General features: G+C 40.3%; 1 protein-coding gene across 1 annotated transcript; it reads right to left on the reverse strand.

Annotated features, from left to right (window-relative positions):
• Positions 1–33,838: 33,838 nt before the first annotated feature.
• LOC138099147 (ADP-ribosylation factor-like protein 8B) lies at positions 33,839–60,577 on the reverse strand. Its single transcript, XM_068996228.1, has 7 exons — positions 60,098–60,577; positions 55,489–55,569; positions 43,517–43,590; positions 43,030–43,123; positions 40,533–40,600; positions 37,162–37,232; positions 33,839–34,452 (listed from the first exon to the last, which is right to left on the reverse strand). The coding sequence occupies exons 1-7, from the start codon at positions 60,284–60,286 to the stop codon at positions 34,403–34,405; spliced, it is 627 nt and encodes a 208-aa protein (XP_068852329.1). The 5' UTR covers positions 60,287–60,577; the 3' UTR covers positions 33,839–34,402.
• Positions 60,578–60,948: the final 371 nt, after the last annotated feature.

The following is a 60,948-nucleotide window of genomic DNA, read 5'->3' on the forward strand; positions in this document are numbered from 1 at the left end:
CAGGGGTAAGAAATACCGGTCAGGCATAAGTTAAGTCCTGTACAAGCACATCTGGGGGAAGGGGAAGGAACATAGTCTGTGAGGATTTGAAGTGAGGATTTGAAGAAGCTATGAGCGGCATAAGACTGAAGTGAGGTGGTGTGGGATTGTGTACATTCCTGAGCATTGTGTAAATAGTCTGAGAAAGGACAGAAATAGCATAAGGTTCTGAAGAAGGAGCAGTTACCAAAAGCAGATGTAATGAAGAACCAAGACAAAGACAGAAATGTTTTCAATGGGTTGATGACTTTATTACAGAGACTAATTTGTGTTTTGGTAGAATAAGCTGGCCGCCCATTTCAATATTTTCAATGTGTGTGAGGATATATTATAACATAACCTTGTAACTTTAGCTATGAAAAATAGCTACTTTCCTCACGTTATACATTGCCATTTGCTAATTCAACACAAAAGGCAGGTTCTTTAATTTTTAAAAACATATTCCATATCAGTTATTTATTTTATTATTTGTCACAAACTGTAAGATCCTCTTCTGAAGTACCACTGTTTAACTGATACTCCAAAAGCCTTATCAGCCTGTTGACTCTCATAGTATTCCCATGTGAAATTTTCAGGAAGAACAATTCATCTGCTGAGATACTGCATGAGACAGATGATCACACAGATGACCAGAGTTAGAAAATAATTCTCAGTTAAACCTGCCCTGAATGCAATTCTTCTTCTTAAGTCTCTTCTGATTTCCTTTCATCCCCCAGCTTTACCAGACACTCGAGCAGTATGATTATGTGTACTGATGTACAGTTTTAAAGCTCAGTGGAGTCATGGGACTCTCCTTTAGCTGAAGTGGGCATTGGATCAGGATTCACATGGGTCAGCATAACATCACCAAGGGAGTCTTTACTTACATGCAGACTCCTACCTCGTGATCTGCCAAGAGAAGTGAAGAGTAGCACTTATGGGGTAAAGCTTTCCCTGCTAAGGAGATTAATACTTCTATAGACCCTGGTGCTAATAACAGCAAGGTTGTACGTTCAGTCTCTGTATGAACCATTTACTTAAGAGCTGGACTTGATGATTCTTGTGGGTCCCTTCCATCTCAAAATATTCTGTGAATCTGTTGAGACTTTATTTTTAATGGAGGGGGTACGTCTAATCCATCATAAATAACATGGAGCAAACGTCCTTACAACCCTCAGTTAACAGTCTTTCCCCTCTGTTGCAAAGGTTTGTTGTATGCCTCTGTCCCAAAGTGGAGATGGAACATACCCCAAGTTCCTAATGGTGCTGGAAAGGCTCTGGGACTGACTGGTGGGCCGCACACAGTCTCTGCACATAAAGGAGGGCGTAGGCTGACAGCTATAGGAATGGCATCTGATAAGCCATTAATGTTTCTATTCTTTCTTGGTTTCAAATTGTTCCTTATTCTCAAGATGGTTGTATGCTCTTGCTGCTGGGAGTGCATGATGCTCTCTGTCAACTCTAAAACTGGCCCAACTTGCTGCCCTCAAAGAACAGGCAGTCCAAACAGATAAAAGGGAGGTAAAGTGCCCGGCCAGAAATCACCAGAAGGCTGGTCACAGGATTCACGTTGTCTCTATCTTACACCACTGCCCAATACATTGTACAGTTTTGCCTTTCAACATTTATGCTCCCAAATCTCCAACATTTAAAAAAAATGCTGTTCAGCCAACAAATTACCAAAGTGCAGGCTGCACGATCCTTAGTGCCTTTACATACACTTCCCTCTAGTGTTAAAAGGTAGCAACTCAACATGCTCCCTGGAGCTATGAGCTTGCCTTTGATTGTTACACTTACTGTGAATATCAGATTGCCTCTGCAGTAAAATAACATCAAAATAAATAGAGCCTTAAGTATCTGAGGAAAAAAAAGGATTTTGTCATTTTCTGTCCTTCCAGAGATACTGCAAGTCATGAGAAAAATCACAAAGTCTAGGTAAAAGATTCAGAGCCATAACATATTCATTAAATTCTATCAGGCATTTGTGCTCTACTACAGCTGTGTGTTAATACTGGCCCTGACTTTCAATCATTACCTAAGACAGCACTGCTGATATTAAGAGTATACCAAAGTAGAATATGTTTTTGTCTGGATGTGTGAAAGGACATACTGAAAAGTAATGCCCTTCAGCATAATAACTTTGGCAAGCTAAATTCAGAGGGAACACTTTGCAAGTCTTTTATTCTATCCATGATCAAGGAGGTCACTGAGTTTATTAAGCCATATGGTGTTTTAAAATTTGAAATACTGTAGGATAGCCATGCTAAACTATAAACATGAAGAAAAAAATCCTCGTTAACCAGATTACACGTTTAAAGAAACTTGAATATTGTGAATAGAGCAATTAAGCTAAAGGAGTATCCATCTGAAAGCAGACAAATCTTCTAGAGGGTTAGCAAAATTCATTCAACAAGACCAAAACTTTCACAATATATATTAAAAAAGAAGTCTTTGTGCCTGAACAAGTGGGTATATTTTGGCTGGTCACTTCCTAAAGCCATTTCTACTTGGGAACCATATTTCAATTAACTAACATGAGAAAGGTATCACCTTAGCTACTCTAAACACTATCTTGATACAGCTTGTCCTATCTTTTTATGTGCTGATAAAAGAGAAAAATAGTTCTAGATAAACCCTTTAAAAACTGTCCATGGGTGCCTTTGTAAGCAATATGAGGGCTCCTGAAATTTGCCATAGTGACATCAGTATGAATTTTCCAGTGTTCTCTTGCTTCTTTCTAAATAATCTTTTCAGCTCCTATTTGGGTCCCACATCATCTTGCATCCCTGCAGATGAAGGTGCTGATGCAAATGAATGCAAACTGTTCTGATTAGCTGGTGCTTGCTCCAGTTACCTCATAGAGGGTGAACACCCAAAGGAGACCAAAAGCACAAGAGATTTAGCTTCCCTATTCACGGGGCTGTGCTATGTTATATTCAGGAACCTGCACACAACAGATGACTAACACAGTCACAGAAAATGTCTTCTGGGATTCATTTAATGAATAAATCTATGGCCCTGCGATTCTCCCTGCTCAGATGTGCTTGCTGAAGCTTTAACATTTTGGGAAGTCACTTACATACCATTTATTTGTTTCACAGTTCCAGTTGGGCAATGAAACACACAGGATCAGGTCCCATGTTTAGATTTTTTACCTTTTGAAAAGCTGAAAAAGACAACAACTTAACATGGATGTTCTGAAGAAAGACTGACCAATCTTTCTGGGACTGCTAAGTTCTTGCAAAAAATTTAATTCAGAAAAACTGAATCTGCTAGGATTGAATTAAGTAAATAATTTTGTCTATAAAAATGAGGGAAGGAAGTTGAAATACTCCTTTTTAAGGATTCCTGAGTTAAATATGTTGACACCAACATGCATCACAGTCAGATTCCTTTAAAAAAAAAAAAAAAGCCAAAAGCTGAAATCGTGTTATCTCCCTGTCACTTTTCCAGGTTTTTCCTTTGATCTCAGAGCCAAAATGCAATCCAGAGCTGTAACTACACAGCTCCTCCTGTTTCTCACTTTCTTCTTTTTATGTGGCCCTCTACACTTCTTTTGGTATCTCCAAACAGGTAGTCTGCAGTTTTTGTTTGTGTGAATTAAAAAATAAAAAATTCTCTTGAATTCTGCAACTGCAGAATGCTGCTTAGAGAAAGGTGGCAGAACTAGAAAGACTTGTAAGAGACATTTATACTTTCATATGCATATTTATACATGAAAGTGGAAAGGAAGTAGTTGACTAATGTAGGAGTTGAATGAACATGAAGATGTTCCCTTCTCAGCCACTTTTATGAATGATGTCTAAAAATGATGCTATCATTTTATAGTTCTGTCTCCTTATGCAAATTGTGTGGCATTTTACTTCTTGAGTAATTATCTTCAGGGAGGTATAACTTACAATAAAACACTCAGCAATATGACCCAAAGAAAACTTAGTGACCCACTGCATATACACATTAACAGTCTGCCAAGAAAACTCCCATTGGTAAATCTCCTGCAGCGTTGGAGTCTCTAATTTCAAGTTTAGTAATTAATCAAAAGCAGTTTGTGTGGGATTCATCCATACTAACTGAAGTCCTTTAATAGTTGTGTATTAAAGCCTTGCTACTCTCCCTTTGCTCTGTGTGGTCAATAGAGGGAAAGATCTTCAGGAGATGATTCCTGTGTCCTGTCTTCCTTATGAGGGTTGGATAAAATTACTTTCTGGAGGTTAATATTTCTCTACACTGAATGTAAAAATATTCAAGGGTAAAAAATTCAGATATGAAAGTCTAACTGTTAGATAGCTACTTTAGGGCCAAGGAATCCTTTGAGCTAATGAGTAATGAGTAATCAGAAAGGCAGCATCTCTTCCTTGAGATGCACCAGTGAGTTTGTTCATTGTACAAGTGGTCAGTCTAGCTGGGGAGTTAAGTCACAACAGACCACATAAATCCCAAATAAATAAATAAATAAATAAAAGAAACATTCCACTGGCAAGGTGTTTTTGATGGCTAGGGTTACCATCTGGTTAACTTGCTGTTTTTTGCTTGTGGGTTTTGGGAGAAGGGATAAACTATTGTTTTTTAACAATCTAAAAATTAGTTTGAACAGAAACAAATACAGAAAAAATCTTTTCACAATACTCTGCTTGTGATGTGAGTGGGAAAGCTTGTTTTCTTTTCTGTTCATCCAAACTGAGGAGCAGAGAACATTGCCCTGTTAATATAATTACTATTCAGATCTTCTTTTCCAGTTAGCCATAAAAGTTTTGGCCTTCACCGTAGCTGCCTGACTTTCACGTGTTGTACTCTGAATGTTTAATTTGTGAACTGCTGCACATAATTGAGGTCATCAAAACTCCAAAATACATTTGATGTATCTCAGAAAAGCTGGGGGTTTATCCCTTTTTTTTTAATTGCATTCAGGAGAGGTTCAGAGAAGCAAGCTGTCAGTCTGTTTTCATCAAACTTGTTCAGATCATGTCGGCAGCTGCATTTTGCTTGAGACATTAGTATGCCAAAAGTAAGGGAATCATCTGTGTAACAGGGTATAAAAGTAGGTCAATATACAAAGACATCCTCTCAGTGACAGTTTTATGTCTTAAAGCAGTAGAGCATCCCAAGCTACTTGTGTTTTGAATTCTAATACTGAATTTTCAAGTAAAGATATGAAATTAATATATGATCCTTTAGCATTCGGTAGTAAGTTTTCTTCATTTAAATCTGTCCATGGAAATTTCAGTTCTAGGTAATATCTCTCCTAAAAGTTCAAAGTTAGCAGATTCACTGAATTGTCTTATTCCTTCTTTCCTCTTAAGCGAAGTTCTTGCACACTGGCATTGTACTGAGATGTGCTCTGTCTGTACTCAACATCCAGAAAAAGGCCAGTTTAAGTATTCTGCAAAAACTTTTAGAAGTACAATTGTTGGGCAGTTAACAAGTAGCTTAATATTCACTAACGTGAACTCATCTGGATGCTTGAAAAGGAAATACAATGTTCCCAGGTGATGAATCTGTTCCTAAAGCCTGCAGTCGCTTCAGCAATAAAAAAAGCTGGGGCCAATGGACAACCAAATGGTTAATTTACTTACTAAAGAATGTTGGGTTTGATTTCACCTTTTTTTTTGCTAAAAATTTGCAAGGCAATCTCTTCTCAGCACCTATGGCTTATTTGGAAGCATTACTAAGGGACTAGGTTTTGAATTTGTTAACTGAAATTATTCACTTTAATTATACATTATGCTAACCAAGCCTGTTGGTATTGTTCTTGTTTTCTGCCTGTGACCAAACTTTTTTTTCATGTTTAATAATGAATAATGAATGACAGGCACAAGTCCAAGATTTTAATCACTAGCAGAAAAATAACACTGAAACGTTTGAGGGATTCACAGCCATTTGCACACAATAGACTCTAGTCACGGTGATATTTATGCACGAAGGACCATGTAACCCCACAAAAAGCCACAAACTCAGGGCAGCACCATGTGTTATTGGAAAACTGCAGTCTGAGCTCAAAAATACATTTCTTGACATATTTAGGGAGTGTTAGTCTTCTTGGCCACTGCTACCTTTTGGATCTTTTCAGACCAGTGAATACTATGAATGAAAATATTAGTAGTGGGATACCATTCTTCTTCCTTCAAACCTCTCACTAATAAGAGATTTTCTTTCACAGTACTAGAAAACTAAAACCTCAAGTAAAAGTTATTGTCATTTTAATGGTTATTTGTTACATTGCACCTGGGCCATGCAACTAGCATGATCTGTTTTCATTCATTATCTGTAGTACAGTAAGTTCTCAAGGCTTGGAATAAGAGCATGATGCCAGGGTGCAAGGCACAGCACAGAAACAGAAGACAATTGTTTCACTCTAGAGCTTACAATATAGAAAGGAATGTAATTATAAAAAACTCTTCTATAAAGTATGATACAGTCAGGCTTGGCAAAATGAAATAGCAAAGACTCTTAGCAGCTCAGGCAGCATAAAATCATGGAGACATCCATTTTTGAGTTCTGTGTTCTACTGTACAGCAATAGCCTTTGATTTCCTATTTTAGAAAAAAAAAAGAAATTTTAATAGTCATAAATTCCCCTATTAAGAACCTTAAAACTAAAGTGCCTAGAAATTTTACTTTAAAAATATAAACAAGCAAACAAACAAATAGACAAACCCAAAAAACATTAATAAACCATACTACAGGCCATAATGTGGTCTTTTTTTAAAAAAAAAGAAATGTAGAAAGGTACAGCTAAGGTCTCAGGATAAGCGCTCTGACCAGTGTGGACTCACTATTACTGGCACAATGAAGCCACAGACAACTGAGAGTCCAGCTATGAGCAGTTCATGTGAAAAAAATGTCTAGAAAATATTTTTGGTGAGCTGATTTGTTTAAATTTACACTGATAATAATTTGTACTGTCAAGACACAAGAAACTCCTTTGTGAGTTGCACACAGGCCAACATACCATGCCTTATATAGTGACCTCCCCATATTGAGAAAGTACAATGAAATAAATGCATATAAAAGGAGACAAGGAGGGCAGGAAGGCAGCAAGTTGTTTCTTTCCAGAAGAGAAGAAATAGGCAAACATTTTGTTATGAAGTCCTAGTGGCTCAGCTTGCCTGCCTGAGAAATGCAGGACCAGGCTCTGGAGACAAAAAGCTAGAATAACCTTCATAAAAAATGTATTGAACTCTGATACTGCAGGAGGTGAAAGTGGAAAAAGATTGAAAAGCAGAGGCTAATAGAAAAAAGTTTCTTGCCTGCTGTTCACTGATGAGAACACAGTCTGGTAAATTGAAAGTCTATAAATCCCAAATATATTTTTCCTGCAGACTTGTGTACGTCTTATGCTGAATCAGACAGTAATAACTGATCAATAGAATAAGTGCAGCAAAGTAATTTGGTTGTTTGTAAATTTGAGTTTCTTCTGGAAATGGAAGAAGGCAGTCAATATGAGCAGAGTCTGAACAGTCTAGAATTTGGGCAGTGCCATCTGAGGCTGAAATATATATTTCTGAATATTTTGCTGAGGATGCAACACTGGAAGGGACCTTGGGTGGTCACTTAATTTTCCTTCTGTCATGCTGGATGGCAGATTTCACAGTATCTTGTTCCTCAGAGAGATTTGTTTAATCTGTTCTTTAAAACCCTCAACAAACACTGATTTCACAGCCTCCTTACACAGTCTATTGAGTTCTTAACTCTCCTGCCTGTCAGAAGATTTTGCTGAGCATCTATCCCAAATTTTCTTTGTTCCAGTTCAAGTTTCTCAGATTTTATTCTACCTGCAGTATGTATGAGAACAGTTTATTTACTTCCCTTTTTCAAAATCTTCTAAAAACTGAGATTATGGCTATGTCTCCTGAGTTTGTCACTTCTCCATATTAAACAAACCTACCTCCTTCAGTCTTTGCCCACAACTTTTGTTTTCCTGATTTTTCTGATGTTTGGCTCTAAAATTTTATCTACTTTGTCCATGCAATACCCCACATGGATATAATACTTCATTGAGGTGCTATTTACTAATGGCTATAATGAAAGAAATGTTAAATAGGATCTACCCTGCTTCCTATTTATGTATCTTGATAAAATTCTCTTTTCTTCCTGAGAGTTCTGTGATTCTTTTCCTGACTTGATTTTGTGCCATCGATTATTCCTATGCATAAATAATATTTTCCACTTCTCCCTGTTTAGCAGCCTCCTGATTTTCAAGAACATATTTTGAATATATTGATATAAGGTGGAATTCTAGATCTCTACTCTAAAGTGCCTGAATTTATCTGCAGATTTAATAGCAATCTCCAATTCCCACATCCAGGACGTTAATTAAAATATTGAATGGAGTCATGACAAAGCTTCATGGAACTCTCCTCAGTGTGAAACTTGCCAGTCTGACAGTTAAGTATTTATAGCAGCTCTCTGATGACCTAAATAATTTTATTTTAGACAAATTGTCAGAGTCTAACCATTATAGGAAGAATTATTAAGCAAATGCATTGAGGAAGATACTAGCCCAAAATTTTAAAGACGGGGAAAATGTTTTAACAAGGAACATGAGATTTTACTTATAATGTTCTGTAATTCTCATTTTACCTCTCTAAGGTGTATTATTTGCATTACTGTTAATAAATAGCACTTTGAAATATGATGTCTGAAATGCCATTAGGTAACCTTATTTTTTATGCATTTGTGCATGGTATATATGATAACCAGATATTTTTGATTATTGACCTTTTTTTTAGGGGGTGGAAATTTGCTAAGAACAATGGCCAGTGGCTCTGCCATTCCTGTCCTCTCTGTCACGCTTGTCCCCTGCACCACAGACTGTAGCTCTGATGGGTCATTTGGAAGACTGCAACAAGTTTATGCAGTAGGAACTTAATGTTTTGTAGAGAGTGATTTCTACACAGCCCAAATCCTTACCTGACTCTCTAACTCATATGGGAATCTCTGCCTTGTTCCAGTTTGACAAACTGAAGGACACAAAATGAATGGATCCAAAAATGGTCAACATAAAAAAGCATGAGTGAAAGTCTTTCAGTGTCAGTGGACAACATTCAGCCCAGAAGGCAGAACTTTCAACAGGTTCCAAAGCTGAGTGCTAAGTATCCCTGTCCTCCCCAACATAACAGCCCATTCAGAGAATCAGAACTTTGAACTTCAAAACTTTATGCTCAGCAAAGGCCCACTGGAAAATGCAACTCAGACAACTGATTTTTTTTTTTTTTTTTTTTTTTTGCAGGAGAGAGTATGGCTAAACAAAATTGATTGGGATTCAGGCTAATCTATTACAAGTCCTCCCCCAACTGTTCCTTCCTTTCCTTTATATGGCTTCCTTTGCTACAACATCTGACAACCAGATATCCTTTTTTAACCATCTGACACTACTCCTCCGTGATAAGTACTGTTGTTCCCACCAACAGATGGGAACTGAGATAACTATCTGGAAATGGGCTAAGGTGTTGCAATGCTGAAAGTTCCAAGGCTCCTGCAAGGTGCCTGGATCTCAGAAAGGAATTTGCTGCCCAGAAATGCGTGAGCATTGTGTGGTGAAGTCAAGCATCGCCAAATAGGATTGACAAAAGTTCATTATAGTGAACAGTGCAGTGTATCTTGGGAGCTACCTAAGATAGCTATTAGGAAATGCTAAAAAGAAAGGTTTAGATAAACTGCAACTCCAACTTTCTTGCTCCAACAAGGACAAAAGCCCCTTCAAAATAAAGTATCTGTGTCAGAAAATCATTTTGCATCTGGACTCTCAAGAGAAGATCTCCTCTTGCAGATAAGAACAGGGAGACGTGGATTTGATGTCCTCCTCAACAAAGTGATGTTGGTGGTTTGGGATGAGGGTCTGCTAGAGCAGGACTCGAGCGCAGTAGCTTGGGAAACTTAGCAACTGAAATTTGCACTTCTGAGGGCTTACCTAAAAGTTTTGTGGCTTACACTCTTAGACTAATATTGAGTCTAAAAGAACCTTGTGTAAGTGTCAGGGACACTGATGGGACTTGGTGTTTCTGGATGTACGTGACTGGCCCAATGCTACACAGAACAACCAGAATGGATTGAAGTGAGTGTTGTAAGACCAGCAAGAGTCCACCCCCTGACTGATGTCTGTTACACCAGAGAGCTTCTTCTGGGAAGATTGTAAGAGCAATGACACACACAGCATGTGCCATGTCAGCACTGTAACAGGCAGGGTCCTGGGCTGTGTGGCACCAAACTATCCACCAGAGATGGAGACAGCGAGGGATTTCACAGGTCTCATTTCATAAAATTGCTCTCTGTTAATGGGGTTGGTTTGTTTCCAGATGCTTTCCAGTATAAGACTAATTGACTAAATAACAAAAGGTACACACATGAAACATAAAGGTGAAAAATATCAGTACAGTTCATGCAGTGCCAGTTAATACAGCATCCACAGCACATGGCTTAACACTGGCTGAAGATAGGCACACCTCTGAAAACTCATGTTGGTGATCTATCTCCAGGTAATTCCCCTCCTTAATTATCAATATAACATACAGTAAGACATATATGAAAGTACTTCTCATGTCCAAATAGATTCTTGGTGGCTAGATGAAGGTTAAAACTCCTGTTGGCTAATTGCCTCAATTTAATACTGTTAGCAGATGCATTTACAGTTTTAAAACCCTTTTTATGATGGCTAAGTAATTGCATCAATTTGGCAACCATCTACTTAATTTTAAACAGCTTTAACAGAATGCCTACAGTTGAAAACAATTCTTGTCAATGCTTACATAAATTGGCTCGATTTAACTGCTTTTTTTTGTGTAAGGGGGAAATTTGAACAATTACTCTGCATTGAAAACAGCTTTTGTCACTGCTAAATTGAGCCACTTGAACTGTTATTTACATGTGCTATAAAATTTTATTTACTGCCAAAGGACTTTTCCTGCAATTGAATTTTCATTGTGATTCTTAGATTTTTGTTTAGACTGAAATGGTTAATTTATTGACTTTCATTATTCGGTCATAGTTGGCAAAAAAGTGATCAAAACCTGACTTTTTAAAATACAACTAGTCTCCACCCAGCACTACTCAGGTAAAAAACATTACCTTTATTGACTTCCAGTATTAAGAGGACTTTTATTGAAAGATGGAAGAGGCACTGATTGAGTTTTCATCATCTTCCATCTCCAAGCCCAGCTTCTCTCAGCATTTTGTAGCTGTTTCTATTACACAGCATATCCTTAGAGGCCAAAGTAACTGTAGATGCAGCAAATAATCCCAGAAAAGATGCAAAATATCCACTGCTTATTAGCAACTAGCTAGTCCATGAAAAGAGACAGCCCCAGCACTACTGACATCAGTTATGTCACTGATATCTCCCATTTTCGGGGATGAATTCAAGCGGCTGTCAAAAGTGCCAGCTTTGGTGAGTTTAGTCTTATTTGACCAGATAAAGATGTGGTACAGACTGTGTTTCCTGCTCTGCCCTTTCAGCCTGCTTTATGGGTCGGTGGAGAGCTCACCTGAGATGAATGGTTTGTCCTCTGACCACTTGCAAGGTCCTCTGACAGAAGGAATCAGCTCGTGTCAGCCACAGAGGGGCTGTACTCATGGGCTTGCTTGCATTAGGAATGGACACGTGTCTGATGAGTAGTTATTTTTGTCTGACCTCAGGGCTGGAGGTGAATTGATAATTCACAAAGTGAAAGGTCTTAATGAAGAGAGGGACTGCAGTGTCTGTTTAAAATACCAACTAGCCTCCTCCACAGTAATACAAAACGATCATACTTGGTTTGGTGAAGGAGTTGGGACTTCCTGGGCATTTCAGCAACCTCACCCCCACTACAGTGAGGACTTCATTGCTTTTTCTGGAAAATGATGGGAGAAATTATGTGCCTTGGGCTAGTGGGTGAATTTAGTGGGACCTCTCTAGTTCCCCTTCAATCTGATTTTCTCGGACTGTTCTTCAGATTATTCTACCTCCATACTCTGTATCACACCCTGTCTCTTGCAACTTTTCCTCAGTTCTAGGAGTGCATTACTCACTTTGCCCTGGGTGTGCTGTAAGTCCACCGAGAACACACATACTCCACCTCCTCAGCTTCTGGTTGGCAGTTCCTCAGTTTGTCTCTTGCAGACACACAGGCTGTTTCATTGGTGTTCTGATCACACACACATTCTTTTCACTCATATTATAGGTGCAGCTGGTGGAGGGTATTGTCAAGGTCCTTTGTCCTCATCTTCTTGAGGCTGCTGTCTCAGGATCTCACTGCAAATTAACTACAGATCTCTGTTTGTTTTCTTCAGTGCTATGGTATGAATGATTCTCTTGTGCTAATGGCAGAACTGTCTCAGGCAGAAGAATCTGTTGTGTTTACTCAACAGCAGTGGTAGCAAATTGCTATTACTCTGGACAGTTTTATATTCCTTTAATGCCATTATTTCTTCTCCTTCCAGAATCTCAAATGTTTTTTATTTTGGTTCCAAGAACTTCTTTGACCTTCTTTTGACTTTATTTTTTTTTTTCTGTTTTTGTAACTGTGGCTTTGGAAAAGTCAGATGCCATCTTTTCCTTGCAGTTTAAATGGATACACCTTTTTCCCCTATGCCTGCGTATGCACACTCACTAGTAGGTATTCAGAGACAGGTGGTTATATACACAACAATCTAATGACTTGCTTGGCACATCTGGGCATTTTCAAATGAGAAAGACTGATATAAGTGGACTGTTTTTTTGTTAAATCTCTGTTTACTAACAGATCAGATCTCAGTCTTTAGCTGTATTACTCATTTAAAAATGTTCTCTTTGTAGTCATCCACAGAAGCCACCCTACACCAAAGAGAGAAGCTAGTTGGTATGGTAAACCAGTGCATTAATTCTGAGTCCTTAAAATGTTTTGCAGTTCTAGACTTCTTCCTAATTTGTGAAATTCTGATGCATATTTGGGAATCCTTCCTATACATCACAAATCTGCTGTCCATCTGCAGATATTGTGCAGACATCCCTTTCCATCCTCCTGGCCTTCTGCACTATTAATACCATGAGGATATCTCAGACTGGAATGAGAAAGATTCATGGATCCAGGCATCGCAGGCCCCTCCCAGTGCAGCATACATACAGATCTTCTAAAAATAGGATATCGTCCTGTAGTTCCAAAGACTGAACCATGATATCCCTGAACGACCGGGGGTGTATGGGTACTCTTGACATTAGCCACTTTGGAGTGCTCAGTTTTGTAGCTTAACACTATCAGAGTATTTCTTTGTCTTGTATGATTAGATTTAATGTGGATAAGACTCTTGAGGTGTTTTCATTATGAGATGCTGTGGTTATTTAAAATCTTTAAATCTTTTTGTGAAGTGGTGGTTTATATATTTGTAGCAGGTGCACCATTTTCAGTCTTGGCAATTGAGCATGGAGCCCTTGTCAGAGTCATGAGGCTGCATTTCAAAAACTGCAGATAGCTGAGAGATGGGAAATGAAAGAATTTGATTATTGAATGGTTTCTCTGTAAGCGTTTCCATTTGGAGCATCTATATTTGAAAGCCACTTTAGTCAAACAGGTAATCTAAGAATATCCTGGAAATATCAGATGGGCACTGAAAAGCCCAAAGTACAGGGCAGAAAAGTTACAAGAATAGAAGTCCTCTCTATGTCCTTGTCATAGTCTCCTTAAATGGTAATTTTTTTTACATCTGCATGAATGGATTTTAATTAAATGTATTCATAAATAGAACACTGAGATGACACATCTTGTTGCAAATACAATCTGTCAGCAAACAGCATCTGGAAGAGACGGTGCTGTGTCAGCTAAAGCAGATAAGGGAAGCCTGAGCCCACTCCCCTGTGAGATGAGTTCTCTGGTCTCTGAATATGATCCTCGTGGACCCTTATTTCTGAGAGTAACAACACAGGATTGAATCTCTGGTCATAGAGCCACTCTGACTGTTTCCAGTAACAAAGTTATGATACTCACTCCATGTCAAAAACTACTCCACAAGACCATCCACCTATAAGCATTCTTTAGCAGAGGTAGGAAGCCTATTCTTCCTTCACTGCCCACTAGGAATACCTTCATGGCAAATAAAAGAAGATGCAAATTTATGCCAACAAAAAAAACCCAATGTGGGCATCTGTTTTGGGCCTACTTGCATTTTAACATCATGGGCACCTGTTAAAGCATAGGATAATTCTGAATAATAAATTTGAACAAATGAAAGGGTGGCACAAAAGAAGGACGGGCTGTGTGCCAGTACCATCACTGACTGCCATACTGTGCACACACAGCCACCTGCCACGTATGATGGGGTTGTTTTAATCTGTGCCAAAAGCAACTTGTTTTCAATATTTCTTTTTACATTCTTTCATGCATTTTTTTTTTTTTACTGTCTGCTTTAAATCATCTCCAAAATGTAGAGCCAACCACTGAAGGTCATTAATTCTGAAGCACAAATACTTCAGTGAGATTTTTCCCCAGTTTACATATCTGAGACAAAGTCACTTCATGTATCAGTGGCAGTAGGTACTCACCTTGATGCTTGGTGAGTATAATGTGACCAAAAGTGCACATTTTCACAGCAAGGCTTGCAAACGGAGGTCTCTGAGCCCTACTGCCCTGCAACAATAGCACACCACATACACAAGTATGGGAGAAGGGAAGAAAAGCATAAACACAGATCCAGCTGGAATCTGGCAGGGTTTTGTCACAGATACTAAGAAACTACTAGTGACACAAGGGTTTCAGAGTTTACCTTGGTAATAAAAACAACTGCAGCTTTTGGTAGGTGTATTTAGTTAGCACAAGGTGACACAAGCAATAGGTATACATTTTCCAGGAGACATCTACTTGCTAGGCACACCAACTGTTTCATGTTATACTAAATCTGAGAGGAAGCTGTCTAGACTCAGCACTGCATTCCTGCATTCATTAAGACAAAACAAGGCCCTTTTGAAGTCTGACTACTTTTCAGCAGTTCCTTTCTTCCCAAGACAGTGAGTTTACTTAGTATCAGTGCTCACCTCTTCTTAAGAACAGTCACTCTCTCCTAAAGCCTTTCAGACTTTACTCAACTGCCCAGCTTTTGGGAATGCCTTTCTTAAAAAAACAAAGCAATAATAAAAATTAATTTTTGTAAACTCAAATACACCATACATCCAGACCTTGAAAAGATTGCCATATGTTTTTGAAAGCATACACAGATTAATAAAAGCCAAAGCCAAATACATAGAGATGGGAGATCCCATTCTGTTGTCAGTGTTGGGAGAGATAAAACATAATCCCTAAGACTGTGATGAATTTTAATGAAGAACAGTTCTTAACATTTATAATGGTTGACCCTTAGTCCCTTATTAGTTTTTTGTCATCCATCTGGAGTGCTAATTACTTGTAACAGTACCTTGTTTCTTAAATGATTTCAGCTACTCTGTCTCAGAACATATTCTTAAACGGAAGCAGAAGAAAGCAAAACAGGGAGCACTGAGAACACTAGAAGTACATGAGAGTGGTTATGTGTTACAGTGGGCATACTGCAATGCGTGTATCAGACAATGAGGCCCGTGGAAAAGAAATATCTATGGACAGATTCTTGGTAGATGTTTCAGAGATGTTTATTTCTCCAGGTGCATGGCCGGGCTCTGCCCAGGAACTGCTCAATCACAGGACCCGAGGGTCCTTTGCCCACGCAGGGGAACACAAAACAACCCATGGGGAACGAGGCTGGGCAGGAGCAGGGAAACACTGTGCCTCCCCCCAGGGCCCCTCTCCCAGGGCTACATGGCAGGGGGGAAGGGACCCCAACATTTATGTGTGGTTATGTTGTGTCTATCCTAGAGGTCTAGCACAGTGCAACTTAATGCTAGAGTAAAATGCAAGAGTATGTGCTGTAACTTTGATATGCATCACTGCTTGGGCCCCGCATTGCAGAGCCACTGACCACGTGAAAATACTGAACTCAGCCACAAATCCAGTATTTACGAAAACTCAGCTACAGAATGTGTATTCCTATTCCTAAACATCTAGCCATATCCTTGGGGAAATGGTATTTTTTAATATCTTTTGTTCATCTGGTGAGCTGCCAATTAAGCTTCTGATTCCTATTAACAATTGCTAAATGGCATATGTGATGTTTCTCACTGAAAAGATCACAGCAAATACAGCCTGAACAGAGTGGTTCTTTCCACAAAATTTACACTCTTCCAGAAGCCACAGATTTGCAATCATATATTTCGGTTTTCTTTCATTAAAGGCACAAAAAAAAAGATGTAGTAGAACAAAACTTGCTTTGGGCATTAACAGAAGGGTACGGCACAGACAAGCTGGGGGGTTTGAAGGGGTTCAGTCTAATGTAGGCACCAGCACAATCAGAGGCACATCAGTTTCTTAACATATACAGAACTACACAACTTCCATGAAGAGAGTTGTCATTTCCATTTCAGAGATTGACAACACCAGCATGGTGAACCTTAGCTGGATTCCACCCTACTCCAAACGTATTTCCAAACTAAGCTCATCTTAAAATCAGGCAACTGTCCTTTTATATGTAGTGCAAGCTGTGCAGGAAGCATGCCCAACTCCTTTAAATGCACAACAGACAGGACAAGACAGCTCTGAACACCTCCAGAGAGCAATTTAGAGAGCCTAAATTAGGAGTTTGCATCTCTCAGCTTCTCAGTGTATGCAGAGACTCAAAGGGCCACTTTTCCCTGCACAGCTGAGCAGGCAGCCAGCTCGAGCTGATCAATAGCCAGCTCTTAGCACAGGCTCTCAGCCCTTCTCTTACCGTCTGAAACACAGCAGTACTGCTGCCTGACTTCCTGCATGGCAGCCTACTCTCCAGGGAACCCTGCCAAGCAAGACAAAGCCCTGAATCTGGGATGTCCACAGCCTGGAAGGGTTTCTGCTCAAGCTCCCTGGTCCAGGGAGGGTACCCATGCATCAGAAGAGGAAGGGTTCACGGTGGGAACACTCCTCCATATCTCTGATCAGTCCAGACTACTATAAAGCTGGGGAACATAAGATTTGGACTGGGAGAATGGTAGCTTGAGAAAATCTGATTTTTACCTAGAGGATTATGATCTTATTAAAAGATGGCAAAGTCTTGCAATGTCTTTGGGTTCTTTCTACTTTTGTTGTACAGACATCAGACGCATAAACAATCCTGTGGGTGGGTAGGACTGACTGGCAAACATATGCATCAAGAACCCTTTCACATCTACTTGTTTCTGCCTGATAGTTTCATAATATTCCTCAACATGAAACATGACTATATTAGGTGTATATTTGCAGTATCTGGCACTCTGTGTCTAAATAAGTTCTTTGTCTCTGCTGTGGTACAGCAAGACCAATAAGGGCAAACATCTGAGGACAATAGAGAAACCTTGGTTTTACAATCAACAGTAGATTAGGTAAAAGCCCTCTCTTGCAGGACTCTAAATTTTACTATATCAGCAGCTATTATGAAACTAGCTATTATAAAACTACAAAACACAGTTTTCATATTCCAAACATTGTGGTTCTACTACTGAAGCGATTATCCCAATAAATGGGCACATAAAGGAAACCAATACTTTGTTCCTTTTTTCCCATCTTCCATAGCATTGTGTTCTTCCTTTACCACAGAGCAGAAAGCAATTCAGCTCTTTCAGAGGCTATATTGGTTGTTTTCTTTTTTTACACTTTGTATTGGCACAGAAAAACTCAAGTTTTTGTAAAGATGCTCTCTGTTTAACTTGTAGCTATAAAGTTTCTCTGGAAATATTTTGTGAATGCAATAGAGCATTTGACCTGGCTTTTTAGAAGCTCTGTGGAAGAGGGAATTGAAAAGAAAGCCACTTTGACGAAGCCAAAGGTTACTTTCTTATGATTACTGCCATTAAAGAGAGAAAAAAAAACCAGCTGTGATTATCACAGAGGAGCACAGATGGATAACCAGCCATTGCTTAAAAAGTAAAGATGCAAAGTAAAAATTTCCAGGCAAATCTTCAACATCAGGTGAAAAGGAGTCTGGTTTCTTTTCAGTATATTTTAATTTTTGGGGATTATATCTATATCTATATCTATTGATCAATCAATCTATAGATGTTTGGAAGTCTACAGAATGACAAAACCATACCAGAGAGCCTGACTTACTTAAGGATATTAAAATGCATTTATAACTTTAATAACTACTTTATTATTATAATAAGACTGGAGAACTTAATTTATCCTTGTAGTTCTTTCATGAGATTAGTTTACATAATTAATGGAAAACCTGTGAACTTTGGTGTATACATTTTTGAAATTAGATTTCTCCCTTCTTGTAACATTAACTTAGTGTTACTGACTCTTCAAAGAAGGCAAAAAAGTGACTTACTCACTTATTGGACTTTATCATATTAAATCTGTTACTATTTCACTGCCAGTTAATCTCAGCCAAAATTAACAGTGTTATATACTGTATTTTCTGTATTGGAGCTCAAGCTTTTGAAAACATGGAAGACTCAAGTCCTATCTTCTAATCTTAATTTTTTTATAAAATATCTTGCCATTATATTATATTATATTAATTGTAAAGAGCAGCTTAGGTTTTGTTTCAACACCTACAGACTGATGTACAGATTAAAGAAAAAGGGGGCATTAAAAGTCAAAATTTCAGCAGTATTTCTGACAATGATGGACTAGCTGATTTTATGTCATAGTCTGAGCACTGGATATACCCACCAGGAGAATTGTTTTTTCTTCCTAGCTAATTAGCTATGGAAGACAGGAAACATATTTTTTATATACATGGAAGACTAATTGAAGATGTTTCCCAGATGGAAGCTTCTCAATTTCTCTTATGTCTCTTAGTTACTGGCAACTTGTCCATTTTCCATTTTAGAATAATTTCATGTCTTCCCACTCACAGCAAAGAACTGATTTCATTTTGACACAGATTATTAAAGATGTCGTGGATGAAATCCTGGCTTTATTGAAGTCAGCAGACATTTTGCCAGTGATTTAAGCAGAGTCAGGATATTACCTGGCTGTCTATAATGCCTGGAGCTTTACAGTAAAACTAAAGTTGTTCATTGCTCTCACCAGAGATAAATCTGCTGCCCCACTCAACAGAATAGGTCTTTGAACCGTAGCTTTTGAGATAAAACTTCCCATGATAGCAGAGATGTACAGGTTTTTAAGGGCCCTCACACAACACACTATTAGTTTGTGGAACTTAACCTTATGAGGCTTTGCTGAACTTAAGGAAATCACTGCAAAATTAAAGAGTTAGTTAAAACATAATAATTATTTTAGTTAAATAAGAAAAGTTTGGAAGATTCTAAGCTTTCAGGTTGTGGGTTACAAAGAATATTGTCAAGTGTTACTTGATCACAGTGTAATGTCATGATTATGATATGGTTATGATATGGTGCCCATTATGGTGCCTTGTGAGGAGGAGGGGCAGACATTGGTCTCTTCTCTATGGTGACCAGTGACAGGATCCAAGGGGATGGCCTGAAGTTGTGTCAGGGGAGACTTGGGTTGGATATTAGAAAAAGGTTCTTCATCCAGAGGGCGGTGGAACAGGCTCCCCAGGGAAGTTGGTCACAACACCAGCCTGACAGTTCAAGAAGAGTTTGGACAATGTTCTCAGGCACACGGTGTGACTCTTACGGTTGGTGCTGTGCAGGGCCAGGGGTTGGCATCGATGATCCTTGTGGGGCCCTTTCTACTCATCATATTCTGTGATTCTGTGATTCTTCAGTCTCTTACTGAGCCTGAAGACCTCCAGCAAGATCCCCAGGACAAAACTTGCTGAGACACTGAGACCAGGCTCCCATGACCAGGTAACTTTCAAGGCTAAATATTAGTATTTTGCTCCATCTTGTTAACACCTGTGAACCTGACTCAGGGTTCCTATTATGCTCAACATCATATAGGCAGGTAACAGAGTGCTAATTTTATCTTTCAGTATGAGGATGAAAGCGTGCTTGGATTGGTCACAGGACGCATTAATCAGTACTGGAACGGCTGTTCATCCCATCTTACATGTTCCATGGCCATAGTGACTGTGGTGTGTCTCAGAAGCTGCTGCTGCACATGAACAGATAAATCACGCCATTCACTCCATCTGTGCAGGCAGACAGTTGTTGCTGTGCCATATGTTCAAAGATTCTGACTGGATTTTACTGTGCATGTCATATAACCAGCCTGTGCACATATAGGGGACCTCTCTGCAATGATGGAGACCTCTCCAGAAGTATTGCTCCCATGTCCTCAAAGATCCTGAATGTAGTCCTGGCAGCTATTCAGAGAATTTGCAGCTCTCTGGGTTAGAAAGCTGAATTTTAAAAAAGAAATGGAATTTGATAGAAAAATAAATCTTTGTCCAACTTCTTTTGCAGTTTTATCATGATACAATAGGCAGAGGGAAGGTTGTAGCTTGAATACATCAGTGACTGTAGTCTGCAAAATAGCCATAAAGAAGATACCCGACACTTTTCTTTGCATTTATCCAACATGTGCTAGAGGCATTCTAAATTAACAGCTTTGTCTGAAGTGGCATGAGCAGAGACAGTACTGATCCATCCCAAACCTGCGGGGTCTTTCATCCTGTTGCTCCTGAAGTGCCAGCAGGATCTGGCTGGTCCTTGCTCTATGAAGTCTGTCTCACAATCAGTGACATCCTACACCAAAATTGTGTGTCTCCGTCACACTGCAAAGTCACTCCATAGACAGCTGTTCCCTTTCTTTGGGTACTGCAGGATCTTAGCTCATGTTGCAAGGGATAACTTCATTTTATAAAGGTATTAGCTAAAAGCCACCATTCTAAGATAATGTATTAAAAAAAAAATTTAGTGTTTTCAAGGCAGAATGAAGAACTCAGAAAGCCCCTGCCTTCGCTGCATTCAGACTTTCCATGCAGTAAACAGCATTCAAGTATTTCTCAGTTGTGCCCAAACTATGGAGTGATGGTTGCTGTTCTTTTCAGTGAAGAGGCAGAATTTCAGCAAACTTACTGCTCTGACCAATAATGAACATAGCATTCACTCTAACACACTGCCAAACAGGTTCCAAGAAAGCCCACAGGAAAAGAAAAAAAAAAAAGAAAGAAAGTAGCCCCAAATCTTACCAGTGATTTATGTTGGTTTAAATAGATTTATCTCATTGCAATCCCTTGAATTCAGCTCAGGGTCTGTCACAAACACAAAGACAATGGAAAATATCGTTATTAGTATCGGGAAGAATGATGAAGGTACATCAGCTGGTGGCAAACAGAACATGTGAATGATTCTGGATAACCAATTTATCTGTCTGCCACTTAACCCTCCTAGCTTGCAAATATATAGCTGTAGTATCCATCCTGAATGCTACTCCATTATCAAAAGCAGGATGAAGTTTGCTTTGAGCAACTACTGTATTTTGACACCAAAATGTATATATCTCAAAATACCTTAGTTTATTTTTCCTCTCTAGAAAGGAGAATGGGGAGCACATTTCATTGCTTACTGATTTTGGCATTGTGCACTTCTGAGGAGAATTTCTTCAGATTAAGTTTTACATGACAGCTGTTAAATATTCAGTTTGTAAAAGAGATTAGAAAAGAAAAATAAGCAATAAAACTAGCATCCATTGACTTACAAGGCAAATTTAATTTCTCTGTAGCTGCAAAAGAATATATTCTGAGTCTTCTTTCATTCACTGTCTCTACATGCAACCTCAGATAGAGCAAATTAGTGGTAAAAAATATTTTTGGTACATACATATTCCCCTGTCACCCCAAAGCTATCTATTTCAGCAATATCTAGGCCAGCAGTTTAATAAACACAGCAGGACACAAATGTCTCCAGGTGGCAAAGAAAAGAAATTTCTCCCAGAGACAGAAAGGAGCTCTTGGCTATATCAGCTCCAGGTTATATGTATGTTAAAAGGATCACCACTTGTTGCAAAAGAGATTGAATCAAGTGGATAATACTCAAGGGACTGTCAGATACAACCCCAAAGGTTGTAAGCAACAGCTTATGCTGACTTGCTGAAACTTCCAAAACCAAATGATGCTTCAGTTGTAAAAAGCATGTGAAATTATGCACATTTTTTTTATTCTTTTGTAATGTGAATGTTCTGAAGTCTTTTGTCAAGGACTGGTAGGCTGGGTTTTTTTCTCACCCACTCAGTATGTAACAGAAGTCTTTGCAAAAAGAGAGGACACACATCCATGGAAGAGTTTGGAGATCTTTACTGTAGACTGTAGCAACATTTGCTTAAAAATTTCTTCATGTATATTCAATAGCAGATTTCACAAGCCTCTTCAAACATCTAGTAGTGTGACTGCCATAAGACGCTGAAAATTCCTGCACTGTATGTGCATGGACACACCTTGACATGGGCCAGTGAACTTCCCTGCACTCTGCTGGTCACAGGAAAACCCATTGGCCACAGCAGCAGTTTGCAAACCAACCCCTGCAGCTAATATAAAAGCATGCCCATCACTCTTAAACCCTTCCCAACCAAGAGCAATGCTCTAGGGAGTCAAGGGCTTGTTAGGTTTCCCAGTGTCCTGTTTCAAAAGATGACAATGTATGCAGGAAAGGGATGCCTTGACATTTGAAAGTGACCTTAAAAATAGCTTTATCTCATGAGATTTCTAAAAATAGCTTTATTTCATAATATGTTCTCATGTCTCTTAATGTGAAAGCAAATAAAAGTGCTTATTTTCTAAACACAAGGCAGAAAACGTTTGCAAAATACAAAGCCACAAATGTGCAGAAATGAAAGTAAATGAGCATTTATTTTTAATAGTTCTCCCATACTTGAGTAAGGAATTCAGCAAGTTACTTAATGCTGGTGGGTTTTTACCAAAACAACCCTTCATATTGTGCTACAAAAAGCTCAAACTTCAGACGAAAGCTCATTGATATATTATATCATATATTTAAATAAAAAGTGCATCAGCTGTCATACTATACAGGCACGTGTACACGTGTGTGCATGTACTTACACATGTATCTCTTACATATGTTCTGCTCTTTAGATTGAGAGCAGGTACAACAGTGAACTAACTACTTTACAACAACCTTCAGGGTGAGCTGTTCCTGGCTTTGGGGGGGCAATGATATGGTTTTCCTCAGTTCTCCTCCCTTTCCCTCCCGTTTGCTTCATTCTGTTCATATACAGACCCTGCTCAATATCAGTGTCTTCAGAGAAATCCACCATGCATCTCACTTCATCAAGAAGGCTACCTCTTTGCCATCTGTCTCTCATCCTCAGGAAGTAGCTGATAGTTCCTTTCCCAGAAGAAAGGAAAAAGCCCTAGGATTAATTACTCTCCCGCTAAGTGCAGAAAACAGATTTTCCATTACACATTTATCATATCACAACATTCCAAAAAGGCTAACATATTGCATTTTAAATGGAAAGCCAGGGACTTTGTTCTAAGAAGCCAGAATCTCATTTCAGATGCACCAGAGCAGAGAGAATAGGGAGGGACTGTAAGAAGGAAGATGGAAGTAGAGGAAGGTAACTGCATTATATCTCAGCTAAGTTAAGGTGCCATATGGTGGGACAGAAATGAGAGCTTGACTCATGTTTTGCTCAAATGGATCTCCTTACTCTTTGTAAAAGTCACAGCAGAACTGAGTCTTGTGTGTAACCTAAAGCCAGTGTCCTCTTTTCATTAAAAGCAGTAGGAATCTTCCGGCTGATCTGCATGGACTTGGGCTGCCACCTCAGCACCTCTGCCTCACTGTTTCTGTCAGGCTGAAGCCTGGCAGGCAGAGGTTAACCAAGGAGACAATAAACCAGCTCACTCCTAGCTCAGCAACTCACAAATTGCTAACTAATACAACACCAAGTCTGTGACCTGCTGCAGCTGCAGTGCAGGGCTGCAGCCTATCCCAGCACCTGTGCTATGAGGAGATCAACTCCGGCAGAGAAGTGGCATGAAGAGATGGGCAAAGCAGCTTCCTCAGCTGCAACAGTTCGACTGCCATCAAAGACACCTCAGTGGGGATGGAGAGAAGCCAGGAAGATGCAGCCTCGTGTGTCCCAGCAGTAGTGGAGTGGCATGAGAGGAAGGGGAGGCAGCAGTAAGTGAAACAGACAAATGAGTATCATTAGGGAGCAGCACTAAAAAAGGAAGCCAGATGAAAGTGATGGAAGGAAACAGGCACATAAATCTTCACCCCCTTTGTGTATCATATTAATTTGCATGGCTGTTATTTTTGTGAGGAGTGGTTTTTTTTTTCTTGAGGAGTAATTTGTCAGTTTTCATTAGGCCCTGGACCAGCAAACCTCAGCCAGCAGTGATGACCTCCAATTCTCCTCCCTAAAAGATGCCATTCACACTCAAGGTTTTACACAGCATGTTTTCCTGTTTGCAATGTTTGATAGTGCACTTGATGCAAAATAAGGGACTTGAGCCCCAAACAGTGTATCTGTGACACCACTGGCTTCACTGATTTATACCAGCTCCTCAGCATCAGGCATTTAATTTTATTGCACTGAAAACTAATGGCAAAAATTTTACTGTGCCCATTAAAATCCTCTGTTTAAGACTTAAAGTACGACAATTAAATGTCATGAAAAATATCCACTAAAATTATTAATACCTTTAGTTCTGTGCCCTGTGAAAATACCTATTGCTGTTCCCTCATCTTTCACCTCCTTTTAAAGACATTGATTTATTAGTTTACAGCTCAAGTAAATTGAGAAATTCTGATGCTCAGATTTCTTACATGTGACTTTGGAGTCTCATTTCTCAAATGTATTGCACGGTTATTTTGACAGTTATGCCAGATTTAATTAGCAATCAGTTTCCCAACAGTTTGACTACTGCAGCATTATTTTGTTTGTGTTTTCCTCTTTTATGCTTAGTTTGACATAGACTGAACTACAACTTTGAACTCTGTTTTGGTACGTGTAAGGCAGTGTGACAGCTTGACTTTATTTTCAGTGAAAACCAATTAATCCACACCGGTCAGAAAATTAGCAGAAAAACAAAGTTCTTATGAATGATAATCATTCCCCTTATAAAGCCTGCCTTGTTCCTCAATTCCTTTATTTTGTTGGGTTTTGTTTATAATAACCTATAAACCCACTCATAAAATATTTCCAGATGATCATATAAACATAAAGGGAAAAAGGGCTTCAGTGACCTTACTATAATGTGATTTCAAAGAAATACTCCAAGCAATGAAATTGCAAATGTGTATGGGATTAATTGCTAATCTCTTTGGCAATACCTTTAAAATGTAAGTCATAAATGTATTCCATTCTCTTTCTCCATTCCTAAAGTTCCAAAGCACAGTATTTTCAGAGAGAATTGTTGGTGCTAGCACTACAGATTTTTCTGAGCAGTCTTTATTAAATATTGCTTTCTTGAAGCGCTGAAGGTATCATTCTACCCCCACTTACAGGCCATTCAGCTCTGCTTTTTGTGTAATTGATGCAAATGAAGCATGTAATAGTGTTTTTTTCAAATGCATGAAAAACAGCTTTAGGACTTCCTAGTTATCAGAGAAATAAGAATGAAGAGAATTTGAGAAGTTAAAGAAGGTTAAGAACACATTAGGTGATTTCATTCTTCCACTCATGAAACATGAAAATGCCTTCCAATTGTTTTTCTGCCTCCAAGCCTGAATAGGTCCTGCACCTGGAGAAGAATAACCCCAGATTATCAGTACAGGCTGGGGAGCAACCTGCTGGAAAGCAGCTCTGCAGAGAGGGATCCGGAGGTTCTGTTGGACAACAAACTGTCGGTGCAACAGCCGTGTGTCCTTGTAGCCAAGATGGCCAATGGAATCCTGGGGTGCCTTAGAGAGAGCATTGACAGACATCAAGGGAGATGATCCTGCCCATTTACTCAGCCCTGGTGAGGCCACACCTGGAGTACTGTGTTCAATCCTGGGCTTCTCAGGACAAGAGAAATGGATTCCCTGGAGTGGGTCCAGCAGAGAGTAACAAAGATAATTAAGGGACTAGAGCATGTCTATTAAAAGGAAAGGCTGAGGGAGCTGGGCCTGTTCAGCCTCTAGAAGAGACAGCTGAGAGGCGACCTGATCAAATGTCAATAAATATCTGAAGGGAGGGTGCCAAGAGGATGGAGCCAGGCTCTTCTCAGTTGTGCTGAGCCATAGGACGATGGGTAGAAATGAGGCAATGAGGCAATGGGCAGAAAGTGATGCACAGAAAGTTCCACTTGGATATGATGAAGAACTTCTGTACTGTGCAGTGACCGAGCACTGGAACAGGTTGCCCAGAGAGGCTGTGGAGTCTCCCTCACTGGAGATACTCAAGAAGTGTCTGGACACAGTCTCATGCAATGTGGTCTGGGATGACCCTGCCTGAGCAGGGAGGTTGGACCAGATGATCCGCTGTGCTCTCTGCCAACTTGACCCATGCTGTGTGATATGCTAACCTTAACTTTTCACAGATAAAATACCTTTACTTTCTAGACCAAGCAGCAAACAGACCAAGGAGATTAGCAGCAATATGAATGGTGTGTAGAATAACTTATGCTCATTTGCTGATGGTCATGGGCAAAACATAAAGCACTTCTGGATGTTAGACACTTAGTAAATCATCACTATATTAACTGAAATTAACTGAAACAGAGAGATTTTATATTCTATCCATTTTTTTGTCCCTCGGTGCATTTAAAAAAGACAGCTGCTAACCCAAAAAGTTGAAACTCACAATTCACAACATTTCAGAAGTTCAATACAGGTTGGGTCATAAACACTGAAAAAATCTCAGAGTGCAGGGAAGATTGTGCAGACCCAAAGAAATAGGATCTGAGATGATAAAAAAGTTAAAAGTCTCACTACCTGGAATATCTGCCTTCCTCACAAGCAAAACGAACAAAATCAAGCTCTCAGGTCCTGGAAATAGAAGACAGCCCTCCTGAGAATCTTATATTAAGAATATATTTTTCTCCATTTCATTTCATGCGAGACTTGCTTTACAGTGACAGTAATTCATCTTTCTCAAAGATTATGCAATTTTGAAAGGCAAATGAAACTTACTTTTTGACCAATCCATTTTTCTGCTCCTCAGGAGGTCCTCCAGAAAACCAGTGGATTTTTCTGTATTGCACAAGGGAATAAATCAGCTGATAAACAGGTGCATTACAAAAATGGTTTCCTTCACTCAGCATGGAAGCTGAGGTTGTAGAAACATGAAAGTCGTCTTAATGTAGCAGTCTTCAGATTAACAGTCAGAACCAGGATGCTCAGAGCATTTTCCATGTGCTGCATACCAAGAAAATGAGCAGAGTGATAGTTTGGGAGCTGAATTCTGGGGTCTTGAGGAATGATCTAAGACGGCACGCAGGCTCTTAATTCATCTGATCTGGAAGCTGAATTATGTGGCACAGTGTATAATAAATATCAAAATTAACATGGACCCTCTTGATAGATTTTCTCTGGAGCACTTACAGACCTCCGTGCAGCATAAGTTCACCAAAAATGCTTACAGATAATCCATATTAATTTCTACAAAAGAGAGGGCATGTAGGGCTCTTTCTTCCTTGTGACTGATGACCCCTCCTTCCAAATATCAGGTTAATTTTGACCTTAATAAAGTAGGCAGGTAGCCAACTACCCATCTGCATGTACAACTACACATGAAGTACATGGATGTACGCTTTTATACCCCATCAAAGTTGCTGCATGTGTGTTTGGGGTTGTGAATGGATGAAGATCTAGTGTGTGGATTTGGGTTAAAGGTTTAAAAAAAAGGTAAAGCTTAAGCCTTCAAAACCCAATTTTCTGCTCTCTAGGGACTGAAAAGGAATGACTGTTTTCCTAAAAGTCTCATTTTAGCTATTTTTTGAAGAATACACTTACATATTGTCCAACAGATTTCAAGAAATCATCTTTGTCTATGTCTGATATACATTCAACCACTTCATGCATTAATACATACATATGTATATTTCTATGCTGTGTTCTGAACTATAGAGGCATCAGATCACCTCTTTCTTAGCCAAAAAGTTGCATTTCTGGATACAGAAGCACCTGTTTACTCTGTGAGATCTACTCATCCCTAGAATTTCTGTGTCCACATGTGAGTAGAAAGGGGAAGCTGACACACAGTATCTCACCACCAGACTTCATCACATCTGCCATAAAAAAAAAAAGGAAAAAAAATACAGCTTTTGGGTGTTTTAGAACAGTCCATTCAAGTCCTACTGCTACAAACTTAGGGAAGAAGAAAAAAAATGAAGGAAGGTACAAGATGCTGTATAAATGGTCTTGACAGCCTTAGGATCTACTACAGTCTCTTTTTCAGACTACAGGACAACTTCTCCATAGCATATAAGGAGAATAACCTTGCTTAGGTAATGCTATCAACATTAGAAGGAACAGGCTGTTCAAAAACATGGGAGCTCTTTTCTTCTTGAATCTCTGTAGCAAGGTTCTTGGTCCAATATGGCTGTACCATGTAGCCTCCAAATCAAGTGACATGCTGCAAACTTGGATTTCTTGTCCTTTAATCAGTAAATAATTTTAAGTACCAGCAGTGCACATGCCTGGTTTTACATTGAAGGATGAATTAGGGAAATGTATTGACTTGCTTTCCACTAAAGTGAAAATACTTTCCCTGAAATCTATAGATAATAATGAGCAAAGAGTCAGGCAATGCTGCTTAACAAACACACTTACTTCAAGTGCACTTACCAGTAAATACCTTATCCTGACAAAGTATACTGCCTACATAGATGCATCATAGTGCTTCAGTTTTTGAAACTCAAAGGTAGATGAGCTACCCTCCTTGGGGACCATTTTGGAAAATTATATGCACTAGGTGCAATCTGGTCCAACTCAGAAAACAAAAGCATTTTCTAAATGACTACTTTTGAGTCCTGGGGATAAATTGCCTCTATTAGCAAGGATTAGGTGTTCAGAGATTACAGAGAAATTACTTCCCTATTTATTCAACTCAGTGTAGCTTTGACTCCATCACAGGATGTGCTAGACACATGAAAATCCATGAAAAGCAGACTCAACCAGAGCAGCAGCTCTCAAACTGAATTATAACACACCTTGTCCACACTGTCATGGCCTTGGAGAGACATTGAGGAAATCTATATAGAGATGGCTAATCTTTCTGAATGTTTTTTTTCAGTGCAAATCCAAATGCTTCTGCTCGCTGACACAGTCACCTCCAGAGGGACCAAGGCCACCAGTGCATCCCAGCAACAGCTGGACAGAGTCTGTCCCATGGGATGTCACAGGACTGCCTGCCCACTGTCTTAAAAGCTGTGCTGCTTCAAAATTTCTCAGACACAAGAAGTGATCCCAGCCCCATCCTTCATCAGAAGGAGTGCACTTCCAGGTGCCTGCAAGGAGGATAACCTAACCATGTCACAAAGAGTCTGGCACCCAGTTCACCCTGGGGAAACAGCAGTGGCCTTCCTTATCCTGGTCCCTCCTTTCCAAGCAGAGAGCAGAGACTCACAGATGGCTGCCATAAGCTGCACATCTCCTGTCCTTTTTCATTTTCCAGCCATTAGGCCTGCAAGGCTCAGCAAGCATTGAGCCTCGGGGGTGCTGGCCAACCCCCTTGGCTGCCACATGGCTGTGGTGGCATCAGCTTTCCTCCCTTCCCCAGGAGCTGGTGGAGACCTGCTCAGCAGCCACACCTGAAAAGGCAAGACAGGAAGCATTGCCAGGGCCAGGAAAACACAAGCACACAGGTAGAGAAAAGTGAGGGGTTTGGACACTGTATGCAGCACACAAGTGCTGCCATTGTCTGCTGCTTGGCTCAGCCTCAGCTCTTTGCAGAACTGGGGGCTGGTCAAGGGACTGTCCCTCATGGTAACACACCACAAGCTTATGTTTTCTCACATTGCCCATACAACTTGGACTGCATTTCCTCTTCAGCTTTTCTTGTTAGCTCAATTCCAGATTCCCTTTTCTTCTTGGGATCCCATATGTGATGCTGCAATGAAGACAGTGTCAAGAAGTGGGATATGATGTTTTCTTTCAAGATGACTTTAGCACTGAGAAGACTCTTTGGATTATGCCCATTTTTGCCAGGAAGCAAAGTGCAGAGAGAATGGAAATAAGCAGCAGCTCCTGAAGAGGGTTAAAGCCAGGATGGACAACTGTCAGGTCACTTGTCTGAGTCGAAGGAGAAAATGCCTGTCTTGGCAGGGGGCCAACCAAGAAAGGCAGAGCTCACTGCTTTTGAGGGTAACACCATTGCCAGTATGTCACAAGTAATCTGGAAAGGCTTCTACTAAAAGCTGAAAACACAACAGCATCCAGCCTGCAGTCTGTCATGAAGTCTTTGTATCTGCTGAGGAAACGGAGTATGACTCCTCACAGATGTTCCATTTCTTCTGCAGTGGAGGAAAAAAAAGTAGTTCCAGCCTGTCCCATGCCCTGAGGCTTTCAGACAGCCGTATCTTCTGAGAACCTGGAATAGTTTTTCTTTAGTTTACTAGTGATGGTTAGTCTATGATGACATGAATCATTTGATTTGCATAATGCAACACCATCTCTTGCCAGGGATAAAATTTGATCATATCATATTTGATGTCACATGATATTTGTTCTTATTCATTGCCCTACAGGTCTTAAAACCATCCTTCCCCATAAGGAGGATGTTAAGGCCATCTCATACTTTCCAAGCACTCCCCATAGAAGAGTGTGTCTGTGTCTTAGGTCCCAAGCATAAAAGTATAATGGAGAGATACTAAGGCTCCTGTCAGTGTACCCCAGGATCTTTGAAAAGTACAAATGTGTCGTGCTCTTTGAAGGCATCTGAGTGAGACAAATCCATAGGAACAAGTGCTGCACAGGTGTACCATACAGATGGATACTTACCAACTCCAAGGCATAAACTGGCCTGGAAACCACGGTGCAGAAAATAGCCAGAAGCCAGCCCTTCACCCAAACCCCATTCCCTTACAGGCTTCCAAGTGATGATACTATGGCCTGAGCTAGGCAGAGTTTGCTATGCTGGCCCTTGCAGGATCACAGTCTGTGTGGCACTGACCAGACTGGGGCACAGCAAGAGGCAAAAGAGCCTTGGTGGAGATATGGGCCAAAAGTACAGCCTGTTCTGTTTCACAAACTTTAAAATTTTGGGGTCACTATACACAATTCTTGTATATGTTCCATCACCTGCTTGAAAGTCTTGTAACAGCTGGTACATACACACTGTTCTAAAGCACAGAACAGAGGCATTCAATTTAATCTGCTGTTCAGGTGACTGAATAAAACAGCATCTTACAATATAACTTATTCAGGAACAAATTATGCATGTGTCACTGCTCTCTACAATGAATATAGAAGTTTTATAGTGCATTTGTTAAAAAACTTGACTTTGGGGTTTTTTTTTAATACCATTTAACTAAAATTTTATGTTCATGATTCTTCTTAAAATACACAATTCAAATTAAAAAGAAATATGGGGGAAATTACATCACTAGCAGGAAAAAACTTAATAAATGTGCTGGAAGTAAAACATATGGTTGAAACCTCGTGGTCCTTTATAGCCCTGGGTAACAGTTAAAACTGTTCCTACACTTGGAATAGGTAAAAAGGGAAGTGAAATGTGTATCACTGTTACACTTGTGCTGGTTTAGGGTTCTTGACATTGTAGGGTCTGGGGTTTCTAGCTATATCTAAACTGAAGGTCAGTCCTAGCTCTTCAGCTGGCCACATCACCCAACACTGCTCTTTTCCCAGAGCCTGAAGGATGCTGTGCGTGTAGATCAGACTGCCAGCACCACACATGCCTGGGAATCAGGACCTCAGAGCACTGCAGGGCACTCACCACCCCCCAAGCAGAGCCAGAGCACAACAGCAGCCTCTGCTGCAGTTGTCTTGCAGTCACCTTCTCAGAGTGCTGACAAGCAGAAAACAGTGTGGTCACTCCTTGTCTCTGCACGCCCTCCCTGCTTCTGAAACACTCCTAGTGTGGATCCATGCAAGGCACTGCATTATGTACTGCTGCCTGAGCAAGGGGACACTCCCTGAACAGAGGCTCCCTGGTAGATGTGTTTGTGACCTGTCCAAACAATTTTGCTGCAGTAATGTCTCCAGTGGTCGAGATCTGTATAACACTTCCTGGCAATAGAGAGTCTCAGAAATAAGATGTCACAGTTGTCAGTCATCTACAATTAATCTTTCCCACAAAGCTATTAAATGTGACAGTAAACACTCACCTGCAGCTAAGCCCATTCTGAAAAATTACTTGAAGGCAAATTGAAAAACAGACAGGCTGTTGCAAATGGGAACAGTGCAACCAGTGCCTGTGCTGATTTGCCTAAGGTTTGGATACAAGGTCACACAGTAGGAGAAATGAGGAAAAAAATCAGCATATATTGTATAATGGCATAATTTTAATAACAAAATTGCTAATTTTCACCTCTTATTCCCAATATACTTCATTCAGCCAATCTCAAACCTGACCTCCCCCCTCCACAGGTTGTCCTCAGCTTGCACTGGTACTTGATGATGTGTATACCACACACAGGAACTTCTTTGGTCACCTCCCAAGGAAATACTACACTGAGCAAAGCAAGGGAAGGATAGTAGCCAGCACTGCTTTTCTTACCAACTGCAATACACCTGCAAAGAAGTCACGTCCACTCCCACAAGCCTCCTGCAGCAAAGGGGCAAGAGAGGTCCAGATTAAGGAGTGATTCAGTGAGATTTTATGTGGAGCTCTTATGCCAGAAGCATGACTTTCCACCCCACGATGATAGTTCTGAAGGATGAGGCACTACTGCTAGAAAGCACAACAACAGGGAGGATATTGAGACCACTGGTGCAGAAGCAGCTCTGCTCATGTGTTGTATGCACAGTGAGTGCAATTCTAGTATATTTTGCAATGGCTCTACTCCTTCAAAAGTCCATGAGCAACAAGAGCATTTGAAATTCGTCACCTTTGCCACTGAGTGCTGTTTTTTCACCATACAAATTGTCACTACATGGATAAGATGTCAGATTTTGGAAGGTCATTTGCAACATCCCATTTCAGGAGCATCCACCACTTATGTATGAGCACTCAGCACGTAGTCAAATTCTCTTCCTGTTACCACAGAACAATAAGCCCCTGTGGCCACACCTCTGCAGGTAAGACTGCAAATATTATCAACAAGTGCTATGATGTTTGTTGCATTTGTAGTAGCATTCTGATGACATTCAAGAAAGATGTTATCAAGTCTCTGCCATATGGTTTTAGCAGCTTATCAGAGCCACGAGCGTCAGAGCATCCTCAAGTAGAAGTGACCAAAAAAATGTAGCTATTTCTATAGTTCATATACTTAAGTGCAAGAACTGCACAAATGACTTATTGCCCTTTCAATACTATAGCAATTGATCGATTTACCACAGCTTTAGAACACCATGCCTGAACTTCTCCCTCTTAGATCTGCAAGTGTCCTTGCAACACTTGGCGACCCAGTGTCTGTCTACTATTTCTTGACATGAACTTTCCGTATGTAGTAGAATTTCCATACTCACAGAAAAGTTCCCATCTGAGTGCTTTTTAAGTGAAGAACTTGGAAGCAAGTATCTGTAAGATGTTAGCAAAGCATCAAAATTTTAAAAGTGAATTGCTTCCTTAGTCTCTTTCAAAAGGACTAATCCTACTTCCAAGCCCAGCTATTTTATGGTGCATACTTGAAAATTCTAAAGTTTCAGGAATGGACAGAGTAGTCCAGAAATACCATGAAAACCATTTCATTTACAGTAAAAATGCTTAGGAAATCCATGAATTTGGGGTTAATAATGTCAAAGAGGATTGCACATGATCTCACCTGCTCTCTATTTCACACTCTGTTTAAGAAAAATACCCACTGCAATTCCAGACTCTTTCCTCTCCCAATAAAGAAGGACGGGATTGTCTAGAATTTATTTTTCAATTCCAAAAGAATATTCATATGAATAATTCACATTAGTGACTGGAAAAACTAAGTAACTACAGATACATATCTTCGTAAATAACTTCTCTCCAGAGTATTTGAAAGTGTTCTGAGTATCAGCATTTTGTTCAAATAAGCAGCTCTTAATTACAGTTTTAATTGATTATTAGTATTTAACTACATGTGTTCACAGGGAAAACATTCTGTATGAATAATTATATGCTACACTCAAAAAAAACCAGTCATTTGTTTCCACTGCACAGTTTATTCAGTTTCAAATTAGAAAAAAATTACTATGTATTTGACAATTTGCATGCATAAACTCAAAACATTTCAGCTCAAAATATCAGTTTCTTCCAGTCATGTATTAAGGCGTTCAGGAATTTCACCTAGGCAGACAAATATCTGGATTCAAAAAATAAAGAATCAAAATAGACAGACAAGTTACAACTCAGATTTACTTCTGTTAACAAATATGACCACAGTGAGTCCTGGTAGTACACAGTTGCATTCCTTATCTTTTCAGTGTGTATAGCTGATAGGAGTCAAAGTGACTGGGGAAGAGTTATCTTCAGCAAAACTTTTCTTCAACAGTTTCTTGATTTGGAGTGCTGAATAAGCCATTGTAATGTTATGTCTGCCAGGATAGATGAAACAAAATGAGAAACTCAACAGTCTGTTTGCAGAGTGTAGAAGCACAACAGAACACCAGCAGGTTAATACAAATACAAAAACCCCAACCAAACAAAACCCAGAAACCACAGGTTCTCATTCACACATAATTAAAGTTCAGAACCTAAACCTCCTGGTGGCCCTTTTCTAGTTTTTTGTATCTTATTAAATCATGTGCATTTTGTATTCTTGAAATATGATGACTGACATCAAGTTCTTTAAGCCATAGATAAGGTGTTGTTGAAAAAGCAAAGATTTAGGATGACCATAAAATGAACTGTAAAATCCAGACTAGAATGAAATGCTGTGTGAGAACAAAGCCAAATACACAAACAGAAGGAATGAGAAGGGCAAACACCTGACAATACATTAAGAAGCCATTTAGGTAGGTTGTAGGAGTCCAAGGTCTCTGAAAGACATGCAACACTGGACTAAAATTTGATAGCTGAAATTGGCACCCCTCCTGATGCAATCTAATGCACTGAGCTGAAAACTGCAGCAGTTCACAAACTGATCCATGAGCAGATTAGATGGTTTTGCCTCAAGGCAGTAACATCTGTCAGGAAGTCAGGAAGGCTGTCAGGGGGCAGCAGCAGCTCTAGCCCTCAAATTGAAATTTGTTGCCATATCTGTCATAAGTTCAAGACAGCACTCCATGAATATCCTTGCAGACCAGCTTAGGCACTGAGACTGAAGACAAAAGCAACCCACAGCACTTATAGAAAAGCTAATAACTATATAATAATCTTCCACAGTCTCTCAGGACACAGTAACTGGCAGCCTTACACCTATACCTCCTGATGAGACCAGTTAGCTAGGCTGCAGCTTGCACTGAAAAACCAGTATCATCTCATTCAACTGCATTGACATCAATCAAAAATGCAGAGAAAGAAGACAGCTCCCAGTCTTCTCTTTGACAGACTAGTAGTTTCATCCATTTAATAAGCTAAATATATTTGCATAACAATCTTTCACTATAAATGCTACTTTCCAGCCCTTTGGTCTCCCTAGCTTCTCACCCAACCTCTTTCCTCAAGGTCTTCCTCAAAATATGGCACACAGTGCTCCAACAATGCCCACACAGTCCCAAACACACATGGTATATGCAGGGTGCTCCTATTTTTTATTTTGGTTTTGGCAAATATTCAAGAATCTGGCTAGTTTTTCTAGACAATATTACGCTGAAAGACACTTGACCAAGTCTCAGTTAGGATTTGAGTCTTTTTCATCACTACTCCCAGAACTTCCACAAGTAAGTGATCTACACTGTCCTGCATCAATGATCATTCTTTCATGCAAATTTTAGCATGCTTTTTGTTGCATGCTTTTTTCCTCCAGGACATCCATATAAATGGACTAGGATCAAAATCTATTTTCTCCAGGATTCATTCAGAATTTAAGCTAGCTTTAGTAGTTTCCAGCCATAATCCCACTTTTGAGAATCTCCACTGCAGCCTTGCCAATTTGATGAGGATCAAGCACAGCGTTTCGAAAACCTTGATCACATTCACTGCCCTTCAACTACTGAGATTATCCTGTGTTGTCTTCCACAGTCCTTATCTTCTGAAGTCTGATCTTCCCCAGTGTAACAGAACCTTCTGTGCATTTCCCTCACTCAGAGGTAACAGTTGCACCCCAAACTGCAGCAAACCTGGGTCTGGTCTCCTTCAAACTAACATACCCAAATGTACACCACTTCCAGGCGAAGCCCTCACTGCCTGACATCTGTGCACACAGCTGAAATCTCCCCCACCTCACTGAAGTCCAGATGCCATGTTAGTCACGTCACCATCTCCACTACCTGGTCCTCTCTGTGTAGGATGGAAATTTCCCCTGCTGCTGAGAGAAACTGGCTTTCTTCCCATTCCCACTCTCACAGTTCCTCACTCAGCTGAGCCCTACAGAGCTGCCCAGCTCTTCTACCAAGTCTGGCTTCCTCATGCAGCAGCTATAAATATCTAGCCAGGCTGTATCCCTCCATCCAGCACTTGTTTTAGCAGCATGCAGAGAAGGGTGGGACGGAGGTAGCGTGGCCCCAGGCGATTGCTGCTGGCTCAGCCTGTGCTTCATCCCTTCCTCTTACCTTGTGGAGGGAAGGGAATGGGAGAACATGACAGAGGAAAGGGACAGAAAAGTAGAAGATAGAAAAGAGAGGAAAAGGCAAAAAGAAAAGGCAGATTGGACAAGTTCATGGGGATAGGTCTTCACTGTCTGTAGGATACAGTCATTGCATTTCCAGCTGGAAAAAAGCACCAGTCCCTCAGTTCGAGGAACAGCCACATGCACGTAAAATCTGCTTACCAAATAAAATCATGTATAGAGTAAATCACCAAAATTTTTTAGGATCACCTGATAATTGGAAGGCCTTCATAAAGCAGCTACTGTTTTTTCAAAAGTAACACAGGTTTCTTGTAAAGGATTCAGTTACTCCAGGCTTTAAATATGCTTTTCCAAGGTCCCTGTCAAATTAACTTCTCATAGAACTAAATATTTCTACAAGTTATTTTTAAATTACATATAATTCTATGTTGAAACAAATACAGCTGCATACAATATTTGCAAAATATCTTTTGATGTAAATTGAGATTTTCAATAATAATAGTGGAGGTAGATGTTCAAACCTGATCTGATCCAAAGTACAAAGCATACACTGATGACACCAGAAGAAGCTTACCTATGTTATCCTTCTCTTTACAGGAAATAGAATAGCAACAGATTTCTCTGTCTTGAATAGCTGAAAGGTTTCTACAGAAACAAAAACAGTAAGTACTGTTATAACTCCACAAACACTGAAATCAGAAATTTCCATTAAATTGTATGTTTTCTGCTTTTTACTCAGTGGGTTCAATTCTAGTCTCAGATGTTAAATTCTTAAAATATGCCACTGCACACAGAAAACCACACAATTCTCAAACTATAAGGATTAAAAGGTTATAAAGTCATTTCACAAAAATTTGAATTTCTCATTAGATCAGTGTAATAGTGAGAAATAAAACCACAGAAATCCATAAGCTAAAAATAACATTTTGGGGTCGCAACCAAGTATTACCCATGTCTTATCATTCAACTTTTATTCTTTTCACTTAGAATTCCAAGTTTTTATCTCCAGTAAATCTTAACAAAATAATAATACTCAAATGATTGCACCATTTATCTTCAGGGTGTTTACTATATCATATTAATATATCAGACCTGCCTCCTACTGAAAGGATGCTTCTACATTTAGGAAGAAACTGATTCTTAATCAACTTCTTTTTGGGAATTCTCCTACCCCCCTCAGAGTTCCTGAGCACTTTCTCATTTTTTCATTTATTTATCCTCGGACAAGTGACAAAGACATGCACAAAACATTTTCTGGAAGCAGGTGAAGAGTGAAGGCACTGAGAAGCCTGGAGACCACACAAGAGACTCTAGTAAAGAAGAGAACTAAATAGGGACCTGCCTGGACTTCAGGGAGCAGACTTGGCCTCTTCAGGGATCTGCTTGGAAAAGTCCCATGTAATAAGGCCTTGTAGCAAAGAAGGGCTTAAGAAAGCTGGTTAACACTCAAAGTTCATCTCCAAACTTAAGAGTTACCTATCCTAACAAGCCTGGCAAAAAACCAAGAAGGCATTAAGTGGATGAACAATAAGCTCTTGGCAAAACCCAGTAATAAAAAGGAAGCATACAGAAGGTCGAAGCAGAGACAGGTAACCAGGGAAGAATAAAGAAACATTGTCCACGAATGCAGAGACACCAGCAGGTCAGCCAAAGCCCAGCTGAAGTTGGATCCCATGAGGGATGTCAAAGGAAACTAGAAAGTGACAAATGGAAGACAGGAGAAAATGTGGGCCCATTGCTCAATGAGACAGGGGACCTGGTTACACAGGACATGAATATGCTGCCTTTGCTAGCAAGAACAGCCTTCAAAAACCCCAGGCCCCAGAGATCCAAAGTTAGGAGCAAAGAAGGTGTACCCTCAATGGAAGAGGATCAGATTAGGGAATAAATACACAAACTTGACATATAGAAGTCCATCAGCCCTGGATGATAAAGGAACTGGCTGATGTCATTGTGAGGCCACTCTTAATACCCTTTGAACAATCATGTCGACTGGGAAACGTGCCTAAGAGTAGAGGAAGGCAAACATCACTCTTCAGAAAAAGCAGGAAGGAGGACCCAGGGAAGTACAGACAGTCAGACTCACCTTGATTCCTGGGAAGGTGATGATGCAACTAATTCTGGAAACTATTCCCAGGCATGTGACAGACAAGAAGGTGATCAGGAGTAGTCAGCATGGATTCACAAAAGTGAAATCATACTTGACCAACTCAATAACCTTCTACAATGAAATCTACAGTTCAGTAGATGATGGAAGAGCAACAGATATTGTGCACCTTGACTTGAGCAAGGCTTTGACAGTGTCTTCCATAATATCCCCATAGACTGAGGAAGCTGAGGAAGTATGGGTTGAATGCAAAATGGTGAGATGGACTGAAGAGTGGCTGAACAGCGGGTGATCAGTGGCACAAAGGCAAGCTGGAGCCCAGTGATTACCAGTGTACACCAGGAACCAGTACTGGGTCCAATCCTGTTCTACATCTTCATTTGTCACAAATGATGGGGCAAAGCACAACTTTGCTGATGACAGAAAACTGGGAAGAGTGGCTGATACACCAAAGGGTTGTGCTGCCACCCAGAGGGACCTCCACAAGCTGGAGAAAAAGGCTGACAGGGACCTCATGCAGCTCAACAAGGGGAAGTGCAAAGTCCTACACCTGGGGAGGAACAACCCCAGGCACCAGCACGTCAGATGTCAACTGTCTGGAAAAGCAGCTTTGCAGAAAACGACCTGGGGGTCTTGGTGGGTTCACCAGGTTAAACATCATCAAGCAGTATGATAAAAATAGTAATGGTATTCTGGGATGCATTAGGAGTGCTGCCAGCAGGCTGAATGAGGTGATCCTTCCCTTTTACTCAGCACCAGTAAGGCTCTACCTGACAGCTATGCACCATCAGTACAAGAGGGATATGAATCTATGGGATAGAGTCCAATAAAGGATGACCAGAATAATTAAGGAACTGGAGCAACTCGCATACTAAGAAAGGCTGAAGAGCTGGGACTGCTTAGCCTGAAGAAAAAGCTTAGGGAACTTCTTATTAATGTGTACAAAAATCTGAATGGAGCCTCCAGTGAAGATGGAGCCCAGTGATGGGACAAGAGGCAACAGCCATGAACTGAAACACAGGAAGCTCTCTCTGAACACACAGAAACACTTTTTACCTCTGAGAGTGACCAAGCACTGGCAAAGGTTGCCCAGAGGGGCTGCAAAGTTTCCATCCTTGGAGATGTTCAAAAGCTGTGTGGACATGGTCCAAAGCAATTAGCTCCAAGGGGCAAAAGGTTCTGCTTGAGCAGGTGATAGACAAGATGACCTTGAGATTCCTTCCAACCTCAGCCATTCTGTGAGCCCCAGTTTAGTAACCCAGACTTTGGACCATCCTTACTATACCAAAACTTCACTTTCTACTAATTAAAATTATGTGACTTGTTAACCCTGTTTCACAAAATTAGTGCTATACTGGTCATTTTTACAAAATTGTGTATTTTCTTTACAATTATGCTTACTATGCATCAATTTGTTAGTTTCAGTAATCCCTAAGTTATGCTTTGGATATATGGCCAAAGTACCTGACTTGCTTGAATTTACCAACAGTAGTTTGAAATGGTTCTGTTCTAATGCCATTCAAGCATTAAACTGACACTGCAATGTACTGTGAAAATTCAAAATGACCCTATTACTATCCAGAGCAGTTGTATGGGAAAACAGGATTATCTGAAATAACTTTACACAACCAGAACAACAATCAAGAGAGGCTCAAATCTACTGCAGTCAGTTATCAGCCTAGATCACTACATCAGGTGCCAGCAGAGTTCAAAGTGGAATATCTGAAAATGGAAAACAGCATCTTTTATAGACAGTTATTGCCATAGACTACCAATGATTTTGACTTACATATCAAATTTCACAATGTCTCAGCTTTTTACTAAAGCCAGTTACTTACAATTTCTCAATTAGCTGCTTCTCATCCAGTGCACCTGGGAGGTCTCGTTTATTTCCAAGAACTAACACCTGAAAGAAATCATTCATATGCATATTAAATCCAGGAGCAATGGAAGTTTATTTTTGTCTTTAACTTTTAATTGGCATTATTCTGGATCTTGCAGCTATTTAGAATGTAATAGAGGACATATTCAAAATGACCAATGACTGTGGGAGCATCATGGAAAGCCTGCTCCTCGTCAGGGCCAGATGCTGGATGTATACCCTCTGAAAACTGGATCAAATTATTTCTGGGTGTATTAGTATCAAAAGTCTCTTCTGGAAGTGAATATCTCCATTCTGGATGGCATTACAGGATGGTGTCAGATTAAATGCAAAGAAATGTGGAAGAAAGCATGCATCAGGTACACTCAAGCTGCTGAAGGATATTCAATTCAGAGAACCAGACTGATATTAATCAAAAGTAGGGCCCCAGCAGCAGAGGCTGGGTCCTAAACACCCAGACACAATTCTCTCTACTTTTTTTTGCTCCCTTGCTTCTTAACACTGATGCACTGAACAACTCAGCCTCCAAACCAAGTATCACCTATACACCAGCCAAATGACCAATTCCTCTCCCTCCACTTTAAGCATCCATGGTAGAAATCTAAAAGGCAGCCATTAGGAATTAAGTACAAGAAATGCAGAAAATTTACCAAATAGATGCTGGAACTTCAGAGTTCCTATTTAAGGCTTTAAGTATAAATGAAGATCAGATAATCAGGTTGAGCACATTCTAAGATAAAGTAAGCAACAGAAGGCTTTTCTAGTTAGGATTGCATTATTGTTTTCTAGATGTGCTACAATTCTAACTCAAGACTGTCCCATTATATCCCATGAATCTGGAACATATTAAACTCATTACTTGCAGTTGAGATTAATAAGGTTGCTTTAAAATCTATAGTGCCAAATCCTGAGCACAATAAATTGAAGGAAGTTCAATACTAATTACTACATATGAAATAAAAGTAAGTAAAAAATGTATCACTGCACCTTGGAAATTACTGTGCTGGTCAGGCTGGGCATTTGGAATGTGACATTATAACATATAAAAGGCAAGGAACTTAATTAAATACTACTGAAGATATGAGAGACCAATCATTTCAGTAAGGAAAAGTGAGAAGCAGAAAAGCCTGTGAAGAGAGTGCAAAGGACAGGCAATGTCACTCCCCATGAACAGCATAACTACAGATTTCTGGACTTGTTCAATAGATAATTAACATACAAAATCACAACAATAGTAGCAAACCTTATAAAAAAAGATGGAGAATCACTTGAAAAATTCTTCTTTGAGAATAGTGGGAGCATAGGAGGGAGAGAGAGAAGGAGACTGACTCTATACTTATACACACCAAGTCCCAGGTATCCATGCAGTGTAGATGCCATTCCCATAACTTGGGATGGCATGGGTATGAACATTTACCTCCTTTTCCACAGTTTGCCATGGTGGCAATGTGTGGATGGGTGGGATGTCCAGATGCTAACTAAACCTTCAGCTTCATTAGGCCTGGAATTAGCTCCTTCCTGCTGTGGTGTCTGTACTTATCTCAAGTTCCTGTTGTGGTGGCTTATCTTAATCTAAGTTCCTTCGGTGGCTTTGACAGTGTTTTGACACAGTTCAGCTATGTTCTTGAAGTCCTTACACTGTCTACTCATCCTCAGATAACTTCGATTACTTGCAGTGGCCAAGTGTCCAAGTAACTGCTTACAAAAACAGGGGCCAAGGAAGAGCCATCAGGTTGTGAGCAACTTCTTCCTCATTTGTATGTACAACTGTTTTCTTTCTTACAATCAAGGTATGAACTCTTGCTTGGTGGCGTCAACGTAAGACCAATCACAACCTGATGGATTCCTAAATTGGCAGATTACAGTTAAAGAAACAACATTAGTCTCCATCTTGGTAATTCCTCATGAGAATTTCCGCTGAATACCCTATTCTTTGACACTTCCAACTGGAGAACAGATGCGTATTTGCATTTTTTCCACACAATTTAGTTTGAAATACTAAGTCAAGAAAAAGTCAGGACACATAAAAGCCAAGCTCCTACACAATCTCTGCAGGCAGAGGACACTACTTGAAGTTACTGTGTGCCAACCTGCAGAAAGATGGATCTCACATGCCTTAAGATACTGCCAGAAACGTACCTGAGTCACTGATTGAAATCCAGCCAACAAGGGACTGACTGGAAGTAATCACTGTCTGATAATGCCACATGTGAAAACATAATTTTTCCAAATCTATTCTGACCTTTACACAAGAAAATGTACAAACACACTGCAGCATTTTTAAGTTGTTGAGTACTATGAAAAAAAAACACAGTAATTTTTCTAAGAGTGCTCAATGCATCAAGGCTGCATCATATATAACCTAGTATTTTGAAGAGACCAGAGGAACCAACTCATGAGGATTTAGGCTACATTGTTGATATTCAGGTAAGAATAATAATGAAAATACTTACTGGAATTCCATGCAATTGTGGCTTATCTATCAAACTGTGTAGCTCATTCTTTGAAGCTTCTACTTTTTCTAAGTCTGCTGCATCCACCATGTAACTGCAATGAGAATACAGTTATTTATGGTATTGACCATTACTTGCAGAAATTTGCATTATTTTAACACCTGAAATGTGACAAACATGTTAATACTGACATCAGCATTAGAAAAATCCAGAGTTGGATAAGCCCTGCATTTATTGATACAGGAAGATAGAGTTAAATACAGCCCGTGGGGAAAAAATGGCCTGGAATGTGCAATTACTTACATGTCGGGGTTGCTGCATGTGCAAAACACACTACTTTTATGGTAATGGGTCTTCTTATGTGATGGAGGTGGACAGAAAAAAACCCATACCTATTTTATTTATATATCATTAAATGTAATACCTAATGTTATAATAATATATGTTGCAAAGTACATTTTCTATGGACACACAAAAAAAAACTTACACAACTGCATTGACTCCTCTGCAATAACGCTCCCACATGCTTCGAAACCTTGGCTGTCCTCCAATGTCCCACACCTAGAAAAGGTAAGAACACTCCAGCCCTAAAATGGTTTTGAACTACAGAGTACTAACCCAACAGAATAAATGAACTCTTACATGCAGCATGCAAGTTGTATTTCCAATTCCAAAGTGTTTTTTAAAAAGTCTTCCTGGCTCCTTCCAGTCAATGGAGGGGGACAGGCACAGAGTGAGTCAGTCCTGTGACACTAAAAGCTCCAAATGTTCTTTTGGAGAATGTTACCCTTTCCCACTCACTGAAAGAAAAGTCTTACTCAGACAAGGTGAATTATTGCAAATACACAGTCTCAAAACAAAAGAGTATGATAATTGTATGAACCAGTTATGCAGCTTAATTTTTAATGTGGCTAGGGAGACCTGAGTTAAGAATGTATCAGATCTTCAACAGGATAAGGACAGATATTAAATAAACAGAGCTGGTCAGAGAGCAGACTGAGTGATAGTCTCCACTCCAAGGAGCTCCAATACCGCCACAGCTCTCCATTTGTTCAACCAATGTGCTTTAACAGACACATGGATTAACTAATCAGAACCAGAAAGGAAACAGTAGTATAGGTAGGCCTGAAGTGACTAAGCAGTGATTCTTAAGGAAAGAAAGCTCAAATTCTGCTTATGATTTTATAAAAGCTCCAATCCTGTAAATACTTACACAGGCTATTAGTGTCCAGCAATCCCACGGAATTCCTATTTGTTAAAACATTAACACACTATTTTTCTGTACAGGAGTTACTTACTCTGCTTTAATTGCAAAAAATTCAGTATTTTTGGTGGATCAAAATATCTTGTTTCAAAACTGTTTCTCAGATCAAAATATAAAGTAACATATCAACATCATGAAGGCCAGGGCTGCATGATAATGTAGCTGTTACAGCTATATCCAAAGACACTTGTGTTACAAGTGACACACAGAGTAACAGTGATGAACACTGAAAAATAAAAGTAATGGATTTGTTCCTCTGTCAAAGAGAAGTAATTATTTCTTATTTTAACCAGATTTAGCTATCAAAACAATATATATTGTATATCAGATCTAGAAGGTATACATATTACAGAAGAAACAAAATCTGGAAGTAATATACACAGAAGCAAAATTTTTTAATAGTTATCCTCACATTTACACTATAAATCCAAATGTATAAAACCTGATGTGGCAACAGAGATTTGCACAAAAGAGCAAGACTTCACAGACCTACGGGACAAGGCCTTTTTCAATTAATGTCCACTATTTTTTAAATTTCATTGCCTGTAAATCATATTTATGTATCAATTTCTGTATAATTTTCAATATCTTATATTCATATTTTAGAAATATTTCCCAAATCACCATTAAAATCATTTCCTGAATGATATCTTACCATTCCTTCCAACATAAAATTACTGTATCACCTAAATGTAGAGTGCCTTTGATCCCTGTATAAGACCAAAAATTTTACTAATGAAAGCATTTCTGACCATGAAGTGGATATATAGTATTATCTGTAATGACATTTGAAGCACTGTATCAAAGGTCTTAGTAAAATAAACCTTTATACTTTAAAAGTTTGAACGTGATGAGTACACAGTTCAACATTATGGTCAGGTGTCAAAACTTACGCCAACACTAATTACTCCAATAACTCATCAAGAACTTGAAACTATCCAAAGCCATCTGGTGCACATCTGTGTGTCTCGAAAAAGAAACTAAATTATTTTCTTGGCAGACCAGAGAATAAAAGAAAGGAAAGATGATAGGGCAGGCTAGTAGTCAGGTTAGATTTTTGGTATGCTGATAGCCATGAAAATCTACAAGATGATGTAGCCTCGACTAATCACAAAATAAATAATACAAGATTAAAAAATACTGATTTTGTCCTTGCTTGATGATATACTATATCTTACTGTATTAAATTGAACTGCAGAACAAGATTACTCTCATTAGGAGAAAAAGTCACCTTGAAACAATGTAAAGATAAGTCATTTCCAGTCAGTTTCCCTAATCAGGCTTACAGCTATTCATTGAAGTACAACATGAAGGACACAAGATAGACTAGATGTTTTTACAGTGCTTTGGAACCAAGTTTACATCAATATAGTAAGCTATAATTATCTGAAATATGGAAAAATGCATGAAATGAAAAAAAAATCCTCACCTCTTTCCCTTTGAAATCAAAATACTTTCAAAAGTAACTTTCTAATACTCTTTATTATATTGAAGAGCCAGTGAAAGAGTTAACTACTTTATTCTAAAAACAAATTGCTGCAACAAACCATTTTCACAGTGCATAACTGAACAGACAGAACTCTGAGAATACAAGAGGCACTCAGGAAAGAAAGGAAAGAGATCTTGGTGTTAAAGAAGTTTTCTTGCATGAGCCTTGCATGTTTTGTATATCAACTACTTTTGTATCCCAGTATTTAATACACAGGTATAAAGTATATTCTGGGTATGAACAGGGAGAGGCAGGAGACTACACCTTAACAGCTGAACATACAGCTAGCTAACTATAAAAAGAAGTTTACTTTGTCTGGTTGTTTTTAAAGAGCGATTGGACTTCCAATTTCTCCCATGGCTTTTATTAGGAAACTTTTATTCCTGAGCGACTAATACTTAAAAGGTAATTTTATCCCTAGAAGACCAGCTGATTTTAAGAATCAGAAAAAGCTTACAGAATGACCAAATTGAGAAAAAGTTGCTTTGATAGCCAGTACCATTGCCTCAGAGAAGATTAAAATCTCAAGGAGTTGTTGTTCAGGCTCAATCTCAAAGGCACATATCTTACTGGTGTCATACATGAAGTCCCTAATTAAGTTTGGTCTTTGCATGTTAAGTGCCTTAATTAGTTAATTTTGAATTAAACAGTTCTTTAGATTAAATGATAAAAGTTAACCCATCAGCCCAGGTACAAAAATCAAGCTTTATTAGTAGTGTTTTTACTTGTTCAAAGCAGTTTGTCTGTACCAGTCCCAGTTAAAATTCCCAGTTAAAAGTTTCCTAGTCAAAAATCCCTTTTTCAAACTTAAAACCACTTGTACACAGTAAGAGTTGTTTCTCCTATGTTCACTGTTTACTTTTATAAGTGTTTTAAGGAGTATTGAATGTATTTTAATGGTTTTTTTGAAAGTTTTGCTTTGCACTTTAGTCTTGGGACTAACTCCAAAACCCCAGTTTCTAACAGCCAATTGCTATTTGTAGCCCCATAGCCGTTATTCTGCAAGTAAGCTCCATAGCAACCTGAATCTTAATGAGGGCATGTTACCACCCTTACTTCAGCTGTTACCACCCCCCTAACGACGACGAGCCATTGGTAGACAGAGATGATCTGTCAAAAAGAAAGCACCAATCACTTGAGACCAAAGGGGTGTGCTGTGGGCGGGCTGTGGGCAGGCTGGGGCGGAGCAAAGCCACTATAAAACAACAAGGCAGATGTCAGAGGAGCGCAGATCACTGCAGATCAGCTGTGGTGGGTGCCAGTGCTGGGTACTTAAGCCTGAGTCCTATCTAGGAGCCTTTAATAATTTTTCCTTTTGACTTCTAGACTAGCTAAAACTCAGCCCAGCACTGCAAGTTTTCTTTCTACCAGAGGTCCAGTGCTGTTAAAGCCTGAAGATCTCAAATCCCTGCGCTCCTGGGGCATACCTCTTGAGCCACTAGGATCCCAAATTTTTATCTTTTACTAATTTTTGTAATTTTTTAAAAATTTTTCTATTTTTAATAAATTATTTCAGTTTTTACTAAGAGTGGTCTCATTCCTCACACTGGTACTGCATTTTATACATCACTATTTTATTCTATTATCTACTCCTGTAGTGTAGTAATTCTTACTGTGCTTGCAGATCTACACTCTCATTAAATAGTGCAATGATTTTATCTGTAAACTAGATCACCATGATGGAATCACTGTTTACCATATACCTACCTGTTTATCAAAATTCTTCCAAAACAGGAAACTTTGGATATATCTATTTCCAATTTCTTCAGGAAGATCGAAGGCTGCATATTAAGACCGTAACTATTAGCTATGTTTAAGGAGCAGATCCTTTTCTTTTGCACAGAACTGTATGATGACCGTTGAGCAAAAATGCACATGAAGAGGTTCAAAGATTTTTGAAAGCTTTCAGTTACAGGAAGGTTCGTTAGCACTCTAGTTGTGTTTCTTCAAATTAGCACATATTGTGGGAAGGCTTGATAATGATGGTTCAAGTTGCAGGAAAAATGTTTTCTAGATGTCATGTTACATGGCTTTTTTCACACATGCTGGGTAGGGTATTTCTTGCAGACAGAGATGTGTACAATGACCCATTTGTACCCTCATGTCAACGTGTGGGTTCAATACCTACAATCTCACAGCAGTCAGCAAAGTCTAGACAGCCTTCCAGCTGATCAGATGTTTAGGATGTCCAGCTGTCTTGTTTAGGATGACAGAATTATGCTCTAGGCTTGACAGTACTGCCTGCAGCTCCTCTGACTATTATTAAAAGAGCTTAAGCCTCACTGCAGACATACAGCTCTTTACATTCAGACATCTTAACCTGCAAGATTAATCCAACACTACAGATATTTCTTCTGGGAAGTATTCAGAAGATATCAGCCATAAAACCTAACCTAAACAAACAGGTGAGGAAATTGTAAGCAGATTGTAATTGTAAGCAGTATTTGGGCAGAGTAAGGCACCACCAGTAACATCCACCCCCACCTCAATGTACGTAGACAGGCCTAAGATGTGACCAATGACATGCTAAGATGTGACCAAAGAGCTCACACATACACAGCAAGCAGTCATTGCATTCATAGCCAACTCAGTGCACAATTATAGAGAGCAACTGGTAAGCATGGAAAAACTTCAATCACCTAAAATTTAGGCATTTAATCCAGGTGACCAAAATTTTTCTGTGGCTACTGAAGTGCTCAGAGGGCACCAACAGCAGGAAATTATTCCATTCATCTCATCCACCTTGCCTACCTGGTAAACCTCTCTTGCAAAGCACCCACTGCTCCCCACCAAGTTCAGACAACTGACTCAGGCTGGGTTACTTACCACCTGGCTAAGCTCAGGAGAGACAAATCCTAAACAATCACCTATTCTAGACTGGAATCTTCAACCAAAAATATCCATCTTCTTTGCCTAATAAACAGAAGAATAAAAGACCTAATAACCTTAAGCTTTTTAATAAATTCCCCTGTAGATACAAATCTATACAGCCTTACTTGTAGTACCTACCAGCCATGTAACTTAATATGGAAGTTAGAATTCCTTACTACTCTAGAGTACTTACTACTTATTATCCTATATATTGGAAGTGCCTTTATAGTTGTTCTTAGAGTCAAAAAATGTACCACATGGTTACATTTTCTGCAGGCAATATTTCTCAGAACACTACATTCTTTGAAATCAGTCTTGGCCTTTTAAAGAACTCTGCTCGCACTCTTCATTGGTGATAAAGTCCAACTTTTAAACATACCATTAGGCATTTTAATCATGTCAGACCAAAAAAAAGCCATATGCACATTTCAACGTTCATTATTTCATCATAATATTTTCACTGAAGAACTGGAAATGGACTTAGACTTGCAACACAAAACATTCACAAAGTATCTTCAACTCCTGACAACAAGCACAGAGGCATTTTAATGGGAATGAGTATTTCTGAGTGATCAGGGTGTATTTGCCATTTCATCAGAGACACAAAGTACAATCCTAGGACCAACAGGTGGATTTTAAACAGGACACATGCAAAGTCTCTTCTCAGAACCTCATGGTGCTTACATCCATGCTGGGTTCTCAGGCAGGAGTGTACCAGGGAACCTAGTTTTAGAGATAAGACTGCAATCCTCTTGATCTCAACATCAGACATGCAAGAAACCAAACCATCCTCACCTCAATATTGTGTCCTCAGTAAAGCAGAAAGCCCTAATTCTGCATGACCATGTGCAATCCTTTGTACCCTCTTTTCACATGACCATGACCGTATGATTCTCTAGACATCATAATCTGAAAATTTCTGGTGAAAGCAGGCATATTGAAGTTCTAAGATATAGGCACACCATGCATTTAGAAGACTGAGGGGAAAGAGACCAGAGGCAAGGACGCTATAGCTCAAATCAGCCAATCAATAACTACCGCAGTGATTATTAACGTTGCTTGTCCTTGAAGAACATATAACCATGAAAGCAAAAATTTGTATTTGCTCAACAGCAGAGAAAATCCAGGAGGATGTGCAACAGTGGGTATGCTGGGAAAAGGTAATCTAATATTGGCAGATAGGACAAGAAAAGGACATTCTCCCATGACAGATTAAGTCCACAACTCCCTCATGTATTGTCCCTGCCCTCTACCTCTCAAGTCTGAGCAATCCTGACAGACTCACAGCATTTAACAATGGCACAAAGATGCTGAAGACAGAGCTGACCAGGGACAGCATTTATGGTTCCCATGTGTCCCAACTGGAGGCTGGAATAGAGCAGGTGTTTATATAAGCTGCAGGTAACTGCAAGGTGGGAGGGGATAAAAAGATCAGAAGCCTAAAGTACCTGGACTATCTAGAGGAATGATCTGAAATAAGACAGCTGAAATTAAACATAAGCAAGTTCAGAATACTACAAGGGGACAGAGGGAACCAAATGCACAAAATGGATAACCAGGTAGGAGGGGCAGGACAAAAAGCTTGATTCGTTGACAAACTAAATATGCACTTCAACAGGGCTGGAGATCTTAAATCAGCATGGACTATCAGAAGCATCTTACGTATGGTTTTGGAAGTATGTACTGCCCTGTCCTCAGTGTCTGGGAAGCTTCTATATTGGTTTTGAACATAAGTCTACAGAACAGACAGGCAAATTTCAGAAACTCCTGATGAGATAAAAAAGGGCGAGATTTTAACAATATGAGCTATAAAGAGGGGGGAGGTGAGCGCAACCTTAATGATTCCTGGGAAATGGCTGACAGACTTATAAGAAGAAAAAAGCAGCTCAATTTGTGATGACAGCAACTCATGTCAGATGCTTGGAAAAAAACTTTCTAACACGAATGAAAGAACATTGTATAAAACAAGGGATGTTGCAGAACCTTCTTCATGGAAGAACAAATTTTAAGAAACAATTACAGATGATATCTGCCTAAGGTATCTGATTCACCCTTGAGGTCAACTCTTGGTCCTCATTTTTAGGATTCCTGACAGTTAGTCTGAATGACTGGTGAAACATTCAACATTGCCTTTTAGACTCAGGACACTACCTTCTGACCCCAAGTGTTTGTTTGGACTACTGTAGAGGTTCCTAGAGCATTCCTATCTAATGCATGATCCTGTCTCACCCTCTGCAGCACACAGCTCTCAAGAAAGATAGAGTCCCCAAGGCTTTTCTCAAACTATCAGAAGGGAAAGTACTTTCATACTTTCCTTCTTAATTATTCCTGGAGTAATTCCAAGTATGCTCCCCATTTATTCTTTGTGCCACTCTAATACTCATTTAACTCCTCTTCACAGAATCACCAAGGCTAGCAGGGGCCTTTGGAGACTGCATAATCCAACTTTCCCTGGTCCAAAGCAAGGTCATCAAGAGCAGACTGCTCCAAGGATGGAGCCTCCATCTGCCTGGTTTCAGTGTTTAATCCTCCTCACAGTAGAAACACTTCGTCTTCTGGTTTAAATGGAATATTTCAGTCTGTGCCCACTACCACTTGTACTGTCACTGAATACCACAAAGTTTGGTTACATCTTCTGGCTACATTGATGTGATCTTCCTGAGCCTTCTCTTCTCTAGGCTTAATAGTCTCAGATATTTCAGCGTCATCTCACACAAGAGATGCTCCAATTCCTTAATCATCTTCATAGGCTCTCTGCAGTAGCTCCACACCTCTTTCGTACTGGAAAGCCCAGAACTGGACAGCACATCAGCTATGGCCTTACCAGTGGTGAATAAAGGGGGGGATCACCTCCTTGGACCTGCTGTCAAACTCTTCCTAATGCAGCCCAGGATGTTATTGGTCTCTCTGCTGCAAAGGTACACTGCTTGCCAATGATCAACTTGGTGTCCACAAGGATCCCCAGTCCCCTTCTGCAAAGCTGCTTTCCTGTCAGACAGCCTGTAGTGGTGCTGGGGTTGATCCTTCTCTGGTGCAGGACCTTGTTCCTAAGGGTCCTATCAGTCCATTTCTCTAGCCTGTCAAGGTCCTTCTGGATGGCAGCACAACCCTCTGCTGCACCAGCCACTCTTCCCTTGTTGAAGGTGCACCCTGTGCCACCATTCAGGTCACTAATAAACTCACTAAACAATCCCTGGGATTTAGCACTAGTAACTGGGCTTTGGTCTGTGGATGACAGCCCTTTTGAATCCACCATACAGCTCTTCCTCACAGACAACTATCATAAATCACTAGGACATCCAGCAAAAATCTTTGTTTTATAGAAATAACCACTTTGACTTGAAATCAGTCCAGACACAGCACAGCTTTTTCAGTGATCCAAGCCATACAGAATAGCCAGTATGTGCTGAAACACTGGCTGGGGCTATACAGGGAGTACACACAGAGGCTTGTATTACTGCATGACATTTGAAATTACGATATGACAGAAAAGATAACCTGAATGGTAGGAGAAAGCACCACAAAGAAGGAGGATTCTGCTTCTATGAGGATGCATGGAGACCTGAGAACACTACTGTTCAGAGGAGGAGTGCTGCAACAAAGGAAGCTGGCAGAAGAATGCACAGAGCTGGTATCCTTGTCCTCCCTCTGCCACATTAGAGCAAAGTGCAAGCAGCAAGAAGATCAGCTTTGCTCTCCCGCAGCTGGGCCTGCACAGGGTGTGGTGGAGGGACACCGGCATCTAGTGGTGACAGCCGGGGTGACCACAGCCCACCCCCGCCAGCTCCAGTCCCCTGAGCACCTGCTCTCCACTCCCCCCAGACCATAATGGCTGGGAAGTGCAGAATCGGCCTGGCCATGCTATTTCAAGAAAAACAAGTGGAAGAGCAAGGGAAATGAAGCTGTGGCATTATCTGTGCCTATACATGTCTGTGGTGCTCTATTTCCTTTTAACTGAGACTGTTCTAATACCATCACTGCAAGAACCAAAGGTTGGTTAGCTGGAAGATCCCAATCACTTTAAATAACAGTTTACAATTCAAACCTTCTGAGGTTCTTGAAACGTGGCTTGTTAAAGTAAATTTTATTTACTGTCTAGCTTGTTGAATAGTAAATCTCACCAAAGCAAAAGGACTGCTAATACTAAGCAGATCCAGAAAATGGAAAATCCATTAAAATCAGATCACTCAGCACACAGCAAAACTTGTTTGGAATTAAAATCTCAAAGCAATTCAGTCAGTTCCTTTGTAAGGAAAAAAAAAGATAGCCATCAGTTTTGTAATGAACTTCATTAAAATAGTTCCAGCAGATCCCTAAGTTGTAGTACATTAAATATTTTGATGCTAGAAATCATCTGGTACTTTAATACCTCAACCACAACCTCAAAAGATAAAGTTTCCGGCTTCAATTTCAAATACTGCGTGGTAAAATCCTTCCTTTTTTGCCTCCTTTTCTTGGAAATAACAACTGGCTGGTTTTTAAATATATTGATAAGCCAAAATTTGACAATTCATGGTTAAAGCTGACCGCCTTACATTTCTAAACATGTTTAGCTTCAATTCAAGAACATCTGAAACTGGCATTTTCCTACAAAATACTTCAGCTTGTGTAAATCACTTTTTTTCTTTTATTGTGGTTCAGATAAATACTCATACACACAGGCATGCCAGTGACCATACTTTTACATATTAAGATTAGAGACTAAAAATGAGAATAAATCTACTGGCTTTTGGAAATTACCACCAAAATCAGAAGAAAGGAAAGAAGACCATGGGCTTCAGTTCTTTCTGCCTTCTGGAATTGTATGGAACCTGCAGGTGGAACTGAAGTAAAGAAACCAGGCAGCGACACTGCACTAGCATGCTACTTCCTTCCTAGTGGCCTACCCCAAAATACAGGAAAAAACAGAAAAAGGATTAGTATTACCTAATTGCTGAGTTTGCAGCTTAGTTTTCCAAAGGTGATCAATCTTATACTTCTAGAATGCCAATTTTTCACTTGATGACTTGTTGACCCAGATGATTTCTCAGCCACACTTTTATAATAAGTTTAACTGATTCTGTTTTGCAGTGTCCCCTGAAACCTTTGGAAAAGGTCAGACACAATGCTGGGTCTTTGCTTAGCCCAGACATCATACCTGTCATGTTTAAAGACCTTCACGGTTTTAGTAAAATAACACCTTATTCATGAATTTTAATAGCTGACAGTCTAATATCATCATATTTCTATGAAAAAGGTTGCCTGTTTTGCTGGTATAAAAAGGTTAAAGAAAATTTCACTTTGAATCCCTGTTACTGGGCTGCAAAAAGCTCTTAAAAGGATTCTAGCAAGAGGCACCCCCTCATCATTCTTCAGTCATCAACTTGTCAACAAATTATGTCATTCTTCTCAAAGTAAAATAATTCTGGAAATTGTATGCAGCAATTAGGCTGTAAGATTTTAACCTAGATACAGGAATAGTGACATACAAGTAGTTGATCCTGACAGACTTTTAAGGAAATAAGCATCTATGCCTAAGAGTCATATTCCCCTACATCCCTTACTTTCACTGCATGCTGTTGTAAGAGAGACTGTGAGAACGAGTCAAGGTATCTTCCTGTGCAGACTGGCTTCCAAACCAAGTATCATTTTTGAAACTAATAAACATATTAATTATGTTAGCATTATCTCCTTATTCTTAAAAGTTCTATTATAGCAACTATATATCAAATTACTCTTGAGAACAAAGAGTAAAACAAGGTACAGTTCCACAGATACTCACACGCCCTCTCTGCACAACTTAATCTTGCAACAACATTTGCTCAGACATCCCTGGTATAAACTATTAGTCAGTTCCTTCTGGAATTATCCTGGCTCAAAAACTACTTTATTTTGAAGACTTTGCTTACTAGTAAAAGATTTTTGCAGAGTTTAATGACCCATCAACAACTTCTGTGTTTTCCTCCACACCTGACAATTCTGCAGCAGCATCGGTACCTCCTTCCAGCTATGGTTATGTTTTCACTCTATAAATCATGGCCTCATTGTTTCTGTGCAAAAGACAGAAAACAAAGGAAATTCCTATTCCTGTGGATTATTTATGAACTATGGGTTAATGCAGTAACCATTTTATTGACTGTGGCATCTCTGAACTTTGATCAGTGGTTTAGGAGTCATACCAAACCAGAGGAAGAGTATAGAACCAGGGGAGAAAATAACTTACATATTATGGAAAAGGAGGGAAAAGTCAAGCTAAAGACAAAATCTAGATTCCCTTGACCTAATTTTAGCTAGAAGTTGTGAATTTGATCTAATCAACCAGGCTCCCCTCATAATCAAACAACAGACAGTGTCTTAATGCTACTGGAGTGATTTACCTCTATTTTGATGCCTGTGTGTCTCTACAGCTCCAAGAGATGGTTCCCTGATAACTGACTTAAGCTAGAGGTTCTATTTCAGCATAGCTAACGTGTGAGCTAAACCACATTCTCCACTGAGATGCCACAGTTAGGAGTCAAGTCGCTCCAGATTTCACTTACAGTTGGGAGGAGGTGGGGGAGAGGGAGAGAAAAGACAGGTACAGCACCAGGAGTCAACTCAGCTACCTCAGTAATTCCACATTTTATGACTTTTCTAAATCAAAAAAGTGCAACAAAGCTTCTGCCTGGCATGGAATATAATGAAATCAAACAGATCAATGTAGCAATGAAATATATTACTATAAGACTATTTGCTTTAAAAAAAGTTAGTCTGGAGCTAGAAAAAACAGATAAGGGTCCTATAATCTTAAAAGTAATTTCCTGCCTTTCACGCTATTATTTATTCACTCTGTATTAATTCAAACATGCAGACCTACCTTTATGGTAACATTTCCTTTTGTTATTTTTCTCATATTGAAGCCTACTGTAGGAATCATATCTTCTGTGAACTGCCCCGACTAGAATATAAAAGCAAAATTATATTTATTATTAAACAGTTGATACATACAAGAAAGGTTCTCATTTGCAACCTAAAAAAATTTATTTTACAATACTGTAAAATATCACATTAATTTTCAGCAAGAGCACTGGCCAGCACTTCAATTACTGCATTGTCAGATCAAGGAAGACTGTTCATTTCAGTCCCTTTAAATGATCTTTTATTCTCTTCAGCAATAAAGATCACCCCAGAAACCACGAGACTTCAGATAATTCTTCATCTGATTCTTTGGCAGCACAGCCAGACTATAGAATTGCAGAATGATTTGAGCTGAAAGAAACCTTCAAAGGTCACCCAGTCATACCCCCAGTATGATAAAATAGCATAAAACTGACTACACCATCATTTTTTCCTGTAGTTTCTCACTGTTATTACCATGGTTTAACTCCAAATATAAAAGCAGTGAAGGACTACTCATGTAGAGATTACTATGTGCAGACTTGTTTCTTCTGTGTAGGTGACAGCAGAGGAATCCTGCTGCAGAGCTAAGAGAATGCCATTAAGACAGAAAAATACAAGGTACTGAGTGCACCATAAACCCCCAGCACAAAGGTGCTGTCTCCTCCCCCAGTTCAGAGAAATATTTTCACAACAGAGACACTTCTCATCATGCCAACGGGAATCTTTACGAACTTCTACCCGCTACAGAAGACATCTTTTGAGCATAAAGACAAAACTCAGATCCAAGTAGGTAACTCATCATTCATTCTCCCTTTTGAAAATGTATCATTAACAAGCTGTTGCGTCTCCTGGACATGGTACAATAGGATAGGCAGTTAGTTACATAAATTATGTCCACACAGAGGCCCAGGTGCTCTCTGCAACATACACAGCAATCCTGGTTTTCCAGTCATCCAGCAAGAAAAGCAGGGCCTTCTGGACCTGTCACTGCCCTTCACATCTATCTGCCCATATTCACCTCATCAACCCATGTGCCCTGGAGGTTTTTTTGGAAGAAAACATGGGTATATGGACAAGGCAGGATGCAGCCATGCTCCATCAGTTCCCTCTCTTCTGAGAAATGATCAGAGCTTCAGGGTGCAGCAGAACAGCGCTGTGTCTCTCAGTCCACCCCTCCAGGGCTATTCCTGGGATCTGTACGATTTCTGAAACTTTTCCCTTTCCTGTTTGCAGTGGAGTGAGAATACACTCTAGCTCCAGTTTGCATTTACAATCTAAGGTTAATAATTTTTAATGTGGGGCTTTAAAAGCTGTATAACTTTTGACAGTTACATCATTGTCTCACAAGATTTTAGAATTTGGAATTAGTTCCTTCAGGCAAGAAACAACTTCCATCAATTCCTTGTTCAACCTTACTTAGGGAATCTTCTTGCTAAATTCTGTATTATACATCTTCACCATCTTTTGCCTCTTTTTTTTTCTCTTCTTCCCTGCTTCAGTAACTTGTCAACAGCAGTAGCAAATAAAAGTGAAGACAAAAGCACCTGCAGTTTCATACAGATACATGTACACAGCAGTGACAGAAGCTTTTAACTGAATGTAGTAAGACAAAGCCAACCAGTAACCATCTTATGTATCAGGTACTGGTCTGCCCAGAAAAATGGTGGAGTCACCATCCCTGGAAGTGTTCAAGAACCGACTGGATGTGACACTTAGTGCTATGGCTTAGTTGACAGGGTGGTGTTCAGTCAAATGTTGGACTTGATGATCTTGGAGGTCTTTCCCAATCTTAATGATTCTATGATTCTACAAATTTGTTAAAATATGTAGTATATATATTTGTGGAGGACTGACATATAAACACATATGAACACATAAGCACTGCAAATGTAGCATCATTACTCAAGGACAGCAATGCCTGGAAAACCAGGCAGCTGACTCAGGAGGATATAGAAAATCAGAATTCCACTTTTGTCAGCAAATTATACATCATATGTAATATGCTAAACTGGGAGACAAAAATAAAATAAATAAAAAAAACAAACCACCATAACTGCTCTGGTATTGGGCATAGAATGTAAACAATTGGCATCCCTTTCATTGGTCTTTAGCCTTTTCCTCTAAAAATTCCCCATTCTGGTTGAACAGAACCAGATACAAAGAAACAATTATGTCTACAGTTTTTTCTTTTCCCACACAGTGAAGAAAAGAAAGGAATAGGTTGAATCATTTGCCCACATGAGTCCAAGGGCTCTGATTACTGTGTTTTGCTTTAAAGCGTTGTAACCACCTAACCACCATAAAGTAAAAGTATGTACTATTGTGCTTGCTAAGGAAGGTTTTCGTGACAAATTGCCTATTTTTGTGAATATTTAAGAAGTTCAAAAAAGTTTATTGTGTATTTCAGTAAAAAACAGATTTCATCCCGACACAATTGAAAAATAACTGATGCTAAGAAGTTTATAATGTCCTCTAAAAGTTTCTGAATACTGAACTGATAATGAACACTGTCATTACCCCCTACCGCATCAACAGCCACGGACCAGATTCTACTCCATTACATCGATGCACATCCACAGTAAAACGCAGTGACTTTATCTAAGGTTTCCATTGGTAACTAAGGACTAAATATGGCTCAAATTCTTGAGAGCAGAGACTGTCTCAAAGGGTGTTTATTCAGTCTTTGCACGATAAGATCTCTTGAGTGCTATTGCAAAGTAAAAAAACCAGTAATTTCCAATGGTTTTTCTTGATCCACTGCAGCTTGCATTTTAAGTAACCACTATTTTGCAACAGTTATTTTCATCATTACACTCTAGCCACATATTCACAAACACACATAGAGTTCCCAATCTGTTTGCCCTCCCCATATCAACAGTATTCAAGAGCAAACTATTATTCATTGCCTAATCCTATTTTTTTTTTCAAAATTCTCCAGCCACTTTTCTTTGGCGATTATCATGGCATGTCATCTCCAGACTGGAAGATCCAAAAGCTACAAAACCTGCAATGTGTGACCCTCTAAATCACAAAACATGAATGCCTTGCAGAATACTCTTAAGAAATAACATTTGCAGGGAAAATCAGACCTGCAGTAACAGGAGTGCTCTGGTGTTCAAGATATTAACACGACAAACACCTATGATGCCATTCCACTGGTGGTACAGTACAAGGGAGTGGACAAACAGTTACACACACAAAGTCTGACACCACGCAGTACTGAGGTCTCTGAACCGCTGTGTTCTTCTTTGCCCTGTTCCTGAAAACAATCCAGGAAACAATATAATTTGTCATGCCTTTTCCCCATTCCTTGGCAAGGCCTGCCATTACGAAATGAACACTTCCAATGGGCATAAAAAGCACCAAGCCCTGTCTTACCAAGACTGAGTGCCTAACAAACCAACAAACCAACTAAAATACCAGCTACAGGTATATTCTACTGATTGCTGATGTCATCCAAAACATACTTTCACTGGGCACTCACTTTCACCTTTTTCTCCGGCTCTCTCCACTTCTTCATTCACACTAAAAATCTCCTATTTTCCCCTTAATCCATGATTATATACAAAGGCAAGTAACAAATATCATACACTCATGTCTTCATTGTCTCAATTTCTTTGACTTCAGCCCACATACCTCCCAGTCTGGTTTTGATTCATGATCCACTAATTTTCATGATAAGGACTGAAGAACATCTAGAAATTTCCATCTCATAGCAGCTGAAGCTGAGACACACCTCACAAGAAGTGCCACCGTGCAGAAAAGTATATGCACTAAGCTTCATTATTAGTAGTAAGCAAATGTAATATATATATATATTTCCATCCTCTCATGGAAAGCAAATCTTTGGGATGGACCCAAATGCATTTTGGAGGGCACAGCAAACAGAGATGAGGAATGTATTTCAGCATGGTGACAAAAGCGAAAATGTCATGGTAGGCGTCAGCATTAGAGAGGCTGCAAGACCATCACCAGAGGGGGAACGGAATGCTGGAATCAGACTTGAATGCTGGGAAAGAGCTGTGGAGGAATTGTGGGAGGCATTAGTATTGATGCAACTGATAGGAGGAGAGAATTCATTAACAGGCAATTTGTGGCCTTGGGGGATGCACAGTATATTATTGTGGGATACACAGGACATGAAAAGCAAACCTGAATCACGGCAACACCCCATGCCCATGAACCTGCTCCAAGATGGGCACACTTTGCAGCTAGACCCAGGAGACACCTTGTTCCTCCCTCTGAAAACACTCACACACACCTGAGCCTCCTGCTGTGAAATTCTCGAGGTGGCAAACGATGCAAGAGCTGCCTCAAGCTCTCTCCCGCCCGCTGCCCCTTCCTCCCTCCCACCGCATCTCACCACATCCCACCGCATCGCCGCGGGACCTCATAGCAGGCGGTGGCATCGCCGCAGCAGCAAAGCCCGCACTTGTTGCCAGGGGAAAGGCCGCAGGGCGGCGGCCCCGGGCGGGCGGGCGGCCCCTCCAGCCCCGCCGGGCGGCCGCGCCCGCCCCACCCCGCGGCCCGGCCCCGCGGGTGGGCCCCGCACCACACCGCCCTGCCCCAGGCCGGGGGCCGCGTACCGCCAGCACGGTGAGCAGCGTGGTCTTGCCCGAGTACTGCAGCCCCACCAGCGTGAGCTCCATCTCCTCCTTCCAGAACAGCGAGCGCAGCCACTCCAGCAGCCGCGCCACCAGCGACAGCATCCCGCCCAGCGCCCCCGACCTGCGGCAGGCGCCCAGCCCCAGCGGCACCGCTTCGCTGCTGGGCATGGGAGCGCTTGGGGAAGACGAGGCGGTGGCGGCGGTGGTGGCGGGGCTCGGGCCGGGCCGGGCTGGGCTGGCGGTGGCGGGGCTGCGCGGGGAGCCGAGCGCCGGGCAGGGCCTCACGTGACGGCGCCGCCGCCCTTCTCCCGCCGCCACTCGCTGCAGAAGGGGAGGAGGCTGGGCAGGGCTGGGCTCGGCCGGGCCGGGCCGGGAGCACCGGCAGCACCGGCAGCGCACTGCGAGGGGCCGGCGCTGGCTGGGCCGGGCGGCCCTGAGCGCCCGGGGAGGTGATGGAGCCACGGGGGTGGGCGGGCGGCTGACGCACGGGATGACGAGTGAGGCCGGCGGCAGTCTCACGGTCCTAAGGGGCCGAGGCGGCGCAGAGAGGCACCGCGAGCCCCGGGAAGCGGCAGGGCGGCTCCGGACACCGCGGGGATCCTGTGCGGGAAACAGCTGGTCCTGGGGTGTGGAAGGATGGGACGGCCCGGCACAGACCTGCTGCCATGGGCGGGCTGTACAGCATCCCACACCCAGCAAGGGGGCCGTGCTGGCAGCACTGCTTACGAGAGTTAGTAGTTTTTTGTAGGTTCATCACGTCTAGTGATGGCGGTTCTCACACCCCTAGGCTAGGACCTCCACTGTTCCCATGAAACTCTGCATGAATTGTT

This window comes from Aphelocoma coerulescens, chromosome 1A, assembly GCF_041296385.1.
Source record: "Aphelocoma coerulescens isolate FSJ_1873_10779 chromosome 1A, UR_Acoe_1.0, whole genome shotgun sequence".
NCBI lineage: Eukaryota > Metazoa > Chordata > Aves > Passeriformes > Corvidae > Aphelocoma > Aphelocoma coerulescens.

Excerpts from the sequence above, each read along its gene's own strand:
- LOC138099147 (XM_068996228.1), bottom strand. The coding sequence starts at position 60,286 with ATGCCCAGCAGCGAAGCGGTGCCGCTGGGGCTGGGCGCCTGCCGCAGG. Across the intron at positions 43,591-55,488 it reads AAGGAAATGTTACCATAAAG|GTGTGGGACATTGGAGGACA; the intron begins GTAGGTCTGCAT and ends TACCTTTTCTAG. Across the intron at positions 37,233-40,532 it reads AAGCAGCTAATTGAGAAATT|AAACCTTTCAGCTATTCAAG; the intron begins GTAAGTAACTGG and ends TTGTTTCTGTAG.